Source organism: Pleurodeles waltl, chromosome 11 (assembly GCF_031143425.1).
Source record: "Pleurodeles waltl isolate 20211129_DDA chromosome 11, aPleWal1.hap1.20221129, whole genome shotgun sequence".
NCBI classification, from domain to species: domain Eukaryota; kingdom Metazoa; phylum Chordata; class Amphibia; order Caudata; family Salamandridae; genus Pleurodeles; species Pleurodeles waltl.
Genome location: NC_090450.1, coordinates 831,558,487 through 831,630,575, shown reverse-complemented (window position 1 = coordinate 831,630,575; position 72,089 = coordinate 831,558,487).

Genomic DNA, 72,089 nt, shown 5'->3' with positions numbered 1-72,089 from the left:
ATACACTGCCCAGAGGACATCCACCCACCCCCCCCTTACACAAGGCCTTCACACACACCACTCCATGCATTCATGCCACTTGCATCATGCCCACAGTGTACTCACCGGTTGGTCTGGAGGCCCATACAGCAGTCCGTAATGGGGTAGGACCCCATCCTCCAGTTTCTCCAACTCCACCGAAGTGAAGGCTGGGGCCGTTTTCCCAGTCACATGGGCCATGGTAGGTTCAAGACACAGGTCACAGCAGCACATGCAGTGTAGGTCCTCTTCTGTTGAAGATCAGGTAGCAAGTGAGGGATGAGATAGAAAATGGTGGTCACTTCCGCGGCGGTGCATAATGTCACTGCCGGCGTAGATCACCATTGGCCACTGTAACCCATAGGGCCCAATGTTAACCAATGAGGAGTTGCACTGCGGTTCCCAACCACCTCCCGCAAAGGCGCACAACGTCAGCGGAATTGCCTCACTTCCACCTGTCCCTCCACACAGGACAGGCGGATGCCATTTCAGGGAGGGGCAGGCCCTGGACAATTGCTGCATCCCTGCTGAAATTAGGACATACTGTACAAATCACACTTACCCATTACAAGTTCACAGCATGCTAAGTTCTGTTGTAGCCCCATTGTTCAGTTTAAAACCGGCTCCTCACTCTTTTGCCCCATTGATTGCTACTGCTGTGGATGAATAGGAGGTGGAGACATACCCCCGTGTACAGACCCCTGGTGGACTTGGCAACAATGGAGGACAGGCACATTATCCTCACCTACAGATTTGACAGGGCCACAATCACAGAGCTGTGTACCCAGTTGGAGCCTGACGTGAAATCTAATATCCGTCACCCCAATGGGATCCCCTCTCTTGTGCAATTTCTATCAGTGCTCCATTTCCTGACAACTGGTTCTTTCCAAGTGACAATGGGCTTGGCAGAAAGAATGTCACAGCCAATGTTCTCAATAGTGCGCCCTGATCAAACACATGTGTAGCTACATTGTATTTCCCCAGGTAAAAGATTTGGCCACAGTGAAGGCCGAGTTCTTTGCAATGGGACATGTCCCCAACATAATTGGGGTGATTGATGGAACACATATTGCATTTGTCCCCCCTTCAGAATGAACAGGTGTTCAGAAATTTTTATAGTTTCCACTCTATGAATATACAGATGGTGTGCTTGGCGGACCAGTACATCTCCCACGTCAATGCTAAGTATCCTGGGTCGGTGCATGATACCTTTGCCCTGAGGAATAGCAGCATCCCAAATGTGATTGGCCAACTACAGAGGCACAGGGTGTGCCTAATAGGTGAGCCCTGGTTCCCACCCAGTATATGTTGGTGTATGGGTATGGTGTGGGCCATATGGGATAGTGTGTGGCTAACTGTTGTCCCTTAAAATTTGCAGGTGGCTCTGGTTACCCCAACCTATCATGGCTGCTGAGCCCTGTGAGAATGCCAGGACAAGAGCAGAAGAAGGTTATAATGAGCCACATGGGCGAACCAGGAGGATAATAGAAAGGACCTTCAGCCTCCTGAAGGCCAGTTTTCGGTTCCTCCATCTAACAGGTGGATCACTGTGCTACTCACCCAAGAAGGTCTGCCAGATAATAGTGGCATGCTGCATGTTGCACAACCTTGCCCTGAGACGCCATGTGCCTTTTCTGCAGGAGTAGGAGGCTGGAGATGCCCGTGTGGCAGCAGTGGACCCTGTGGACAGTGAAGATGAGGAAGCAGAGGATGAGAATGAGGACAACAGAACATCAGTGATCAGACAATATTTCCAATGACACACAGGTAAGACAGTGTTACTTCACATTTCAATGACATTTGTTTGAATTTTAGTGGAACTGGCATGCTGTTTTTTCACAGTTCTATGCCCACTTACTGTACCGTTTGGCAATTCATTTTGCAGATGTTGGTGACCTCACATATGCTCCTGGTGTGATCACTGCACCCAGCTACAGGTCTTTAATCTATGCTCATTTTTTGTACAGTTGAATTGCAATGTTTGTACCTCTTTAAATGAATACATAAATTTGACATACTGCAAACTTCTTTTTTTTCCAAGGTTGTTTATTGAAGTGTTAAAATGTGGAGGGGCAAGTGCAATGGGATAAGGTGATGATGGAGGAAAGTCCAGGGTATTGTTACAGTCTGTTTGTAGCAAAGGTGCATTGTCCAAGGGGACATAGGAAGGGGAGCAATGGCCGTTCAAGGTGGACAGGGTGACTGAGTGGGACACAAGGGTGACAATCAGGAGAGTCTTATTACCTGGTGGGGCTCTTGGCATGTGTCTCTGGCATCGGTCTGGATCGCAGGGAATATTTGTGGGGTGGTTCTCCTTCTGCAGGGGGAGGGGTGCTGGTGGGCTGTGAGTCGTGTGGCGGGGCCTCCTGGCTACTAACGGCAGTGGAGGTGGAAGGCTGTTCAGATGTCTTACTGGTGGCAGGGGCCCGCTGGTGTGTGACTGCCTCCCTCATAATATTGGCCATGTCAGCCAGCAGCCCTGCTATGGAGATCAGGATGTTGTTGATGGCCTCCAAGTCCACCCTGATCCCCGGGTACTGCTCCTCCTGCAGCCGCCTGTTCTCCTGCACACTGTCCGGGATCTGGCCCATTGTTCCTGGGAATGTTGAGATGCTCACAGTATCTATTGAAGTGCCTCCTGGAGAGTCGGTTCCCTGGGCCTGTCCTCCCCATGGCGCACAGCACTCCTCCCAGTTTCCCTGTTGGCCTGTGCCTGTGTCCCCTGAACCATGTGCCCACTGCCACTGACCCCAGGTCCCTGATTGTCATGGGTACAAGGTGCGGTCTGGGGTCCCTGTAGAGGTGGACACACTGCTGATTGACGTGTCCTGGGGACAGAGGTATGGGTATGCTGGGTGGGTGCTGTTGTGGTGTTTCTTGATGGGGGAGTCTCTGTAATGGTGTGTGACTGGGTCTGGGTAACCGGCTGCCCACAGGTCCCTGATGGGCCAGGTTGGTCATCCAGATCCTGAAGACCAGAGTTGCTGTCATCAATGTGACCCTCTTCTGTTGGAGGACTGGTTACTGCTGGCACCTCCTCTCTGGTGACATTGGCTGGGGTACCTGTGGGGATGTAAATTATGTGTTATGGTTTCTGTGTCTGACATATTGTGCATCTGTGGCTTGCCCTCTTTAGTTGGATTTGCCTGTAACTTGTATACGTTGGTGTATGGTGGGATGATTAGTTCTCTATAGTGTGCATGATTTAGTGATGAGTACCCATGCAGGACTGTGAGGGGTGTCCATGCATTGGTAGAGCATGCAGGGCTTGGCATTGGGATGAGTGAGATGTGATAGTGGGGTGTATGGGAAGTGGTGGAGTGATGGGAGTGAGGGTGAGGGTAGGGGTATGTGATGGCATGCAGGGAGGGGAGTAATAGTAGTAGAGAGCTGACTTTCCAGAGTCCAGTCCTCCTCCTATTCCAACCAGGCCCTCAGGATGCAAGATTGCCGAGACTTGCTCCTCTCATGCTGTTAGTTGTGGGGGAGGAAGTGGGGATCCACCACCAGTCCTCTGTACAGCGAGTTAGTGTCTTGCTGCAATGGAACATACCTTCCCCCACAGGTCGTTCCACCTCTTCCTGATGTCATCCCTAGTTCTTAGGTGCTGTCCCACGGCATTGACCCTGTCCACGATTCTCCACCATAGCTCTATCTTCCTAGCTATCGATATCTGCTGCACCTGTTCTCCAAATAGCTGTGGCTCTACCCTGATGATTTCCTCCACCATGACCCTTAGCTCCTCCTCTGTGAAGCAGGGTGTCTTTGTGGCACCATGGGTGTTGTGTGAAGTGTGTAGGAGAGGGTGTGTTGGGTAATGTGTTGGGGTGTCATAATGTGGTGGGCATTGTTCTGTTGGCATAACGGTGTGTGTTTTGATACCGCCAGTTTATCACTGACCTTTGGGCTGGCGGATTTGTGTATGTGGCTGAATAGTGACAGAGTGGTGTTTGTGTGTCATAATATGGGGAACGGATATCAGCGGCAGGGGTAAGTTGGCGGCAGTCAGTGTGGCAGTAAATGGGATTTACCACAATGAGGGCCTATGTGTGACCATAAAAGCACAAGATAAAAAATCCAAAACACATTATACAGTTCAAAGAGTAAAAAAACTGTTAAAAAAGGTAATGTTAAAAACTGCACCAATAAATACAAAGAAGCAGCAATGCAGAATCCAATAAAGATCACCCAATAAGCAACTGAAGTGCATACATTTTTCTTAGAATAATAGCAGCAATAATATAGCTTAGGACAGCAGTACAAATTTCAACAGAAGATAAACCCTACAGATAGATCAGCCCCTCTTTATAAGATGCAAAATCCTTAATTCAGAGGATTGGACGTAAGAAGTGCAATCTAAGGGAATCATAAAGTGTGCAAAAAAGCATAAAGTGCAGAGTAGATTGAGCAGTAACAGCATCACAAGGACAACACAGGAGGGATGCGTGCCAAGTACTACCTGTGGGGAAGGACAGAAGGAAATGAACTGTGTTCGATCTCAGCCTGGTGAGATAGAACCTGTGTTCTGGATTATTTATCCAGGTTGAAGAAGGCTCCATACCTACAGATGTAAACAGGTGCATCAATCTAATCACTGATGCCATGACCAGTGATCTCTCAAGTCTGGCTTCCACTCTATATGATTCATATGCCCCCTATCTATGTCTTTAGATTTTTAGATAATGTTTCCCAGTCTATCAAAAAGCTGACTATGGCCCAGGCTATAAAAGATATTTGTTATATTGGCCAGCCGTGTAACCTGGGCTTAGAAAATCCGCCAGTACCTGTCTTGAAAATTGTGTCTTAGGGTTGCACCATACCTTTAGCCATAAGAGAAGTGGTGCCATACTAATTTGGCCTTCCATAGATCCATCTTTTCAGTTCTATGTGTGCGTTATGACTTAAGGTGGTTTTAAAAACTGCTAGGAGTCTGCAAAAAAACTCAACCTCCTGCGCCATAAGTGGCTACTGATAGGTATTTCCTTATAGAGAGCTGGATCATTTCCAGAATCGGGTTTTGGCCTAACTTTTGACTAATCTAAATATGCAATCACCAACAGCTCCCCTCTTTTGCGCTCTTTGGATCATAAGCCTGTCCCATCTCCCATTTTCATACAATAAAATATCTAAATAGTTAAAAGTAGATAATTTCTCAATAGGGCTCCCCCCAATAAGAAACATTTTTAATTTGGTATTTTTGGGCACGCATGACATAACTAACAACTTTTGCTGGTTCCCCTTGAGTGTAAGACTAAGCATATAATCATTAAAACTTTTGAAGTCCATTGGCAGTCTGCACTAAAAGGACTGCATCATCTGCATAGACCAACACAGGAGCTGCCTGGGTACCAACTCTAGGGGAATTCTCAGTGCATGATCTTAATGCTGTTGGCAGATAATTTATATAAAAAAGAGAAAGGAAAGGAGCTAAAATGCACCAGTTCTTGGCCCCTCTAACAACCTTTATGGGGGCTATACAGTCCCCATCCTGCGAGTAGCGCACTCTAGTTGTAGTGTTGTGATATAAACATCTTATCAGATCTAATAAAGGGGCGTCAATTCCTGCCTGTTCCATCAAATCGCACAACATATTCCTATCTACAGCATTAAAGGAGCAGACCAGATCCATAAAGGCCAGTTACAAGTCCCCTACCTTGTCCTTGACGCATTTTACCAAAAAATGAAGTGTTGGGTTGAGGACTTGCTCCACAGTCCATAGACCTGGTTGGAAACCACATTGAAACAGACAGAAGAAGGAATTAGCCTCTGCCCAGATCTCTAGTTTACCCAAAATGACACTCCCTAAAATCTTTGCTGTTGAATCTATCAGTGATATTAGGTGATAACATGTGGATGATTTTCAATTGCCTTTTTTATAATTAGGTACGATTATGGCTTCCTTCCATTAATCATTCTGGCTGCCTCTCACTGCAGCCATCAGCCCATTTGTGACCAATGGTACCCAAAACTCTACATTTTGTTTAAATAAATCAATTGGTACCCTATCAGGGCCAGGGGCCCTCCCGTTGGCAGCATACATAATAGCATTTGTTACAGAGGCTAGATCTGCAAGGTCAACTATTCAGCTTTCATTCATAGGGTGTGAATGAGGCCCATTTTCCTTGACATCGATGTCCCTTTCTTTTCCTGGTTGAAAACAAGAGAATAATGGTCTGTCCAATCTTGTTCGGGAATGTGACAATCAATCTCTGTGGATTGACTATCTGAGAAAAAAGAGTGGTTAACTATATCCCAAAAAAGCCTGGAATCATTCGACTGCACTGCTTTATTTATACCCTCCAAGGCAATCATCCTGATGTCTTGTTCTCATTGCTGAGTGCTTGCTTATATTTGGTTTGTGCTGCTCTAATATCCATAATGTTATGTGGGGAAGTGTTGGTAGCTGCCTAAAGGTTCAACAGCAGCAGTACACTCAAGACTAAACCACGAGTGACCAGCTCTCTCTTTGGGTGGTTTACTTGAAAGAAGCCCACTAGAAATGGCTCTACGGATCCCTGTGAATCTATCCAAAATGTTTGCAGGATCATCCTATATAGAGAGGCAGCCCAAGATCTCATCAGGGTTCTCACTAACAAGGTCATTGAAAAACCTTTTTTGGTTAATAGAACCCCACTTTAAGTGAACCCCTCTATTTGCTGTATATCAAACAGAGAGTATAATCTTGCCAGGTGTACTTTGGTGATGAGAATATTGTAATTTTAAAATGACAGGGTTATGGTCGCTGTGTAGGTTAAATGCACCTTGTAACCCACAAATTGCTGTACCAAGTCCCTTGATAGCAACACAAAGTCTATAATACTGCCCTACCTCTTCCAAAAAAGGGAATTATTTCACCATTTCCCTGGACATCAGATGCAGAAGGATTAATAGATTCAGGGCTTTGCCATAGACTGAATATTCAAAATGAGCAATATCGTCACCCTGAATTATAGAAAAGCCACATGTATGCTCACACAGACATTTGGAGATGTTAAAATCACCTGCCATATGATTGATGTATGAGTTTTCACCTTCTCTATATACTCAGGAACTAACTTCCCCAGACCATCAATAATGCCTATAGGGTGGTCAGAGAAAACATAGAAATAAAAAATAATTAAAAGAACATGAATCTGTTTTGGCAAAAATAGAATTACAATTTGATAGCATGACATTGATACTAGTATTTTGATTTCCAGGTTACTAATGGTACAGGACACAAAGGTTGCTAGGCCCCCTTTATGTCTTGCATTTGTACCATTAGACTTCAAACCATCAACAGCTAGAGTGTCAAAGGCCCAAGGCTTCTGGCAACAAATAAATCAAAATTCTCAACAAAAGACGACCAGTCCTAATTTTACAGTTTTTGGTGGATTCCCACCATGTTCTAAGATAAAAGTTGTAGACCAGGTCCACCGCCTTTAATCTTTGGTAAATCAAAATTTTGCCCAGACCGAGTTATTGGGACAGCGCTTACAGAACAAGTGTTTTCCCCCAAGTCCAATGATGACAATGCCCTGTTGTTCTCTCCTAATGTATTGCCATTAATTGGTGGGTGTGGCGCTAGAGATTCTCCATGAAGTCATTCTTAATTTTCCAAATCACTGAGTGGGGAAAACACATTTATACAGAGAATATAAGGGGCTTGGTCATGAGATGCTTGACCCAGACCACAACGGGCATGTAAGAAGGAAACAGATGGTTTATAGAAATATCCCAGGGGTAGGGTGACAACCTTGGTTTCGGTCAAATGTTTACGTTCCTTTGTTACCAGGATGTTCCCTATAAAGGCTGGCCTCCAGAAATTATAACAATTCAATCACCAACAATGTTTTTCCAAGATTGTCTAGGCCAGCCCTCCCTCCTCAACATTATTATCTCATTTTTGCCCCATCCACTTAAGTATTTATATTTACTCAACCAATGAGTGGCCCTATTCTGAAGCTGGTCCCATGACTCCTGTTGATTGGATCTAAAGTGAGAAGCCCCAGCCAAAATTAAAACATACAGCAGTCTGTAGGGGGGGAGATTGTCCTGAAAAGGTACAAAGAATGGACCCTCGACTTCCTTATCAGGTGGTGGATTAGCAATTGTTAAGTTAGAGAGAGCTGAAATAGGGTGACCAGTAGATTTTGAAACTATTTGCCTCTCAGGATAAACATGTCCAAAATTCACATTTGATATTGGTACATGGTTGCCCATGGAGTTTGCAGAGGAGCACTTGCCCCCTTTCTGAAGATTACCTCACAAATTATTACATGTTATATGTTCATGTGCACATGGTATACTGTCTTTGTCCCCCACATGGCCTACAAGTGGGTGTTGAAATGTCTTCAATAAGAAACTCTCAATCTGGTCCAGACAGTCTGAGAGCGGCTTTAGTTTCCCTTCAAGATTACTACTGAACTTCTCACAGAGGGCATCAAATGGCAGACAGGACAGGGAGTCCTGTTGCGGGAACTCACATGTCTGACTTGCAGAGGACCGAGTTTGTAGTAAACGCTGAAACCAGGAATGGAGCTGGCTTTTGTTACTCTACTGGGAGGGAAGTTCTTTACGCTGTGCTGCCACATTCCTTCCTAATTGTTTTTTCCTCTTCACCACTAAGTTTTGGGCAGGTTGCATGGTTTGAGAATCACCTGCCACGGACTCAACTTCTACGTTATCAGCAATGTCAACATGATCACTGGGGCAAACTGGGACTTGCAGACGGCCACCCCACCCTAAAAAGGCAAAGGTATGTTACTATTCATGTCAGGAGGAGCATGAACAGCTTGAACAAATGGCAAATGGCATCAGCCCGTAGTCAAAGAAGAGTCTGTGCTCTGTTAACTCAATTTCGTCAGCAATAATTCCAGCGGCTCTTTCTAGCATCCTATCAATAGAAACTAATGGGCATGTGGTAGAAGTATCCCTCTATGCTTTATGCTTCTCCATAGCTATGAAAACAAACACGGCAGGCCAACAGAGTTCTCTGGGTCCCCTAGTGGCGGGCCTTAGAAAGTGGACTCAGTCACATTCAGACATGGACAGGCCCTGACAGGCTCACCCTTGGCCTGGGCTTCACCCATGCATGGCCAGGCACGTCCCATGCCGTGGCACTGCAATGCGCTTTTATGAACAAAAGCAGCTTCAGCTGACAGCAAGGGGCGATGGGGAATGTAGTTCCCAGAGATGTATGGCTTTTTTACGGCTTTCCCCTTTGTCAGTATCACATCGGCAACATTAACGATGTAGCAATGAGGATCCCAGATGCTGCGAGACTGCAACACGCTTTTAAGTACAAAAGTGGCTTCAAGTGGCAGCAAGGGTTGATGGGGAATGTAGTCCCCCGGCGTGGTTTGGTGTTTCCACTTCTTCCCCCTTTGTCAGTATCACAGCAGCAATAGTAACAATGTAGCACAAGGGGTCCCAGATGCTGCTGGACTACGACATGCTTTTACGTGGAAAAGCGGCTTCAGTTGGCAGCAAAGGGGGGATGGGGAATGGAGTTCTCCAGCAATGTTTGGCATTTCTACGGCATCCTCCTTTGTCGGTATCACAGCAGAAGCAGTAACAATGTAGCAATGAGGGTCCCAGATTCTGCAGACTGTGACTCGCTTTTAGGCATGAAAGCAGCTTCTGCTGACAGCAAGTGGTGATGGGGAGTGTATTCCCCCAGCAATGTTTGGCATTTCCACAGCTTCCCCCTTTGTCAGTATCACAGCGGCAACAGTAACAATGTACCAATGAGCGTCCCAGATGTCGCAGGGCTGTGCCATGCTTTTAAGCGCGAAAGTGGCTTCACGTGCAGATAAGGGGTGGGGAATTTAGTCCCCCAGTGATGTTTGGTATTTCCACGGCTTCCTGCTTTGTCAGTATCGCATTGGCAACATTAACAATGTAGCAATGAGGATCCCAGATGCTGCGAGACTGCAAAGTGCTTTTAAGTGCAAAAGTGGCTTCAGGTGGCAGCAGGGGTTCAGGGGGAATGTAGTACCCCGGCGTGGTTTGGTGTTTCCACTTCTTCCCCCTTCGTCAGTATCACAGCGACAATAGTAACAATGTAGCACACAGGATCTCAGATGCTGCTGGACTACCAGACGCTTTTATGTGGAAAAGCAGCTTCAGCTGACAGCAAACAGGGATGGGGAATGTAGTTCTCCAGCAATGTTTGGCATTTCTACAGCCTCCTCCTTTGTCGGTATCACAGCAGAAGCAGTAACAATGTAGCAATGAGGGTCCCCGGAGCTGCAGAATGTCACTCACTTTTAAGCATGAAAGCATCTTCAGCTGACAGCAAGTGGTGATGGGGAGTGTATCCCCCCAGCGATATTTGGCATTTCCACAGCTTGCCCCTTTGTCAGTATCACAGCGGCAACAGCAACAATGTACCAATGAGCGTCCCAGATTTTGCAGGGCTGCGACATGCTTTTAAGCACGAAAGTGGCTTCACGTGCAGATAAGGGGGGTGGGGAATTTAGTCCTCCAGCGATGTTTGACGTTTCCACGGCTTACCCCTTTGTCAGTATCACAGCAGCAACAGTAACAATGTAGCAAAAAGGGTCCCAGATGCCACAGGACTGTGACACACTTTTATTGTGCAAAAGCAGATTCAGCTGGAATGTAGGGGTGAAGAGGAATGTAGTCACCAGCGATGTTTGGTATTTCTATGGCTTCCCCCTTTGTCAGTATCACACCAACAAGAGGAAGAATGTAGCAATGAGGGTCCTAGATGCTGCAGGACTGCTATATGTCTTTTTAAATACAAAAGCGGCTTCAGCTGGCAGCAAGGAGTGATAGGGAATGTGGTCCCCAAGTGATGTTTGGTGTTTCCACGGCTTACCCCTTTGTCAGTATCAAAGCGGAATAGTAACACAATAGTAACAATGTAGAAGTTAGGGTCCTAGGGTGCTTCTGGTATTAAATGTAAACATTCTGAAATGTTTCTGCAGACAAGTGAATTCTTTTGTAGCTACTAGTAATATCACAACTGTTTCAGTAGTAGGTGTTTGCTGATCTCTCACATAAAACCTATTTACAGAGGTGTAGAAGTCAGATGGTGCAAGAGACTTGATTTTGTTATATTTTTCAATTTAATGTAGTGTATTTGATGCAAGCATTTTGGGGTGGATTCATCTTTGCATGTTTGCACACCTGTCTGAGCAGAAAGGGCCACTGTAAAAAGTTAAACCTGTGTGTATAATTCAGATTGCTTGTGCAGATAGAGAAATGTACCCATGGAAGATATGAGAATCCTAAACAGGTCCACAACAAGCAGACATTGATTCAAATGGAGACAGGACACCAACTACTCGTTTTACATGGATGAGTACTACCCTGGCAGAGTGAAAGGTCTTGAGATCCATTTAAAATAAGGATTTGCTTCCTGAGAAGCGTAGAATGCATACATCAGTATTGTACTTCTAAGAGCCCTGCAACCCACTTGTACATCTTGAGTCCTGGGCCTTTCATGAAACCCTCAAATAAGCACAGACCTAATACCAGAGGCCAGTCTAAGTGATCATACCCATGTCTATAAACAAGTAACCATGTACTCTCTTCTTCCCTTCAGCAGGAATTAGAGATATAACAATAATACAAGATGTCTATTTTTCTTTCTATTTGACCTCACTGTGAAATGCTTGGCCAATTTTGTTACAAGACTGAAGGCTATCATTATGCATATATCCTTTATTGCTACCCCAACATGCAGCCGTTTAAAGAACAAATATACCTCATAAAGAAAAATATTCCATTGTGGAACCCTGGTACAGAATGTATATGACAATGACAAAAAACCTTGTTCTCTTTTATTAGCTGCTTCCATACAGATAACAACTAGATTTCTGCTCTAACTGAATCTCTTTGCTTCTGGTTACATTTATAGGATTTATTGATTATTTGTATTGCTTCAATGCATACATATTGACAAGCTATTCCAATTTATGGAACAGCTCTTAGTTTTTTTGTTTCATATATTCATATTCTCTTATTACTAATAGTGTATACTTTATTCTTATTATGGTGTTTTCCCCTTAATTTCTTACCCATTTTTCAGACGAGTCTGGATTTTCAAGAACAAAAGAAAAAGGTGATGTTTGGCACTAGAACTGCGCCATTGTGATAATCCTTTTGCTTGTGTCCCCGTGCAGCATCTAACTCCCAATGGAGGCCTCATGGCACACAAGGACCCAACCAGGAGGAGAAGGTAAGGCTCTGCCGCACTGGGGCTTCCCGAGCAGCCTCCAACTCCCGACAGGCCCCCTGATACATGAGGACCCGACGAGAGGGTCCGCCAAGTTGAGAAAGCATCGCAACCTACCCTCTGACCCCGAACGCGCTGCTTACACCTACCTCAGCGCACTGTGGGTGTTCACAACACGGTTCAGCATAGGTTCCTTTGTGTACCCGGCTGCGACGGTGATCCTTTTTTGTGCTATTTGGGAAGCGTCACAGCAATAGGAACTGAGGGTGGACTAATATAGCGTACATTTGTTTCTACGCTGGTTGTCATAGTTGCACCGCTTTAAAAAAAATCCACAATGTTGGTTGAATCAACGCTCTGCCTCACATAACTATTGAGTGTTTTTCTCTCAGGCAAGAGGGATGATTATACTAATTAATGTTATTTTCACATTTCTAATCAATTGGAGGTTTAAAGAGAATATTGTAATATTTAATTCTACTGTAAGGTTTCTAGTTCATTGAATAGCATGGCTGAGGAGAATAGTTTACCTCAGATGGAGATTGGAGAAGACATGTTTAAAAATATTTTGAAGAAGGACTGAAAAGCTCCATTAAAGAAGTGGTGGATGCCACAATAACCAAGAGGAAGAGGAGTGCCCCTTCAGAAGAGGAGTACTTCTCTATCTCTGATGATGAAGGACCCTCTAACCCCAGAAACAGAAAAGGCGGTAAAGCCCTAGGTAAGACAAGGCATCTTAACAGACCCAAAGACACTGGATCGAGGACAAGATGGGATGGCACTCTGTCCTCAATGCATGGTAGCCTGAGTGTTACAAGAGACCAAGGTAGCCACATCGCTACAAGCGGCACAAGAGATTATGCTGTCTTTCACAGCACAGTAGACAGCCAGGACTCCTTTAGGCTCTGTATGTTTGATGCCAATAACAATGAGAAGGGCTTTGATAATTTTGTCTTTGACACTGAGGAGGACCCAGGCCTGTGAGCAGTCTGGTTAATGATTTGCAGGGCACCTCCTCTACTAGACCTATTAAAGTCCCTTTGGGCAATGAAATGTTTATCCCAGATTCCATTAAAATGCCTCGCAGTTCCGACTGATGGCCACTTACACATGTGGCGAGATTTATTAGGCAGTGGGTTAGGACACCCCTCGAGAGGCAGCAAAGAAACTTGATGAGGGCTGAATGCCCAATACCGGTCATTGATGACAAAGCATTCTGACACCAAACCTGTAGCCAGAACGGATGAAGCTCCTATTTAAATCTGGCAAGAATCCAAGGAAGGGCCTAGAACAATGCCTGAAATTATGTGAGGACTGTCTAATAGATGTTATGGGGCCTTTGGCTCAATATTTAGATATGGCTGAGGAGGCACATATGAATGACTCAGAGATAGATCTAGAGCTCCTCGGAGGTTGTATGTTGAGGAATGCCAACGGAGCCCTTATAACTGAAAGAAAGAAGGCCACCCTGTTGCGAATCAGCCCGAAACTCACAGAGTTGGCAAATAAGGAAACAAAATGTGACCTTGGAGGCCTCCTGTTTGGCAAGATTTTATTAAATTTAAGCAAAGCTCAGCATAATTTAAGATGTGTGTCTGGGGCACGTGTTTTTGGAAAGGCTGACAAGAGGGGACTGGGTGCAAGCCGAGGTCTAAACAGGTCCCAATTCTATGCAGGGAGCCAGTACACTCAAGGTCCCATGAGCTATGGCACAGGTATCCAGACCTCACCAGGTTTTTAACCACAAAGGGGAAGATTGAGGTTTAGAGGAGGAAAGACAAGATTGTATGGTTCATTTTCTGAAGGTAGGTGGATCAATTTGCATTAGTTCTTCCATAGTAAGGGTAGCTGGAAGGATGAAAATGTTTATTTACAGATGGGGAGATATAACAAACGATCCCTGGGTTCTAGAAACTGTAGCAGGCTTCAGCATGGATTTTTGGAAGGTTCCTTTTCAGACATCTCAACCCTGAAAAATTGTCTTCGACAAAGAGAGAATGAACCTAGTAGATGTGAAGGTTTCCCAAATGTTGCAAAAGGGTGCAATAAAGAATGTTGCAGACTCACACAATGTTTTTCTGCGCGCTATATTTTAGTAAAAAAGAAAGACAAGGGATGGCACCTGTTAGACTTGGCATCCTTGGCGTGGTCTCCCCTAACGTTTTGCCTCTGTTTCCCAGGCTCTTGATGTATGCTGGACTCTGTTTTGCTCTTTTTTATGTTACTCTGGGCACTTTACCACTGCTATCCAGTACTAAAGTGCAAGTGGTCCAATGTAAAATGTATGTGTAATTGGCTTATCCATGATTGGCATATTGGATTTACTAGTCAGTCCTTAGTACAGTGCACTAGAGGTACCCAGGGCCTGTAAATCAAATGCTACTAGTGGGACTGCAGCACTGGCTGTGCCACCCACATTAGTAGCCCTGTAAACATGGTTCAGACCTGCCACTGCAGTGTCCTTGTGTGCAGTTTCAAACTGCCAATTCCACTTGACAAGTGTACCCACTTGCCAGGCCTAAACCTTCCCTTTTTATACATGTAAGGCACCCCTATGGTAGGCGTTAGGTAGCCCCATGGGCAGAGTGCAGTGTGTGTCAAAAGTGGGACATGTACTTTTGTGTTTTGCATGTCCTGACAGTGACATTCTGCTAAATTCGGTTTCCACTGTTGCAAGGCTTAGCTCTCTCTTAGGATAACATGGGGGCTGCCTTTAAATATGATTAACGCGTAGATTCTCTTTGGGAGCAGATAGACATGTGGAGTTTGGGGTCTCTGAACTCACAATTTAAAAATACACCTTTTAGAAATGCCACTTTTAGAAAGTAGGCATTTTCTTGCTTAAACCATTCGGTGACTCTGCTTGGTTATGGATTCCCTGTCTGGGTCATTTTGACAGTTGGAATGTTTGCATCTCTCCCAAACAGTGACACAAAGGGACCTGGGGTGTAGCCTGCGTATCCTGATGAGCCTTCTGTGCTAGGAGGGAGGGGAGGAGTGGTCACTTACACCTGAAAGGGCTCTGCCTGCCCTCATACAATGCAGTCTCCAACCCCCTGGTGTGTGTCTGGGGCCTGGCCTGGGCAAGGCAGGATCTGGAAAATAACAGAGATCTAGGACTACTTCAAAGGCAGAAAGGGGTATAAGAAGAGCCCCCAAAACCCCAGAAAATTAGATCACTTCTGAACTCAAGAGGAACCTCTGCCAAGGAGAAAAGCTGAAGAGCTGAGGAGAAGTGCTGCCCTGCCTGTGACTGTGCTTTCTGAAGCTATCCTGCAGTTGCTGCTTCTACCTCGGAAAGGGGACAAAGACTGGACCTTGTTGTGCATTCCTACTTGTGAAGAATCTACAAGGGCTTGAACTGAGCTTGCCTCCTGTTGTTGAAGACTCAGGGACATAAAAGACTTCCCCTGCCAGCACCTGGACTCTCTGCTGAGACTCCTGCCCCGTCAAGTGGTACCCTATCCAGTTCCTGGGCCCCTGAAAGGTGAAGTTGGCAGACAAAGACCGAAAATCCATGCACAGACCATCGTGTGGAGAATTTTTTGACGCACCTTCCGTGACGTGGCTGATAAACAACATTCTGCCGGCTTTGTGGCTGAAATCAACGCTCCACCTGCATCACGTCTTGAAGATCGATGCAACGCGGCTGGAGAAACAATGTGCAACACCCACTAATGGAGGCTGATAACGACACAAACCCCATACAGCGCGGTTTGGTGATACCGTGCGAACAGATTTTCAATGCAACACTGCTGGGCGTGGAAAGACAACACAAAGCTCGTCTGGACCTGAGGTGCCTGTCCGGATCCACGAATTGTTCTCTTGCGGGAGGGAAGAAACGGTGTACGCCGACCCGACTGGAGGAGGAACGATGCTTGGTCTCATTTGTGAGTGTGAAATCAACGCATCTCTGGCCTTTTTTGATGCACACTCACCTGTGCGGCTTTATTTTGATGCTAACCAGATACTTTTGAGCGCAAACCGCGTTTTCACTGTTTTCTAAGAATTAAGACTCTTATTCTTTGAAAATTCATACCTTGACTTGAGTATGTTGGATGTTTGTCGTTTTGGTCTTGTTTTATTTAGATAAGTATTTCCTATTTTTCTAAACCTGTGTTGTGTCATTTTGTAGTGCTTTCGATGAGTTACTGTGTGTATTGGTACAAATACTTTACACATTGCTTCTGAAGTTAGACCTTCCTGCTCGTGCCAAGATACCAAGGGGTTGAGCGGGGGTTAACTGAGGGTGATTCTCCTTTACCCTGACTAGAGTGAGGGTCCTTGCTTGGACAGGGGGTAACCTGACTGCCAACCAAAGACCCCATTTCTAGCAGCACCCAGTTATACATTTCAGAGAATTAAACAAATATCTGGTCTACCATCACTTTGAGCTGGAAGGGATCCATCTGCTATGGGATGTTTTGCAGGGAAAGGATTGGCTAGTGAAACTAAACTTGAAGGACACATATTTTACGATCCCTATGGTAGAGAGTTTGCAGAGATACCGCGCTTCAGATGGAGGGGACTGTTGTACCAGCTCTGTTGTCTTCCCTTTCGTCTTTCCTCTGCTCTGTGGTGTGTTACCAAGGTCTAAAGACCTGTGATGGCCTTTTTAAGGGGAAGAGGGCTTTGATTTATAATTTATTTGGATGACATTCTGTGGATGAGTCAGGTAAAGGCAGATCTTCTGGATCATTTACAATTGACAAGAGAACTCTTGGAGAGCCTGGGATTCATTATCAATGTAGAAAAATAGGTTCTGATTCCAAGTCAGTCACTGGATTTTCTGGGTTTTCAGGTAGATGCAGTACAAGCTCAACTTCTTTTACCTCAGAAAAAGATAAACATGATAAGAAAGGAGATGAGACATATTTTAGGTAAGGCGATTGTGTCTGTCAGGGATCTAGCAAGGATAATTGGTCTTCTGTCCTTCTTGATTCAGGCTATTTCACCAGGTTGCCTACATTAAAGGTCTCTCCAGAGGCTGAAGACATTTGGTTTACACAAGGGCCTTTGGTATGCGGATACAATAGAGTTACCTCCAGAGGCTTGTTCAGACTTGGAATGGTGTCTGAAAAGTTTAGATTGTTGGAATGACAAAGCAATTTTTAGGAATGTGCCAGAGTTTACCTTGGAGATGGATGACAGCGTGTCTGAACAATTTAGAAACAGGGGTTGTTGGTCAAGTTTAGAAAGTCCCTTACACATACATTTTTGGGAGTTGATGGCAGGTCTGTATGGTCTAAGGAACTTCAAGGCTTACTCGGTATACAGTGTTGTCCTGATTCACATGCACAACATCCCAGCAGTCTCCTATATCAATCCCCTGGGGGGTCGAGATCAAAGTAGTGAACAGAATTAGCAAGAGAAATTTGTTTTTCTGTTGAGAACACAATATTATTTTGAGAGCAACCCATATTACAGGCAAAATGAATCTGGGGACCGAAAAGAGTTCCCGTCACCTCAGGGACTTCAGCAATTGGTAGTTAGATCCAAAAATGTTGGGGGGATTCAGAAACTTTGGGGTCCAATAGATTGGTATCTTTTTGCCAGCAGGCTCACACTTCTGGTAACCAGATGTTTTAGTTGCAGACCAGAACCGGAAGCTATGGCAGTAGGTGCATTTGTCCAGGATTGGAATTAAGAGAGGAGTTATGCCTTTCCAGCATTCATCATGATTCAGAAGGTACTCTGGAAAGTTCAGAAAAATAAGTGCAAATTAGTGCTAGTCCCTCCCTTTTGGACGTCACAAGTTTGGTTTCCAGGGGTGTCGGAGTTAGTTATACAGGAGCCACATCTTATTACAGTACATCAGGGTTTGCTGATAGGAACAAATGGAGAAGGGTATCCTTTAGTGGTAGAAGGAAAGTTGGACCTTCTTTGGAGAATATCAGGGGTTCTGCAGGATTCTCGTGCCTTTCAGAAAAGGCTCAGGATTTACTGGACGAGTCATAGGCACCAGAAACTAGGAGAAGACATAGGGGAGCTTGGTGCAAATGGTATAGGTGGTGCATGGAAAGGAGTGTGGATCCAGTGGAAGCTCCTGTGAATGCTTTAGCAGGCTATTTAGCTGAACTGTTTCAGTCATGGTTTCAGTCCGGACAATTAATTGTCATAGATCGGGTGTTTCACCCAGTCACACATTAATAGGTGACACTACAATTACGAATTACCTACTAATTTGTAGGATGATGAAGGGTACTCAATTTAAAAGGCCTCCTAGACCTCATTATACTTCCCTTTGGGATGTTAATTTGTTTTCCAAACTTTTTGACATATGGCCAAATATTTGTTATCTTTCTTTAAGACAAATGTCCCAGTAATTGTCAACTTTTCTCTGTTCAATATCATTCAGAAGGGTTTTTGATGTTAAAGTCTCGGAAGTTTGTAACAGAGTTTATTCATCAGATGGTGTTCATTTTGACATTTGGAAAAGGACATAGAATATGTGTAGTTATGCCTTTTATCCTTTATTCCAGGACTGTCCCATGCTATGTGTGATGAGCTGTATGAAAATGTACGAGCAGAAAATGATATTGTTTGGACATCATGGTGAAGACCAACTTTTGATATCTTACGTGAAAGTGTACAAGGCAGTTTCTACCGCCACTACAGCCAGGTGGATTTGAGCACTAATGAGTGAAGCAGGCATCGACTTATCACATTTTGGTGTTCATTCAGCATGAGGTGCTCTGGCCAGCAAGATTTTTTGGGCTGGTGGTGCTCTCTCTGAGATCCTTAAAGCAGGATATTGGTCGAATGCTAACACCTTTGCAAATTTCTATCTGTGACCAGTGAAGCACATAAGTAGATTAATAGTAGACAACCTTAAACATGCATAATGATAGCCTCTTGCCTTCTAATGAAATGGTAATTCTCCAATTAACATGCAGAGAGAATCTTGATTCCATTAGAGACAACGGAGGCTATCATTAGTCCACCCACCTTGCCCTGTGTTTCTTATTTTAGGTGGGGTGAGGTATTCATAATTATTTATTTTGTTGACAAAGTAGCAAATAAGAAAAAAAAGAAACAGAAGAATGAATGCATTTTGGTGACATAATGTGCTTTGGTATGCACTCTGTTATATCTTATTTTGAAATTGGTGAAATAATGTAGTTTGGTTAACACTCTCTTATATCATATTTTGAAACAGTCTTTTAAAACTTACTGTATTCCATAGGGAATAATTAATAATTAGGAAAGAGCAAAAAGGATTCTTTGGGTGTATCCTGTTGGCCTTTGTTTCAAAAGGTTGACGTTGTTTCAAGTTCAAATTTTGTATTCATAGTTATGAGATACAGATGGTAGAAAGGCAGTCTTGTTATATACCGAGTAAGACCCTTGTTGACAAAGGTGGTAAATATTTTGGGGCAGCTTTCGGAAAATATAGAGGAAAGCAGCACAGCAAATCAGCTAAAGTTTAATTGAACACACTCTTATGTAGAGACAGAAGGGTTGTGAGAAAAGTGTACATTAAGAAATGTCCATGCACAGCACAGAAATGCACAATTCTGTAGGTATGATCTAGGCTCCTACCTATCCTAGAGCCTCTGCTCTGTTTAATTCAATATTCCCTTAAGAGAGAGCGAGTAAGAATAAAAAAAAATCACTGGAAAGTAAATACCCTTTGAAGACTAATCGCCACTTTATGTGACTTTGTGGTGGCTGAAATTCTTGATAATTCTGCCCATTTCACTCCAACGAGAAAGTATAATCACTTACAGATGTGTTGCAATGCTTTCCTATACTATAAAAATGTCAGTGTCCAAATGTGCCACAGTGTTTGCTGCTGCATTTTTTATTAATCAACGTTAAATTTGTTTCTATGCCTGTCTGAATATTAAAGCCTTAGTTATTTTGCACACTTACACACATTTGGAATCAGTCTCTACCTTCTTTTTCTGTGTTAGACACTGCAAATTTCCCCTAAACCATTCTAGTCAGCCTAGCCAATTTCTGAAGTTCGCACACTGAATAGAGGATTTTAGAAAATAGAAGTTAGTGCTAGTTGGCAATACCTATATCTTTTATTGCCAAAGACTTCTTGCATTCTTCCCAATAGAAGAGCCTTGCACCTGCTTACTAGTACCATCTGTAAGCTTCAATGTCATCACCTGTTCTTCTTGACATTCACCTGCATTGAGAAAATGTTTATACATGTAGCAACAAAATGCGTGGATTTTAGCCTTACAAGCTCTAACTTATTAAAGACAAATCTCTAGTCCAATGAAAAGGCAATTGCCTTGCATATTTTGAAAGCTTGCTGGCTATTTTTGCATTAAACACATATTAGGCTCTAATGAGCTATCGTGAGTCTTTGTATTTTCTGTTACACTAATAGCCTTTGGCCAGTCCACAGAACACAATGAACATTATATAGGGGTCCGCAGTGGTAGCTGCTCCCACTGCCCTTGTATTCTTTGCCACTTCTCTTGTGACCCTAGATGCAGATGTGACAAAAACAGTGATTTGCTCAGTGTGCTAATGAACAGTTTACTTTATGCAACCGCACTAGGAAATTACACTTTTATGTGATGTAAAATATATAAATTCAGAAGTTCAATCCATGGTCTTTAGAATACATGTTAAAAGAAATATGTTAAATAATGCACATTTTAAACAACAATTTAACATGTCATGTTATTGTGATTTAATGAAAAACAATGCTTTAAACAAAGCCTTGATCTATGTGCTTTGCAAAAGTGACAGTGCCGCTTAAGTAGGCCTGGGAGGAATTATTAATTCCATCAGAGAATTTGAAGGGATTTGGAAACTCTGTATAAAGATTTGTGACTACCGTTCTCATAATAGGGTTTAAAGTTCTCTATCCACATTGAGCTCCAACTGGACAATGTTCACCTTATTGATCTACAAAGTTTCTCTGGCCTTTACTTCTCTAAATTTCCACCTCTTTTTCCCAAATTGACATACTATTGGTCAGCAAATTGGATACCTTCCAATTGTGCTAATGTATATGTCTCTCTGAAATGGACTGATATGGGATACTTCACATCAAGATTTTCTATAGTTCTAATGTGCTACTCCCAAAGCACTTTGAGCTTTCTCGAAGCTGATCCAACATACTATTTTTCAAAAAAGCAACTCTTCATCATCTAAACACAGTTCAAAGTGTTACAATTAATGAATGACAAGATAGTAAATTGGCAAGTTCTTGAGACATCCATATCCATATCCATTATTTACAACATTTTTACAACACTATAATGACCACATTTGTGCGATCCCCACAGAAGATCAGGTAACCATTTTGAACCATCCTTAAGACCTCTTGTGTTTTCCCTATATGTAACAGTATTACCAAGACTAAGGAATAGCCTTAATGCTGGTGATCTACTGTATATAATTTTAGGTTTCTTTGGAACAGCATCTTGAATTTCAGAATTTAACTTTAGAATCTCCCAATGTTTTAAAAGGATCCTAAATACCAGATGAATTCCTTCACTACATGTGGTAATGAATCTGATATTATCGTTATTCAATTTTAATTCTTACTTTTATCTGGCAATAATACATCTCTACTTATTCTACTTGCTCTTTCTATAGCCACATCCAGAGTTTTGGGATCATACCCTCAACTTGAAAATCTACTCCTGATTTCAGAGGCATGTTTAACATATTCTTCTACGAAGCTACATTTTCTTTTGACAAGAACATCTTTTCCAAACACTATATTGGTAATTTGTTTTTTTAGATGACCCATTCCGGCATGTAAAATCACATTCTCTGAATTTGTTTTTTTATACATCCTTGAGGCTAGTTTACTTTTACCATATAGAGTTCCAGATCTAAAAAACAAATCTTAGTATTGCTATATTCCAAACTTAAAGTGAAGTTAAATTGATTATTGTTTAAATGATGGTGATATGACTTAAAATCCTTGATTCTTCCCATCCATGTGACACAATATCGTCTATGAAACAATCCGAAAGCACTAGCTCTTCACTTTCATTCCTCACCCAGTATTGGTATGCTCCCTCTCATACAGACCCAGAAAAAGGTTTGCATAAGAAGAAGCAAACCTGGAACCCATTGCTGTCTCCCCCCCCTGGTGATATGTCATTTTGATAAAGAAAAAGTTATTAGTAAGAACATAATCTGATAAATCCACAATCCTAAGTGAGTACTGTATAATATTGGCTTTTTTGGTAAATAAAATGGTCTTCCTAGACGATAAGCCGATAGCATGTTCTATACTAGTGTATGAGCTATTGAAATCCATTTTTACCATATAATAATCAGGATCCAAAGTTATCTCCTTGATCTGTCTTCAAAAATAATTTGTGTCTTTGATGTATGATAGCAATGTATTGACAAAAGGATCTAAATAAGTGTCAATATACTCAAGAGTCATGCTCAGTTTGACTCCCAATACCCGATACAGTAGGTCTTCCTGGTGGAGTCTTTCCACCTTTATGGACATTTTGGTAGGAAGTAGATTACAAGGCTCAGCAAATCTTCTACCAAAATGTAGTTTTATTCCTCTGTGTCTAATAACTGCTTGTCCAAATATGCTTTCATCCTAACTTTCCCTCCCTTATCAGCTTGTCTAATAGAGATAGATTTATCAGACTTTATAGCTTTCAATTCAGTTTTATCCGAATGTGATACACTACCATTCACATTTAGACAATCCAAATCCCATTTGACCAATTGTTGAAGGACATCAATTAAATTTTCTGCTTTCATAAGAGAAGTGAATTTTGACTTTGGTCTCAGACCACTTCCATATTTGCCAGTATCAATTTCTAACTGATGTGCCATGTCCTCAATGCCACAATCCTGCTTGTCTTCTACACTCACTTATAATGCTAAATATTGGGTCTCTAATTGGGAGAGGTATGCACCCTGTCTAACCAGGGACGACAATCCTAGTCAGAGTAAGTCAGATACACAAGCTAAATTAACCTGTGCTCACCCTCTGGTAGCTTGGCAGTGAGCAGTAAAGCTTAACTTAAGAGGCAATGAGTAAAGTATTAAACACACATAGTAACACAATGATAACACCACAAGAATACTCCAAACATGTTTTGAAAAATAGACAATATTGAGTAAAACAAAAACAAAATGACAAAAATCCAATCAGTGGAAGTTGAGATATTATTTTTTAAAGAATAAATGCTAAATAGTGCTTAGAAGTCAGTAGCGATCAAAAGGTTACTTGAGGTCTTGAGGGACAAGGGCACATCCAAAGTTCAGGCCTACCGTGAAAGAGAGTAGGCCTGCTACAAGATCCGACAGGTCCCACTGAAAAAGTACCTTGGAGCTTTGGTCAACATCAAGTGCCCTTTGAGATGCAATTGAGCTGTGCAAAGCGGGTCCCACATCATCATTGAGCTCAGTTGAAGTCAATTAAATATGTTGTCATTGAAAGGCGGTGCTGCAACATTTTACACACACTTGAGGCAATGTGTCATTTTATTGTAGAAATCAGCTGCAGAACTCACTTCTGAGAGCCAGGACTGGAGAGGGGCACCTTGGGGTCCCTCTGAGTCAGCACAATGGGTTCAGTCCTTATCCTCAGCAGGGCAGAGATCAGCAGGCATAAGGACAGCACAACAAAGCAGAGAAGCAGAGAAGCAGTTCTTTGGAACAGTCAATCCAGGCAGAATGGAAATTCCTACAGCACAGCAGTCTTTACTCAGGCAGAGTTATTTCCTGGTCCAGCATTGATCTGATTTCAGGGGTCAGAACTCTAGTACTTAAACAAAGTGCCTTTAAAGTGGGGGTGACTTCAAAGCAGTTCCTTGAAGTTCCCATGTCCCCCTTTCTTCACAGCCCTGGCTCCAGACTATCAGTTGAGGATAATCAGCCCTTTGTGTGGGGCTCAGTTCACTACCCTTTGAAGTATAAGTGTGAGCCCTTCCCATTCTCCCTGCCCAGGAAGACCCATCAGTATGCAGATGCAGTTGAGTGTCCTATGTTGTGGATGTCTGGAGGGAATGCACAAACATAGCTCTCACCCAGCCCAGTCCAGATGTGTATTGGAGATAGGCTGTCAGGCACATGGAGAAGCGAGAGCAGAAAAATTCCTTCTTTCTAAAAGTGACATTTTTAAAACAGTAATAATAAACCTGACTTCACCAGTAAAGAGGATTTATTATCACCATTCCAATGATATGTAACATGAAGTAGCTACTCCTTTGGCTACAACTTAAAAGTATATTAAGGAATTCCTAATGCTGGCCTATGAGAGGAGTAAGCCTCACAGTAATGAAAAATGATTTTGGGAGGTTTCCATTAGCAGGGCATGTAAACCTTAAAAGTACACTTCCTGCATTTTACTTACGTGGCACCCTGCCCTATGGGCTACCCATGGCCTACCTTAGGGATGATATCTGTAATAAAAGTGGAGTCTAAGGCTTGGGAAGTGATCTGAAATGCCGAGTCGAAGTGGCAGTGAAACTACACACATAGGCTCTGCAATGGCAGGTATGAGACATTTTGCAGGACTACAGAAGTGGGTGGCACAATCGGTGCTGTAGGCCCACTAGAAGCATTTAATTTACAGGTCCTGGGTATATAGTATAACAATTTACAAAGGACTTACAAGTAAAATAAATTTGGCAATTGTGGGTACAACAATGTTACAATTTTTTAGGGGAGAAGCACATGCAGATTAGCACTGGTTAGCAGTGGTAAAGTGCTCAGAGTCCTAAGGCCAACAAACAGAAACAGCAAAAAACAGGAGGTTAAAGGCAAAATATCTGGGGTAAGACCACCCTACAATACCAGGTCTAACACTATGTCATATAGTTTCTTTGACAATTGAATACCTTTAACTGAACACTTGGGACACATGTTTGTGGTGTTGTTTTTTCATGATTTGGTTTATGAGTAAGATTATGTTAATTAAGACTTTCACATTTCAATGAATATAGTCTTATCTGACAGCCCTGAAGAAGTGACAGTGTTGCAAAAATATGTTGGCTGGGCTGAGGGTGGAATTGTTATTTTATGAACAATAAATGATCATCTGGAGAAATTAACACTGAAGTGGATTTTCTCAGATCGTGGACTTTTTCACATATACCCTTATAAATATTGAATTGCTTATGGACATATTTGTTAAAACAGTGACACTCAAAAACAGTCCCCAATCAAAGAAATTGCAGAGATATTTGTTACTAGTGAAGTACTTGATCAGGAAGGATTTATGAACTTTCGTGTTTTGTTGTCAAGTCCAGATACTTGATCTCTCCCTGATGTTGCCTTTATTGTTTTAAAAGCATCAGTCTAAACTGAGCTACACTTGCTAGTGCACCTAATGACCATGATTACAAGACAGAAAAGATACAATAATAAGGCATGGCCCTCTGCCCTAGTACATCATTTCTGGAACCAATCAGTCTGCTACGTATAATCTCTGAGCTCACTTATTTTCTAACAGTTAATATTAGCATTAATGTTGTACTTTATATGTAATTGACAGAAGATTTAAAGTATGTATTTGTAGTTCTATGTAGACTAAAAGGTTCAGGCTTCTGACACAAAACTACGGCCCTCATTACGACTTTGGGGGTCTTCCATGAAGACCGCCAAAGCTGGGAGCGCCAGGAGAACGCCAGTGCTAGTGATCTCCTGCCGACCATATCACGGGTACTGCCAGATTTCTGCCACACTTTGGGTGGAAATCCAGCAGTAGTTGTGCTGGCGGGTAGAGGTGCTCTGGTGGTTCCACCACCAGCCCGCCTTGCCAACATGACACTGCCCTCCATATCATGGGCCATGATACAGCCTGGCGGTATCCTGCTGGTGGGGTGCTGCTGCTGGTGAAGGCACCCCTTCCCTGCAGGATGACCTTCTCCAAGGAACAGGTAGGGTGATCGTCCAACAGGGGAGGTGGTGGGAGGGTAGAGGGTGTTGTGTATGCGTGTATGAGTGTGTGGTGTCTGGTTGTGTACATAAATGTGTGAATGCACGGTTGTATTCATGTCTGAATGAATGTTGAAGTGAGTGCATGTCTGCATGGAAGTGTGTATGCATGTGAGAATGCATGTTTGAATGGGTGTGAGTATGCGTGCATGAATGCATGTATGGATGTTGTGAATGCATGTATGGATGTTGTTCTGAATGCGTGTATGGATGCGTGTGAGTCAATTTGTGTACACAAGTGTCGGTGAATGGGTGTATGCGTGGTGCATGTGCATGTATGCTGGGAGGGGGGTGAGGGGGTGATGTGGCTGAAGAGGGGGTGGGTGATGTTGCTGAAGGGGGGGTGGGGGAAGGAGGGCGATGTGGCTGAAAGGGGGTGGGGAGCTGTCTACTGGTGACAGGGAAGGAATTCTCTGTCAACGGTAGCCTTTCCATCATGGCTTTCATGACGGTGCTACCGCAGCGGAAACCATGCTGGAAGGCCAGCTCCTAATGCCGGCGGCGGTCTACCTTGGACCGCAGGGCTAGAGATAAGCATCTCTGGCCCGGCAGTTTCGACCACCATGGCGGTATGTGTGGAGATGTGGCGGGTTTGCAGAGGCCAACCCGCCACACTCTTCATGTGGCGATCTGCACCGTCAGCCTGCAGGTGGTGGGACCGTCACATTTAACCTGGCGGTCAAACGACCGCCAGGCTCAAAATTACCACCTATGTCTTTAGGTAATATTATATGTTAGAAAATGAATGAGTAAGCAGCAACAACAGAAATCAGCAAAACCACCTTTTTTGTAGGTCTGGGCATAGAAGTCCGCTCTGCTGGCAGAGATTGTGGAATTCGAGCACTTCACACCATGCAGAGTAGCATGGTGATCCCAAATTCCCCACTTCAGTGCAGAGCTGAGTTATTTTGCACTCATGAGATTGGGTTTTGGAGCTCTCTTACAAGCACCACAATACTCCCGGGCCGCTAGTGAGCATTCATACTGCTGCGGCTGTACCGGTGGCCAGGACTGCCGTTCATGAGCGCAAATTCATTTCTTGAGTAGATTTTCTACTCGGGATTCCACTATATCTAGTCATACAAAGATTTTTTACTAGATTTTCATCTCCAGTGGACCCTGCAATTTGTTTTTCAGATTGAGAAGCCTTTCTTTTTTCAAAGAGTTTGTCAGAGACTCCAACTTCCTGTTCCAGTTCAACATGCTCCTCCCAGTGCTTTGTCCATCTCCTGGTCATGTTTCACTTGAATTTTGTGGTGGAAGGATCAGTCTCTTTGTCTCCTGGATGCACATTTGGATTTAAGGACTTTGGTTTTGTTGAATCACACAAGTAAGTTCAAAAACAATTGTATAAGGGTGTTGCTTGTTTACTTGGGCATGCAACAGTATTTCTTTGTACTTTAATTACATTGTTAAATGTCATAGTGGTGGGTGGCTGGAGGTTTAGTATAGGCCTAGTTATTTTTTTCTTTTGTATTTCATAGATTTTTCAACGTTTATCAAGGAAAATTGTTGCACAGCTCACTACCTTTTCTACATGTTTGTGACATTTGCAATATTATTTTAGTATGAGGCTTAGATTTCCAAAGGGTCATCTAACCAGCAATGTATGAAATAAATGTTTTAGTGGTATATGTTTTTAAAACTTTATTTAGGGCAAGGATGGCATTGAATTAACTGAAAATGTTGGCTATTATTGGCATTTCATTTTTTCTTGCAAAAAGTGCATATGTTCTGGGGTAATATTTGATGGTATAGGAGGATGTGTGTTGTTTTATTGCTCAGTTAATTTTCATGTTTTACACTGCTGAATTAATGTTGGCCACGTTTCTTCAGTGTTACTATCACCATGTCTCCTTATGGCCAATTTGTGTGTGTGTGTGTGTGATTGTGTGTGTCATCGTCCACCATTTCACTTTGTTCTCCATGCAGGGTGGTCAAGTGCCATTTTCTGTCAATAGGCTTGCATGTATTCTTTGTTCTCAATGACTCAATGCCCCCTTATTCCCAGTTGGTGTTTGACCTTGTGGCTGGTGGCCATTTTGTCCATCCAGCCAGTGTCCCTTTGCCATAGGTTTGCATGTATTCTTTGCTCTTCAAGCCTCCTTGTTGTTGTTGCTTGACCATGTGGTTGGTGGGCATTTTCTCCATCCAGCCAGTGTCCCTTTGCCCTAGGCTTGCATGTGTTCTTTGTTTTCATATGTTCTTTGTTTGCAATGCCTCCTTCTCCTTGTTGTTTGGCCATGTGCCTGGCTGCCAGCCATTTTGTGCATGCATCCAGTGTGTCCTTGCCATAGCCTTGTGTACGTCCTTTGTTTGCCATGCCTCCTTGCTCCTTGTTGTTGTTTGACCATGTGACTGTCTGGCAGCCATTTTGTGCATGCAGCCAGTTTGTCTTTGCCATAGGCTTACATAAAAGCATCAATAATTATTGATCTTTTGTTTTTTAAGTTTGTATTTTTATTTCTTATTATTTTCCATTTTGTTTTAATTTTTGTTTTCTATTTAAAGTTATCTTTATCAGGTCTTGATAAAAATGCAGAAGCACATGCCTTGGTTGAGAGCCTAAGCTATTGCTTGACTTGAATTACACGCCTGTAAAAAGACATTGGGGTTATTACAACTTTGGAGGAGGTGTTAATCCGTCCCAAAAGTGACGGTAAAGTGACGGATATACCACCAGCCGTATTACGAGTCCATTATATCCTATGGAACTCGTAATACGGCTGGTGGTATATCCGCCATTTTACCAGCACTTTTGGGACGGATTAACACCTCCTCCAAAGTTGTAATGACCCCCATTATCTCCTCCAGATAGTACATCTGTGCCACCCTACTTAACCTATGCTACAAAATAATTGTTTCCACTTTCATTCCTTTTTTCTGAAGGGGATATTTCACACTACAAGAGGTGGATTACTGAGTAAGCAGGAGAACTTGAGGAATAACTGCTGGAATTTAGAGTCCGACTCCGCAGTCCTAGGGTGCTGCCTTCAACTTCCAGAGAGGGCAGTTTTGTCTCATGTCCGCCAACCCCACCAACAAGTAAACCAACGACAACAGCAACAGAAGAATCCAGCTTTCAGGAACAGGCAGACTTGAATCAATAAACCACATTTTTCAACACAATTTTTGCATTTTACTGGGACATACCGCATTTTTACTATATTTTGTGCTTTTAGCCTCTTTTGAGTTAGTGACAGAAATGGGTGTGAAACCAAGGCTGGATCCAGGGAAGCAAACCAATTTCTGAAAAGTACACAAAATTCTGAATTCAGCAAGGGGTCATTTGTGTAGATCTTGCAAGGTTTTCCTACAGAAAATAACAGCTGAAATAAAAATATATTGGAATTGAGGTAAAAAAACAGACATTTTTCTTCATGTTGTACCCTGTAGCTTTTCCTGTGGTGTCACATTTTTTAAAGCAATATACCCTTACATCTGCTGGACTCTTCTGGTTGCGGGATATATAGGGCTTGTAGGTTCATCAAGAACCCTAGGTACCCAGAGCCAATGAATGAGCTGCACCTTGCAAAGGGTTTCCATTGTATACCGGGTATACAGGAATTCATTTGCTGAAATATAAATCCTGAAAAATAGGTACCGAGGAAACCTTTGTATTTCCAAAATGGGCACAAGATAAGGTGTTGACAAGCAGTGGTTATTTGCACATCTCTGAATTCCGGGGTGCCCATACTAGCATGTGAATTACAGGGCATTTCTCAAATAGACTTCTTTTTTACACATTGTCTTAAATTTGGAAGGAAAAATGTAGAGAAAGACATGAGGCAATAACACTTGTTTTGTTATTCTGTGCTCCCCCCAGTCTCCCAATAAAAATGGTACCACACTTGCATGGGTAGGCCTAATGTCCGCGACAAGAAACGCAACAAGGACACATCACATTTTACATTTAAAACTGAAGTGTTTTTTGGAAAGTGCCTAGCTGTGGATTTTGATCTCTAGCTCAGCCGGCACCTATGAAAACCTACCAAACCTGTGCATTTTTTAAACTAGACATGTAGGGGAATCCAGGATGGGGTGACTTGCGGGGCTCTCACCGGGTTCTGCTACCCAGAATCCTTTGCAAACCTCAAAATTTGGCCAAAAAACACCTTTTCCTCACATTTCAGTGACAGAACATTCTGGAATCTGAGAGGAACCACATATTTCCTTCCACCCAGCGACCCCCAAGTCTTCCGATAAAAATGGTACCTCACTTGTGTGGGTAGGCCTAGTGCCCATGACAGGAAATGGCCAAAAACAAAACATGGACACATCAAAATTATCAAATACAAAACTACCTGTTTATGCAGGGACACCTGTTTTTGGCCCTGGGCTCAGCAGCCATCTAGGGAAACCAACCGAGCGCAAGGGAGTCCAGCGAGGTGGGACATACGTGTATCCCCCAGTGTTTTCTTACCCAGAATCCTCAGCAAGGCTCAAATTTAGCAAAACAAAAACAATTTTTTCCCACATTTCTGCGTGGGATCACCTCACCGGGACAAATTTCCTACCATCCAACGTTCCCCTCAGTCTCTCAGTAAAAATGATACCTCTCTTGTATGTGGGCCAAGTGCCTGTGACAGGGAAGAACCAAAAACATGTCAAAATTGAGGACAGACCAAAGCAGATCCATAAGGACAGTTTGAAAAAAATATTTTTAGGCTGACAAGTGGGGCAGTATTTTTATCAGTATAAATGCAACACTGCTGGGTGGTAGGAATTTTGTGGATTCCTGCAGATTCCGGTAGGTTCCATCACAAAAATGTGGGAAAAATGTGTGATTTCTAGAAAAATTTGAGGTTTGCAGGGCATTGTGGGTAAGCAAATGGTGCAGGGTGCATGTGAAGCACACCACCCTGGACTCACCAGATGTTTAGTTTTCAGATGTATCTAGGTCTTGTGGATTTTTCTACATGGCAGCGTCCCAAAGTCCAAAAAGTACTGCCCTCACTTCCCAAGTGGGACGATTTAGAGAGTTAGCCAAGCTCTCATGGCCCAAATGTAAAACCAAAACCCAATATAATCAAATGTCCTCTTGCTTGCTGAGGGATAACATGTTTTAGTGTACAAGGGGAAAGATGAAAGACTGTTACACCCTTCAGTTGGGGTGGGGGAATAACCATGCCTCTACTGGTTGGCAGCCCCCAGCCCACTATTTTGTTTTATTACCTGGCATCTAGTAGGCTTTCTGCCCCCCTGGGGAGTAAGGCCTGGTGTCTATCCCCCTTGGGGGCAGATTGGCATTTAGTAGACTTTCTGCCCCCCTGGTGAGTGGATCTGGGGTTATTGCCCATCTGCCCACCTGTGGGCAGAACAACTTTGTCCCCTTTTATTTAGGGTGGGGGTATGGCCAATTCTTCCCTGGTGTTTGGTGGGGTTTCTACCCCCCGGGGGCAGATGCGCCTTACAAAAATAGCCTCACAAAAATAGGCCAATCTGCCCTCAAGGTGGGCAGAAATGGCCTAAGATAAATTTGCCTCCCAGGGGAATGACCCTTGCCTAAGGGGTCGCTTCCCATCTGTAAAATAAAAATAAAATAAAAATCCCTGGTGCCTTGTGATTTCTTCCTCCCTTGAAGGTCAGATCTGCCTAATTAAAATATGCCAATCTGTTTTGCTCAAGGGGTGGCTCCCCTTGCGTGAAACTGACCTAAAAATAAAAATCCCTTGTGTCTAGTGGTTTCTGCCCCTCTTGGAGGCAGATTGGCCTAATAAAAATAAGCTGATCTGCCCCCAAGAGGGGCAGAAATGACCTAAAAACAATATGGCCCCCAGGGGAGCGACCCTTGCCTAAGGGGTCGCTCCCCTTATGCCAATGTCATAAAAAGAAAATCCTTGGTGTCCAGGGGCTTCTACCCCACCCCCGGGGCAGATCAGCCTAATCAATATAGGCTGATCAGAATAGGTCTAATAAAAGTATTGCACCCTGGTGAGCTACCCTTGCCTAAGGGGTCACTTCCCTTATGAAACAAAACAAATAAAAAAAAAAATCCCTGGCCTCTAGTGGCTTCTGCCCCACCCCCCTGGGGGCAGATTGGCCCAATCAATATAGGCCGATCTGCCCCCAGTGGGGCAGAAATGGCCTTAAAATAAATTGCCCCCCTGGGGAGCGGCACTTGCCCAGGGGGCCGCTCCCCTTATGAGTAAATAACCAAAAAAACAAACTCCCTGGTGTCTAGTGGGCATTTTTGCAGCCCGATTGCACCCCGATCAGGCTGCAGAAATGCTTACAGGCACATGAAAGGAAAGGCCTTTCCTTTCATGCCTCTGCCTGCCCCCTCCTGCTGAGCGGAAGAGAAATGATTACCATTTCATGCTTCCAGTGCAATGGGAGGTGACCTTTGATGAGGTCAGCACGCGACAGCGTGATGATGTCATCAGACGTCACTGAGGGGATCGGGGTTGAAGGAAAAGCGATTCCCCTTCCATCCCTGATGGGGGGTGTGGGTGGGAGGAATACAGGGGAAGCGCTAGCGCTCCCCCCATGGGCCGGGTGCAGGATGAGCTGGTCTCATCCTCGGCACACGAGCGCCACCGCTGAGGATGAGACCAGCTCGTTGAAGGCACCCAAAGGGTTAAACTGAGAAGAACCAGTCTTTCACCTCAAAATGTCGGAGATTGACCATGATCAAAATGAACCAGCATTTTATACCACCTGATTATACCATTCCAAAACACCACAGTAGGAGGAAGAGGATGATTAGTCAGAATCAAGTATGCTAGCTGACCAATTTCTGAGTCAACCACTAGAGTTTGAGGGAAAACTCTACTTCCCAGACTAAGTATTCCAGTGCCACCATATAACTTTTTAAGCATTTTTCTTTGCAAAACAATTGCTAGTGGAACATTATATTTATGATGAATTTATACTGCCCCACCATTTTATAGTCACATATAAGTCCGGATTGGAATTGAACCTGTGTTCAGTGAAGAAGCATCCACAATCCCTTCAGAACATTGGAAGTGTTGCCTGCCTCCCTCACATGCCATTGCCTATCCTATTTGTTCACATCACCTAGTAGGGCTGCCCTAGAAGATCATTGATTAAAAGATTGTCAGTGTCAATGTCAAATTCCAATGTGTTGATACCATCAAAGAGGAGATATTTTGTTCAACCACCGCACTTGGATTGGAAGAGGTAACTACTAAATAACTATTACACCAATGAGTGGTGATATATTGAGAGATTGTGAATTTGTGAGTGATGACTGTATGTGGTGGCTGACAGTGAGGGAGGGAGTTCAATAAACTTGTAAACTTGTTTCCGATGATTTACAATGTTTGGGGCTAATGGGTGATCATTTTTTCATGAAAGTGATTGGCCTTTCAAAGTTACAGAAATGTTCTTGCAGAATCTGCTCCTTTTTTCTGGCTCCTCAAAACAGACCAGTTCTGTTTCTCTATTTGTTCTTCAACAGGAGTGCACTTCACAGGTCTACCTTGCTCGATTTGGAAATGGGACAGAGTTACTCAGAATCTGAAGGAGGAAGATAAATGGACTCAGGGGGGGACTACCTCAACAGCCGGAAGGAGAGAGTTATTGACTTCAAAGAGAAACAATAATGATGGCAAAAACTTTGAGACCTAGTACTCACTCAGTTCTGTGAAATGGAGAGAGGTGCATTAATTTGGAAATGCTGCTGAGTATGTGTTGTCTGCATTGCTGGCTCAAAAATGAAGCTCCTTCAATGTTCTTGCTCTGCCTCTGAGTCTTCTTGATATACTCCTGACTCCTCATGAAGCTTACCTTGATTCCTTTTATCCTCCTCCTTTACTCTATAATACAGCTAGTGTTTTTTTTTCAATACGCAGCAGGCCTTTTCCTCTCCTGCATGAACAAAACTTGGGGTAAGCCCAAGGCTCCAGCTTACCTTCCGGACAGGTGCAGACAGGCACTCAAGAATCACGGACATTCCAAGAAGAATGGAGATACATTGCCCAATTTGGCAATACAGTATTGTTTCATTTTTTTAACATTTACAATTGTTTGAACTAGGTTGGTAAAATTCAATCTTCCACAAATTGTATATTTCAAAACTAGAAAACATAAAATTTAAGATATATTATCTGGGGTCGCTCTGGGTGCAGAAGGACTGTTTGCAATGCATTTAACCGAACTGTTTCATACTTATCCCTTTGTTTCCTTGTGCAACAAATTGATGATGGTGTGCTGCTCAGTGCCCCAATGAATATTGTTGTGATTACTTTTGTGTGGTGTTTGTCTTTGTCACACTTTTCCCCAAATTCCCTTTCCCATTCATTCATCAAGCCCCTAACCTTCTTCTCCTGGGCTGTGTGATTTATTGAGGCATGACTTAATTTTACTCAATAAATGAATCCCACACATGCTGGGGTGGATGCGGTGAAAGTGACACCAACTCACTGCATGACCTTCTAACCTTCTTTTACCTAGGCAATATTCCACACCAGCCCCATCAACATCATCATTCATGACTTGTGTGTGCCTTCAGTAAAGGCTTAACGTGGTCCAACCACTTTTGAGTCTGAGACCCTTCTCCTGACTCCATGATTTAATTTCCTAAGTTTAGTTTTATAGCTCCCCACAAATGATGAGAAGAAATTGATTCTGCTAGTTTTTGTTATCATACAAGGTCTCTATGCTGTGTGTTTAATGCTGTTATTGTGGCAGTCTGGTCTCAGTCTTCCTATAGTTATGATATATGACCCACTAACCCTCTGTTTTCTTTCAATCAATTTGACAGTGATGGATAACACTTTAATTGATCCATCAGTTGAAATTCATGAAGTGGCACCTTCTGTCTTACCTGGTAGTGTGCTAGCCTGCTACTGCTACAACCTACCACCACCTTAAAATGCCACCTTAGGAAAAACCCTGCAGTAAGAAAACTCCCTTCCTTTCAGGAAAGCGAGGAACTATGGATTGAAGTGAACTTGTTTAGTTAGTGATTAACCCCTACTGAAGAAAATGTCTGTGTGTACTAGGTTTTGGAGGCAAAATAGGCAATGGCAATCATCCCTTAGTGTTCAATATATAGTTTTAGCGGGCAATGGAGCAAGGCTATAAGTAAATGACATACACTTTTTTTAGCAGATTAATAGAAGAGGTGACACTAAAAGACAGCAGTGCAAACTAAAGCACCAAAATAAAGAATGGATGAGATAACAGCTTCAAACAAACTATCGAGGGTCCCTGGTATGATAAGTAGCCCATCCAGGGAGAAATATTTAAATACAAGAAGAGGAAAAATGAGCTACAACCAATATTAAGTACTATCCAAAACAATAAACTCAACAAAAATAGATGACATAAATTCAGAAAATGATCTTTATTACAAATGTATGTACATCCAAAAACAAACACAAATAACTAAATTTATACAATAATACAAATCCCAACATGGGAAAAAAGAACAAGTACTAGTACAAAAAAACTCAATAATTACAAACACATATACAAAAAAACTTGATACACAAAAAACAAAGTGCCACAGAAGACAAGACAGTGAAAATGATCAAACCATAACAATTAACAGAAAAAAATATATAACTCTAAATTTCATGAATATATCTGAATGCAAACTAATATGTACAGTTTTCTTCTTTTGAAAGCTTATTGATGGTCACAATGATGTCATTCTAATATACAAATCCTAATTGTGTCTCCATTTTACTTAATCCCATACAGAGGAAGATTTTGGCACCATGTGTTCATAGTCCATCTAAACAAACAGTAGGAAACAAGCCTACGCGCGTTTCGGCGGTGACCTTCTAATTTATGAAGCCGCCTTCATCGGGGCAGTTCCTTTTCAGAATTTGATATATATAATGCCATAAATTTTATAAATTCTATTGTCCTTCCCGTTGTCATACATCCTAATACAAGCAAGATACAAAATGAAATAATCAATTAATAGGTTCAATCAAAATTCTTGAGATGCAGTGAACCACCACCAACGGTGCCCAGTGCAGATCCAAAACCAACAATAAAAAGGAAAATAAATATAAAGATAAGAATGAAAAATAACAAAGATGAAGAGAGGCAGAGTAAAAGTAAAACAGACACAGTAATAAGAATAATGAAAGAAAAACGAAAAATACCAATCCGAAGGATTTTTTGTAACAATAAAAGATAAGACAAAAAGGACCCCAAGAGAAGTGACCTAAAAGAAAATGTACATGCATACATGCAAACCACCAATGAGTAAAAAAACACTACCAACATTCACTCTGCTAAAAATAGATAAATACCATACACAGGTGTACATGGATTTCCGAGATCCCAGTGAAAAAGGGACTCAGAGCTCTGAATTCAGCATCCATTTACAAACGACTCCTTAAGTAAATACACAACCAAAAGTTGAAAATTATCTACCCAAGTTTCCAACCAACAGACTCTAAGATGGCAAGAGACTGTAAGAACACGTTCTTCTATCAATAGGAACAGAAATTTTCTGCTTGACTTATTGGTTGTAACTCATTTTTCCTCTTCTTGTATTCAAGTATTTCTCCCTGGATGGGCTACTTATCATACCAGGGACCCTCAATAGTTTATTTCTCATGTGAAACGACTCTTTGTCGAGAGGGTTATGTCTGTATGTTTCTAGATGTATGTCAGAAATGGAGGTCCTTTTCTTGAGATTCACTGACCACCGGTTTTTATGATCTTTTGATTTATTTATTCTTTTTCCTTTCATGTTTGATTATTTTATTTTTCTATTTCTTGTGTTGGAGAGTGTGGTGAGTTTCTGATCTAATCTGTTTTTTGTGTTTTGTCAACTATGGATGGAATTAAAACATTTGGCTTTTCTGAAGAGGATTTAACGAAACTGTTAGGGCAACCCAGACTAGGAACAGGGTCGAGCCCAGGTTTCAACCAACCCAAAGAGGGCTGGTTCAAACTAGTGGAATTGAAAAAGAAAGCTAGACGAACGGAATTACATGCGGACTTCATGTTAGAATATCTGAGGGCAGGAGTAATACCAGCGGGCCTAAGGGTGAGAAATATACCAGGGCTTTCATTGAAATATGGAAATTCTTAGAGAAATGGTCCCTAATATCAAACAGATGTTCTCGCAATTGGATGATTCTTATCGTAGAGACTGCGAGGGAACTGATTGAAACATTAGCTATAGAAATACAGACACTTGAAGAAGAACTAAAAACCCAAGACTCCGTACATGAAGCTAAAAAGCAATTGGAGATGGTTAATCAGGAACTACATTCCTTTGATGCTTATCTGATAAAAAGGAAGACAGACAAATTACGAAAGGACATTAGATGGTTTACCAAAGAAAAAGCTTACCCCTATTTGTCAGATAAATACTATCAGAACTACAATCAAACAGGCCAATACTCGGATCGGCAATTTTGGACTAACAAAAAAATGGTCACCTTTTGTGACACATCGGAGTCTGACGGGGAAGGTACTAGTGACCGTCCAGACCAATTGGGAAATAGGAGTCCCTATAATGAGAGTTTTAACCAGTCTAATCGTTTTTTATCCCGGAGAGGATCACAACGTACCAGGTTCAGAAGTCAACAGAGAGGCAGATATTACAACGTAGACAATCCTGCACACTTTTTACAGACAAGGAGACAACAATGCAGGAGGGACTAGATTTCATACCAGTATTTAACCTTACTTCTCTACCGTTAGACGCAGCTATGGAAGCAGTTTTGAAAAAAGGACTATCCTTTGTGCCAAGTGTTTCCATTAGCTATTTTGGTCTTGTTACTGATTTATGTGCCTTTTTTAGACGCATTAGGCTTAGAAGATTTTTTGAGAACAGGAACAATATCGTGGAGAACAACCTGTCAGGGTTGAAACCTATTTCTACTTTTATTCCCAGGCTTGATATGGTGGGACCAGAAATAAGAATTTTAGAGAATTTGGCCCTAGAGAAAGTTAAAAAGGTTTGTAAATTTACTCCCAAGCCTGCCACAAATCTTACGAAAAATGAACAGGCCCTTCTCAAACTTCAGCAAAATAAGAACATTGTCATTAAAACCTGTGATAAAGGGGGAGGAATTGTACTTCTAGAGACAGAGCAATATAGACAGAAAGTCAATCTTATGCTAGGAGTGACAGAGCATTATAGCAAAGCCAATAATAATTGGCAGAGAGATGTAAAAAAGGCAATTCAGGAAGTAACTTTAAAAGCATACAATGAAGGGTTGATTTGTGACAAAGAATATCTATTTTTGAATCCCACCACCACCAGAGTTCCCATTTTGTATGGTCTGCCTAAAGTACATAAAAATGAAGCTGACCCTCCTTTTCGTCCTATATTGTCTACGGTAGGTTCTATCACCGAACCCATATCTAAATATGTGGAAAACTTTTTGAAGGAAAGAGTGGTTCAACTCCCTGCATACATTGAAGACACAGGACATATTATTTCGAAATTGGAAGGGGTTAGTTTCAATCCAGATACTGAGTTGTTGTTGACCATGGACATCGAGGCTCTGTATACGAATATTCCTCAATTTGAAACCTGGCAAGCCGTCCATCAACTTTTCGAAAAAGAAGGTATGACTGATCATCTGGTGTTGGTCCTTGACTGTTTAAAAATTGTTTTGGAAGGCAATTTCTTTGAGTTTGATGGCAAAATGTACCAGCAGAAGAAGGGAGTTAGTATGGGGGCAGCGTGTGCCCCCAGTGTAGCAAATATCTATGTTGGTCTATTCAAACAAACCCATATTTACAACAAAATTGCCCCCTTTTATGAGAATATTAGGCTATGGTTCAGATACATTGACAATGTTTTCTTTGTATGGTCAGGATTAGAAGAACAATTGGACGAATTTTGTGAATGGATTAATCTATGTGAAAGAAATCTTAGATTTTCTATCCATAGAAGCAGGGACAGAATCAAATTTTTAGATATTTGGATAAAAAACCATAATTTCCATGAGGAAGTGTCTTTATATACTAAATCTACGGCAAAGAATACTATCTTGCATTATGACAGCTACCATCCAAACAGTCAAAAACAAGGGGTTCCCTTTAGTCAATTCCTTCGGATCCGTAGAAACTGTACGAACTTAGAGAATACAATATACACGCGGATGTACTCCAGAAAAAACTTTTGTTAAGGGGTTATCCTAAGAGATTGATCAGAGAATCGCACAAATGAGCTAAGTACTACAATAGAGAAAGCATGTTCCAACAACGTACTAAACAATCCAAATCACAATTAGTTTGTGTTATTCAACATTCTAACATGAATGACAAAATCAGAAAAATAATTAACAATAACTGGCAAATCCTGAATTGTGATCAAACTATGGTAGCCTTAGAGAGACCCCTATTGGCGTTCAAGAAGAATCAGAATATTCGTAATAAATTGGTGAAGGTAGCCCTACCACAAGACAAAGATTTTTGCCAAAAGTCCATCACTGGATTAGTCCCAGTCAAAGGAAATCACTGGTGTGAGACCTGAAAAGCATGTCCGAAAGCAATTGTAAGTGATTCACTGGTTTGGAATCGTAGAAAATACAAATTGTTTGACATGACTAATTGTAAAACATCAAACTGTATATATCTGATCACTTGCCCCTGCCCTGCCGGGGATGGGGGTGAGACTGGTCGTGAGATCAGAGTTTGAATTTCAGAACATCTATCGAATATTCACAACAAAAGGGAGGGAGCTCCTTTAGTACAACATTGGTTGAAAGAAAAACATGGCTTAGATGATTTGGCTTGGACGATTTTGGAGAAAATCAAGGACGTCCCAGGCAAGGAATAAGAAAATCTAAGAAAGAAACAGGAGTTTTTTTGGATTTTTACCTTGGAGACACCATGTAATGGCCTAAATGAGCATATACCGTGGGAGAATGCCTTAATTTGAGTGTACAGGGAGTTGGGAGTCCCCTTTCCGGTAGGATGCAGTTTTAATTAATTGATGGGCATCCACTGTGAGCCTTAGGTTCCATTTTGAGGGTTAGTTTAGCCCGGGCTCAACCTCTATTGTTGACACCATCTGGTTGGGGAAATCGGATCTTTTTGATATTCTCTCCCCTCTTTTGAACTCATTGGTGGAGTTGAGTCTTTTTGACCACTTTATTATGGTTAATAGTTAGTTTTGTAGCCTCCCTGTCTGGACGTTTGTGGCCATCACAAGTTGTGGGGTGGCCTTTTGTTCCAACATTAGAGCGAGATGTTCAGCCTTTCAGATGAAGATCATTGTATCCATTGGCTGCTCTATTGGATCAGCTAAGTACTTCTTAGGCTCCCCTCTTTTCTTTTCTTTTCTTTTCTTCTTTTTTTTGCTTCCTTTTTTCTCTCCTTTTCTTTTTCTCTCCTTTTCTTTTTTCTTTCCCTTTTTCTTTCTTTTTTCTTCTTTTTCTATTTTTCTGACCATTCCAAGATGGCCGCCATCGTTTTATGTTTATTCTTTGGGAATGAGATCCCGTGCATATAGGAGACATCTTGCAGTCGTCCGACCGTCATTTTGACAGTTTTGAGATGGCCGCCACCAGGTTGTTGTCTTTTGCTGGAACCGTGATCCTGTGTGTATTTAAGACACCTCGCAGTTATTTTATCGCAAGTTTGACCATTCCAAGATGGCTGCCATTGGTTGGTGTGGATCTCTGAGATTGAGATCCCGTTTAAATATGAGACGTCTCGCGGTCTTTCGACCTAGATCTTAAGCGAGATGCCTGATTTAAAAATTGAGGGCTATCCATTGACCAATCTTTGGCGTGTCACTCGAGTTTTGTACTTTGAAGAGCCCAGTTAAATATAAGGTATGTTTTTGAAAGAGGAATCCTTTTTGCTATTCAACTAAACAAGGGCCGCTATTTTTCGCCATCAGGATTCTAGCTTCCCACATTTGATTTAAATGTTTGGTATATGCAAAGACAGAATTTTAAGAATATACCTTGATAGGTTATAATGTTGTATTAACATAAATTGTCAGTTGGAAACAGCAATGTTAGTGTAACTGATAGGAGTTGAGTTAATTACCTTTTTTTGTGTTAAGTTGGTTAGTCTTATAATACTAGGGCCAACTTTCTTGTGGGTGAACGATGGGGCCCCCTGATTCTCGAGGACAAGTCCTTTGCACTAACCATGTTGATTCACTTACTGTAAAGAATGGGGAATGAGTGACAGTCTGATAAAAGAATATTTGGAATTAGACATTGAAGATGATTCTTGGGTTTGCATCCTTTTCTCTTTCCGCTGTAGATGGAAGGGCTATGAGATCTGAAAGTTACGTGAAGGATGCCCTGAGATATTTGCACCATAGAAATTATCATGGTAAGTCAAGCAGAAAATTTCTGTTCCTATTGATAGAAGAACGTGTTCTTACAGTCTCTTGCCATCTTAGAGTCTGTTGGTTGGAAACTTGGGTAGATCATTTTCAACTTTTGGTTGTGTATTTACTTAAGGAGTCGTTTGTAAATGGATGTTGAATTCAGAGAACTGAGTCCCTTTTTCACCGAGATCTCAGAATTCCATCTACACCTGTGTATGGTATTTATCTATTTTTAGCAGAGTGAATGTTGGTAGTGTATTTTTACTCATTGGTGGTTTGCATGTATGCATGTACATTTTCTTTTAGGTCACTTCTCTTGGGGTCCTTTTTGTCTTATCTTTTATTGTTAAAAAAAATCCTTCGGATTGGTATTTTTCATTTTTCTTTCATTATTCTTATTACTGTGTCTGTTTTACTTTTACTCTGCCTCTCTTCATCTTTGTTATTTTTCATTCTTATCTTTATATTTATTTTCCTTTTTATTGTTGGTTTTGGATCTGCACTGGGCACCGTTGGTGGTGGTTCACTGCATCTCAAGAATTTGGATTGAATCTATTAATTGATTATTTCCTTTTGTATCTTGCTTGTATTAGGATGTCTGACAACGGGAAGGACAATAGAATTTATTAAATTTATGGCATTATATATATCAAATTCTGAAAAGGAACTGCCCTGATGAAGGCGGCTTCATAAATTAGAAGGTCACCGCTGAAACGCGCGTAGGCTTGGTTCCTACTGTTTGTTTAGATGAACTATGAACACATGGCGCCAAAATCTTCCTCTGTATGTGATTAAGTAAGATGGAGACACAATAAGGGTTTGTATATTAGAATGACATCATTGTGACCATCAATAAGCTTTCAAAAGAAGAAAGCTGTACATATTAGTTTGCATTCAGATATATTCATGAAATTTAGAGTTATATATTTTTTTCTGTTAATTGTTATGGTTTGATCATTTTCACTGTCTTGTCTTGTGTGGCACCTTGTTTTTTGTGTATCAATTTTTTTCCATATGTGTTTGTAATTATTGAGCTTTTTTGTACTAGTACTTGTTCTTTTTTCCCGTGTCGAGATTTGTATTATTGTATAAATGTAGATGTTTGTGTTTGTTTTTGGATGTACATACATTTGTAATAAATATCATTTTCTGAATTTATGTCATCGTTTTTTGTTGAGTTTATTGTTTTGGATAGTACTTAATATTGGTTGTAGCTCATTTTTCCTCTTCTTGTATTGAGGTAACAGCTTCACCATTACCTTTGCAATCACTTGGTATTGGACTTCGTGCTCTCTGCAGGATCACCTCCAAACTTTTTGCCTTCACCCCACCCTTTCAGTTTTGCTCAATTTCTTTTTGTTGGCTAACTAGTGATTAAAATGCTTGCAATCTCTTCTTTAAAAATGGTAAAATTGGCTTGCGCCCAAATGGCACATTTAATGTATCTATAAGTCCCTAGTACAGTGGAACTACATGTATTTCTGGACAGTAAATTAAATGCTACTAGTGGGCCCACAACACTTATTGTGCCACTCTCTTTTTACCTTATTAAACATGTCTCAGGCCTGTCCTTGCAGCATGTGTGCAGTTTTGTACTACCAGTTCGACTTGGCAAGACAATCTGCTTGCCAGGCCTAACACTCTCTTTAATTACATATATGTTTCCCCAAAGTCGTCTCTAAACAGCCCATAGTGCAGGGTGCATTTTATATAAAAAGTTGAACATTTAATAAGTGGTGACTTTTGTTTGGGAGCAGGTGCGAATATCATTTTTGGTGTCTACGGAATTGTAATTCAAAATCCTCATAAAGGTAAAGTATGGTTTTAAGTTGCAATTCTAAAAAAAGCCACTTTTCAAAAGTTGGCATTTCCTTGGTTTAACCATTTGGGGTCTCCAGCCTGTTTCTTGGGCCACATGACTGAGGGCCTAGTTACGATCCCGGTGGCAGCCAATGTGGCAGTCCGTCGGCCACATTGCAACCCTAGAGGTTGGACTACCAGGGAACCGCCAGCTCTGAAGAATCTTGGATCCCAGAAGTCTGGTGGTGGTCAGGTGGTAATCCGCTAGGGCAACGCTGCAAGCGGCGCTGTCATGCGAATTACAACCTCATTCTCTGCCAGCGATTTCATGAAAAGGATGGTGGTTGAACAGATGCAGGGGGCCATAGGCGGGCCCCTGCACTGCCCATGCCCTTGATAGAGAACAGGTACAGGGGCCTCCCTGCCCAGCACCTTTTCAGACAGTGAACATTGCGAGGGAGCTGGTTCACCCTGCTAGGTACAACATTGCCGATGGTTCAATTGCGAGCCAGAGACAATGCTTTAGCCTGTTGCCCCCAAAGCCAGCAGGAAACCCATAAAAGCTCGGGTGGGGAGGTCACCGCATATGCGGCAGCCACCATCTTGGGAGTTTTCCATCTGCCAAACTCATAATGGGGCCCTAAGTGTAGTTGGCAGTTGGCCTTTGTGAATTCCTCCCATTCAACCACACAAACAAGACAATGGATTTTGGCAGGATGGGCTGTCCAAGCAGTTTGGGGGCGGCAGAGCTGTGCACAGCCTCACTTGCACTTCAAAGACTCTAGTTAGCTGGCCTCCTGATCAAAGCCTTTGGGACAGAAAAGGCTTCAACCATCTTGAACCCACACTGAGACTCAGCCTGAGTCAGTCCTCACCCTCCAAGTGGTGCCCCTTCACTCCTGAATCCTTGAAATTGTTACTAAAGAAACCAAGTGGACCAAATCCAAAACTTGTGACTTTGAACATTTTCTGTTAAAAAGTGCTCTGAGAACCGAGAGGAGACCAGGACCTACCTGCTTGCTGACCCACCCAAGGTGCATCACCAGTCTGACTGATTTTGTGGCAGCTCCTGTTATGTTCTTCTTTGCAGCAGCAAATCCAGTTTAGCAGCTCTTCGCAAAAGGGGTATCAGACCTTGTGGAGACCTTGTTGACCACAGCCTGCAGATTTGTCCCACTGGAGATTTGTGACTTCCATAAAAGAAACTCAGGGCCTAATTAAGAGTTTTGTGGGTGAAGTTACTCCATCACAAACACGATGGACATCCACGACTGCTGTATTACAATTCCATTATATCCTATGGAGCTCATAATGTGGCGGACAGGATATCTGTCACATTTGTGATAGAGTAACTAATTTGCCAAACTGAAATCAGGCCCTAAGTCTGACTGCAGAAATCTTCATTTCAACTTAGCCAAAGGACTCCTTGATGATGACGTTTTCTCCTCCGACACTACCAGCTGCCTTGCCCCACTGAACTTTACCCTCTCAGGTATTTTTCTTCAAAAATTCTTCTCTAAGTCCAAAGGTAAGCAAAGACCAGGCCCAATCCACTACATGTTTTGAATCAGGCTCCATTTCATTATGTCACAACTTTTGACTTTGCCCCAGTCTCGCATGACTAGATGTCGGCGTTTGACACTATTTTTCACTTTAAATATTAAAAATCCATAACTCTGGTCATAATGATTTAATTTTTCGTGTTTTGGTGTCAAATAATTTAATAAGATTTACTTAATTTTTCTAAACTGGTGTGGAATTTCTTGTGATGTGTTTTCACTTTATTACTGTTTATGAGCTGAATAAATACTTGTCTGTAAGTTAAGCCTGACTGTTTTTCTGCAAAGCTATGAGAGGGATACACACAGGTTAGTTTAGTAACATTTTGTGGTTCTCCTTGACAAGGATTGTGCCTAATGCTTGAGTGGGGATCTTCCCCTTTTCCCTCCTTAACCAATAACCCAGTTTCTCACACCTGGTCAACCAGTTTTACAATGGAGAAATGGAAGGAAGGTTTTCAAGCATATATTGAGACAATTGAGGGTGACAATTTCACGGGGAAAGGAAGTTATTCCTCCTCAAACATTGTTTATGTGCAGATATCAGATCGATACTGAAACTCCTTTCAGTACCTTTTAAAGAAGAGGAGTATGTAGGAAAATATGATTGGACCATAAAGAGACTAGATTGAAAATATGAAAAGAAGAAAAACAAAGTTTAATAAAAACATAGGTTCTTGAAGCAAGGGCTGTTGCCTGGAGAGTCCGTAGATGATTTTGTTGTGGCTTTAAGATGTTTGGTGGGATCTTGCAATTAGAAGGCATTCCATGATGAGATATTGCAAAACCAAAATATCTAATAAAAGAATGCAAGCAAAGTATTGATGACTGATGAACTCACATTAGACAAGACACTAAATCCTGCTAGGACATTTCAGAATATGTCAGAGGACATGAAGCTATTGGAATCAAATAGGAGAGGTGTCCAAAAAAGGCACACAGCCAATGATGAGACATATCCGGCATTGGGACAAACAGGAAATGCAGACAAAGGGGTCAATTTACACAAATTGTTTGGGGGGGAGGGATATAAGTATAACACCAATGTGGGAAACTATGTGAATACTATTGGGTCAATGGCAGACACAGCAAGGGCAGACTATGACTCTGTTAAGGGTGAGGTGTACTTATGTCATGTGTGATATGAATGTCGATCATAAAAATAATTTTGTGATTTGACTGTGAATCACAAACCATTGAGAATGAAGGTGAATTCAGGGACAATTTGCACTTTGGTGGGTGAGGACCTGACATAGTTCTATAAGGACGAGGTGTTAGTACCATCAGATGTGAGTTTGATGATGTATAATAGGAAAAGAATAGAGATCAAAGAGTATTTTGAGGCCAACAATAATTTCAAACATGGTGGATGTTTGCTCAGCTGGCCAAAACAAACAGAATTAGGAATCACATTGGATCATAATCATCCTGATCAAGTACTAAACATGGAAACTAGTTTAGTTGAAGACAAACTAGAGCTGTGGAAGAATAAGTATCCTGGGGTGTTTACCAACAAACATGGTTTGTTGAAAGGTTTTAAACACAAGACAAGATTGTGCAAGGGTGCCAAAACAACCATCCACAAGGTGTGACCAGTGCTGCTAGCACTGAGAGATGAATTAAGGAAAGGATTAGCTACGTTATGTGGTGAGGGTATCATAGAACCAATTGATGCATCTGAATAGTTAGTATCAATAGTTTTAGCTCACAAAGCTGGTGGGTGATTAAGGATGTGTGTGGATTTGAGAGACTTGATTTGGAGCATGCATACTAATCACCATCCTCTCTGCGTTATGTTCGAAATGCTGAGCACATTAGAAGGAGCTGAAGTATTTTGGGCTCTGGAATTGTCCTCATCATATCATCAAATAGCTCTGGAGGAAGAAGCCAAACCCTTAACCTCATTTGTAACACCAGAAGGAGAGTATAGATTTTGTTGTATGTCAAGTGGACTTGGCACAGCTTCAGCTGTGTTCTAAAAGGCTATGCAACAAATGTTGATAGAAGTGACAAATATCACATATTTTCAGGGTATCATACCAGTTTGTGGGAGGAGCTGGGATGAGCACGATAAACCATGAAGATGGTTTTAAACATTCCTGTGACAAATGGTCTAATTATTGAGGAAGCAGACAGATGCCACATTGAAATGTCTGGAGTTGATTATTTAGGTCATTACAATGATTGCAAAGGTGGTAGACCAAAGAAGAGTCCGGTAAATACAATTCAAGAGGTGCCTATCCCAGTAGATAAGAAACAACTTTACGCATTTTTGAGAAAGGCTGAGTACCATGCCAAATTTACTGCACATTTTTCTGAAAAAACATGCATAAGCTACTGTAGAACAATGTAACATTTCAGTGGTGCAAAATATGTGAAGGTTAATTTGTGAGAGTGAAGATGGAGATTTCAATGGCTCCATATCTGAAACCATTTGTCACCATGTTACCTACAGACAACTGATTAATGCGATTAAATATGGTTTGAGTGAAGTACTGATGCTAACAAATAAAGGCAAAGATGTAATGGTAGCGTATCCATTTAGAGCATTAGGACAAGCTGAATTAATTACTTTGTTCTTGAAAAATAAGCACTGGCATGTTACTGGGGACTTACCTAATTTAGACAAAATGTGTGATGAAGCATGTTTTCTGGGAGATCCAACTGCAAGCCCCTAGTAAATGTTTTCACAACAAAGGCTGATTAAGTAACTCCTGCGTTGCACATTGGTTGTTCCAGCTGCAAGAATTCCTTTTTGATGCTGAGTATGTACCGAGTACCAAAGTATTTTGGAACTGGCTAACAAAGGACAGATAAGAATAGAATGGCTGCAGTGAAGAGAAGAATTAGAAAGTATTTTTGGTTACAGTAGCTTGATGATGAATGGCTGGTATGGCCAGACAATGTGTGAGTTGTGCCTTGAGTGATGAGTCTCAAAAGGTGATGACATGTTCTCGTCAGGTAATTGGCAAGGAAGACAGTCCCTGGAGATAAATAGCCTTGGATATCATGGATCCCTTTGTCACATTTGGTTCAGAAACAGTGTTCACACCAGTGCCTATCAATTTGTTCTTGCAGTGATTGGAAGTTATGAAGTTGAAGCATGTTGAAACAAAGAATATCATTGACTTCTTAGAAGAGGTTTTTTTTCTCAGGGAATGGGTGTCTACAAGAATTGTTATGGAAAATGGCATTCAATTGGTGTCAAGAGAACTAATGTTATTTTTGAACAAACTAGGTATATGTCACATAGGAATGGCAGTACACTGTCACCAAGGCAATGCTGTGGTGAAGAGATGGATAAGGATTTTGAAGAATGATTTGTTATTGGCCCTTTGTGAAGGTGGAGCTTGGCATGCATCTTTCAAAGAACTTGTGTGAGCTCACAGATTGACAGTTAACACTAATCCTAACACTAATCCATGAGACACCCCATGTAAATTATTGAGGACAATAAAATTTTCCTAATTGAGGTTAGGTTGGATGGTGAAGTTGAACTCTAGCACGAGTGTAGAAATTTTGAATGGGGAAAGTAGGATGCCTTTCAGACATGGTTTTTGAGAAGGTGATTCTAATAGGGTTAAGTTAGGGCTTTTTGTGAGGAAAGGCATGTCCCAGTTTTCCAATCCATTGCAAATAAAGAGTGTGCAGAAGTGTTTTAATGAATTGTTAGATGGTAATGCGTACAACATAAAAAAGTCATAAGAGTGTCTGAATATTTGTTAGCACCCGAGAATGCCTATGAACTCAGAGTAAAATGGTTCATCGCAGAGGCAAGTGGACCCAGAAAAAACACTAGGCAGAGTGATTAGAAGCCCTTGGATCTGAAATGGTAAATTAAAACGAATCCAAATGAGCAATTAGAAACTATGAACTCAAGCGAGTATAAGTAATCTTTGAATTTGCACTATAATTATAGAGAAGAGAAAGGGCTGTGACGGGAGAGACGGAGTGATGCACTGAGTGAGACGGAGCGAGCGAGACGGAGCTGACGCGCTAACAAGGGCGCCGCTGTAGACGCGGACGAGGGCATCAGCTGCCGTTGCGGCCATTGCTGTTGCCGTGAAGGCTACTGAGAGAGGCAGGGTGAGCGCAGCTGTGTCAGTCACATCAGTGGAGTGAGTGCACCAGGGCCACACGGAAGCGGCCCAGCCAGGTCTGGGTGCAGCTTGTGGGCCCTGTGTGCCCCGCTTACCCACCGCACCTCCCAACTGCACCTCGCTCCGCACCTACCTCGTCACTTACGAAACCTACGAACATTCAGCCCTCGGACACCCAGCCCACTGCTGTACGTCGCTTCGTGTACAACTTCACCTACTATTACCTAAGCAGAAGGTGTAGTGCTCAGGGCCTACCAGGGCCCACCATTCTCTACAGGTCGCAGTGAGCGCAGCAGTTTTTGTAAACTGCTGCAGAGAGAGTGCACCGGGGTTACACGGAGGCTGCCCACTAGGTTGGGTACGGCTTGTGAATCCCCCGGGTGCCCCGCTCACCTGCCGCTGTAAGCCACTGTAATCCTGCAATCCTAAACATCACGAAAAAGCAAATTGCGCTTCTCTTTCACCAATCCGGGCTAAGAGATAGCCACCATGAGATCGGGGTGACTCAGGATTCTAGCAGAGGGCAAAGTCAAACCTTTAAAACCCCAAAGGAGGGCGCAAGGGAAGGGAAAGTGTTCAGCGAAGCACTCAGCGCCAAGTCCGCAAAGTAGTAGACCGGATCAGCTGGTAGCGCCCCTCACTCCTTTTCAGCTCTACTTCAAACAAACAGGACTCACTAACAAGGCTGACTTTTTGAAAGATCCAGCGGCGGCTTTCTTCTCAAATCCCAACACTGACATGGGCCTTCCAACCCCACTGATTCCACAACCTCTGATCACGGGGCAGCTGGGGCCCGGGCTGTTAACAAACCCGACACAACAATTAGGGGTAGCCCTCCCCTGTCAGGAAACATCAAAGGACCAAGCTCCTGAAGAGCTTAGTGATCCCCTGGTCCAAGGGCAACAAATCAACTTCAGTTACTTAAGTAGCCAATAGCGCACAAAAATTCGCAAGCAGGTAGAATCGTGACTATGGCTCAGGTACATGCTCAGGAACGGGAAACTTCTCCAGGTGCTCATCTACAGGTTTTAACGGGCAACCCAAGTAACTCCGAGCTTCCAATCTCTACGGGTAATGTGACAGAGGTACATAATGACACTGGGTATGTGAAAACCCACCAACAATCGACCCCAATCCTGTGGTCAAATTTCAACACCCAGGGGAACAATGAGAGACTGGATATTGGTTCAGAAGTAATTACAGGGTTGGAAGATTCCTTGTTACAGTCGCTCTCTATAACAAATAACAAAGACCTGGGAGAAGCGCTGGACTTAAAAACTTTTGATCTAGTGAATCCTAAGGCTCAGCAGTCGAGCTATTCTCTGGTGGTAGGAAGCATTAAAAACAGTATAACTACGCACCAACAAGAAAGAACTTTTAACTCGATTATTGAAATTTCTAGCGAGATGTCCAAAATACAATCACTTGAGGAATTAATGGTAAAAAGCAACTCGACTGCTTCACCTTCCAATAATATCCCCTCAGAGTCCATTAACAGGGAAATTCTATTCAAAATTCCCGCTCACGCAGGCCACCCTACTTGTGAAATGGGAGATCTAATGCGACTACACACCTCATTGCTGAATGCTCTACATACTTCAGCAGCGGTTCTTAACATGCAATCAGATAAATTAGACTTGCAAATGGATCTAATGAAGGTAATGGCCACATGCATAGCTGACATCAATCGCAAACTGGACTCGCTGGCCATTCGTCCAACTGAACAAAATTGCAACCAGCAGCACATTCCTTGTAATTGTGGCCCAATATTAGATAAACTGTGTACGTTACCACAAGTCTTAGTAGAGATTCTGCAGGAAGTTAAAGCAAGGAAAACCAATGAGGCCATCCCCAGGAACCAAGATACATCTCAAAAGACACCAGCCTTTGGGGTAAGCGGCCCAGCAAAAAAAGATGCAAAGAATTCAGTGCATTAACCCAATGGTAACAGACGGATCAGATAGATCTTCACAGTCGGAACAAACAGCATCTACCAATTTGGAGAGTATAATTGAACAGCCAGCTCCAGCACTGAAACCCCTAACAAAGAGACAAAAAAAGCGAGCAAGAAAGGCAAGGAAACAAACACGTGCCAAAGCTATTAATGACAATCTGTATCCCATATTTTCAACGCTTCGGCAACCGCAAAATCGAGCTTTAGGAACCGCAAGCAGCATGCAAATCTCAAATAGCTTCAAAGCCATAAGGGAGGGGGTAGTCACCATTCAAGAACAACAGTTCACTGGAGAACATCTACCTGCTGACTCGCTCAAATATAACATGCCACACCCAACATCCCAAGACTAATTGAATGGGCACGCATTGGCCACAAGGTTGGCAGCTCCTTGTCAGGGAGACCTGAGGGCAGGAAATTGCATCTACAAGGATAAATCTGAGATCCATTTAGATGCCCAATTACCAGTGAAGATTCCACCAGAGCCACCCTCCTATGCAGCTGTCGCACAAGCCACTTTCTCACTATCTACAATAACCCTTCCGGACAAGACCCAGGGCATCTTGTCGAGTCTCAAAACATCTTCCAGGCAAGGATCGTCTGCCCGAGTCAATGCGGGGCAGGTTAAAGTAATCCCCGCAGGCACAAAGAACAATAAATTCATTCCTTTAGGAGACGACTCGCAGTCCAGACTCAATCCTCTCACCAGAGAAACACACCTGTCACCGACCCTAAATCTCAAATATCCTTCTAGGGTGATCGCAACTACTCATCATGATGGACGAATAAAGACAAAAGTAACGATTCAAAATACTCAAATAGCCGCAACAGACCTTGAAAACAAAGCCTTTTTAAGCAAACAATCATGCACGCTCAAAAGGGCCCCAAGTAGAAACAAGTCGGAGGATGGTCAACGGAACAGGCCTATGCCACACAGAATTATAGAGCATTCCCAATCTAGTCATGTTATTGAAAATGATAGGGAATCAAGGCAGGTTATTCTAAACCCAGATTATGACTCACGCGGCCAACAAGACAGCCTGAACAGGGGCAACATTCTGAGGCTTTTGGCAGAGCTTCCTTCAACTAAGAAAATTATGTCCCCAGATTTAATATCACTGAAATTCCCCTCCAACAGCACTCAGAATGACCGTGAACAAACTCTGACTATGTGGAGAACAAGCGAAATCGCTGCATTAATTATGGCAGCTAAGCAACAGTTTGAAAACTGGGGTATACAACTATCACAATCAACCAGCCCAAGTTATCCTTTTCCCCTATTGTTAAATCTGAAAAGTGAACCAATTCAAAAAACGGAGTCACTGGCCCGCAAGCGCGGATGGGGCCCGGACGTCGGGAAAGCCGAACAGCGTCAATCCAAATGGGGGAAAAAGATTCAAATACCTCTATTGACCCCCTAATTGTAGGGAATGGAGCACAAGACGAATGGAGATGGATCACACGTACCCTACATTCAAGGAGAAGTAATTGACCCACCATACGCAATGCACTAGATACAGATCAAAGGCCTACTGTTGCTATTATGTCCTGGAACATTGCGGGAGCAAAAGCAATTATTACAGAAGGATTTACAGTAATGTCCAGTTGCAACTACTCGATAATAGTGCTGCAAGAAACATGGCTGGTAGACCCGATAGAACTAGGAGGCTATTCTCCACACCACATTGGAGCTGAAAAATCAAACAAATCAGGCAGGGCAAGCGGTGGTCTAGCCACATACATCTCTACGGCACTTCAGGTCACAACAGAACAGCTGGCCTTCTCATCGACGGACTTACAGACAATAAAAATCTATTTTAGTTTCAGTCTCTTTCAATCGTCACGCTCCACTAATTATCTTTAATGTCTACGCCCATCCGCGGAAACATCGCAAAGTACTTCTTTTTGAGAAGTTACTACAAAAGGTAGAAGAGATACAGTGCGCTAATCCAGCATGGGACATCTTAGTAACAGGCGACTTTAATAGCAACCTGATATATACTCCAGAACCGGACGAGCAACTGGCAGCAGAAAACGCAATTTGGTCAGTGCTACCACAGTTACCGTCAATACAGATGAAACTGGATATAAGGGGCAAGCACTTGGTAGAGGCCTTAGAACATCTGAGTAGGAGGGTGCTAAACGGCAGGGTGAAAGGTGATGTCCTGTCAAGCTTTACTCATCATAGTGCAAAATCTGCAACTACAATTGACTATACTGCCGTCTCTCTTCCCCTGCTGGCAGATGTTAAAAAATTCAAAATCATACCTACTCTTCACAGTGACCATTCGCTTCAGCACATAGAACTGGCTTGGAACGCTACGTGTTTTCTTCCAGCCATAAATGAATTAGGAACAGTAACCTCTGTCAATCTAAACCGCTTGTTTTGGACGGAGTCCTCTTTACCACAGCTGTGCAAAAATATAAAAACCCTGCTTCAATCAACAGCACGCCAAGATCTCTCAGCTGAGGAAATGTGGGCCAGCTTTCTACAGTTAGTACCATCACTTGGCTCGGCCAGGCGTCAAGCTCCAAATCATAACCGGAGGTCACTAACCATGCCACCAAATATCTTAGAATTAAGAAAGGATCTGAGACGTAAACTCAGATCCACAAAAGATAGACCTCCTACAGAATCTTTATGTGCCCAAATAAAAACCCTTCGGAAAAATTATAAGAAACAGCTATGGCAAATACGAACCCAAAAGGAGGATGATTTCTGGATCAAATTACTTTTCAACTTAAGAAAGGCTAATACTAGAGAATTCTGGATGTCAGTGAATGAAATAGACCGAAAAGCAAGAGTAATAAACTGTACTTCAATTTCAGAAGATAAATGGGTGGATTACCTGTTAGACATCTTTTTTAAGCCAACCCCTCCAGTAGAAAATCAGCAACTGAAGGCTTCACTAAAACCTACAGACGTTCCTCAGAGTGCTATGAGATTCAGTCCCAATAAAGTAGCCCAGGTGATCAGAAGGAGCCGTAGGGACGGGGCTCCCGGCCCTAATGGTCTCCCCCAAGCCATATTTAAGGCGGATCTCGATTATTGGTCAGCCACTCTGTCAATATTATATGCTGAAGTCGAACGTAACAGTACCATTCCTGATAGTTGGAAAGGATCCATCATTAATCCTATATACAAAGGAGGCAGCAGGGCAAACCCAGCTAGCTATAGGCTGATAGCTCTAATTGACAGTGAGGCCAAATACTTTCCCTCTTTAATCCTGGCAGACCTGCTCACCTGGTCTAATTTAAATAACCTGGTCCCTATGAATCAAACTGGTTTCCGGAAGGGCTACGGCACAGTGACTAACATTCTTCCGCTAGGAGATATAGCCAACCAAGCAAAGTGCTTAAAGAAAAATGTACACATATGTTTTGTGGATTTCAAAAGTGCCTTTGATTGTGTGGACAGAGCAATTCTCTGGAACAAACTACGGAGTTGGGGTTTGCAAGAACGTATTTTGAGGGGCATAGAATTGCTGTATGACAAAACCTGGGTACGAATCAAGGTAGCAGACAGCTCAAAAGTTTCCAGGAGAACACCAACAAATATAAGATAAAAGCAAGGCTGAGTGTTGGCCCCGCACCTCTTTAACCTCTTCATGGCAGATCTCTCTGCAAAACTAGAAGCAACCAACTCACATTCTCCAAGGATGGGAAGTCTGTCTATAACACATCTATCGTATGCTGCTGACATTGTTCTGTTAAGCCACACAAAAATAGGGTTGCAACGACTGGTCAGTGCCTTGGGCGAATTTGCAAAGACAAACAAACTAGAGGTTAACAATTCAAAGACAAAAACAATGTCAATAGGCTGCTCTTTGAATCCTGCAAACAAAATAAAATTGAACGGTTTCACTCTCGATACGATCTGCAGTTACAAATATCTTGGACTTACAGTAGACAATAAGATAAATTTTGTGCCGCAAAACCAGTATATTCTACAGAAGTCCAAAGCCTTGGCGTTCGCTTTCTGCACTCTTGCTAAAAGATTAAAGGGCCCATCATATAAACCACTAATGTCGGTTATGTCGGCTAAATTCCTTCCAGCAATTACATACGGAAGCGCAGCCCAATACGGGAAAGATGCTAGCCTTCTGGAAAGGCAGCAAATAAAAATCTATAAGCAAGTCTTCAATCTTCCTCACTCTGCTTCCCCTGCACAGATAAGGCTGGAATTTGGTTAAACACAACAGCAGCTCGACAGGAAGGCCCACACAATAAAGATCTGGTACAAAATAAGTAAAAACACTGTCAGCCCGCTAGTAGCGGCACTATGGAGTTCAGTAAACGGCCATCCTAATTCAGTATTCAACAGATACCTGAACAACTCCTTGCAAGAGACGAAAACAAAGTACCTATGGGATTCCAACATGTCGTATTCCCTTTTGTGTTGAGCGATAAAAAAGGAAATAAGTATCCAATCTTTTCTAGATGATAAAGCTAAACTTGCGCAACACTCACACGCCTGGCTGATAATGCACACTTATACCACCATGGCCCCATCACAATACGTGGCCGAAACCTTCGCACTTCACATCAAGCATCGCTTCTTGACTATGCATTTGTGAGCATCTCCTGCTAGAGCGGATCAACCATCGTGGAGACTTCCTGCAGGCTATGCAAAGGCCCGAAAGAAGATATGGTTCACCTGATTTGTATTTGTCCAGCCTTAAAAGAAGCCCGCAGACAACTATTAAAACCGCTTTTTATGAGAAATGGGACTCGTTCCTGTCGGTCAGCGGTCATGTCAATGTTTGATCCTAATGATGCACAATCAATATGCAAATTTATCAAATTCTTGACTGCACACACCAAAGACGTAAACCTGCCATCCGGGATGCATACTTAATCACGCACTTTTTTGCATCTTAGAATTAAGAAACTGATTTTAGACCCTCGCATGGTTTCATGGCCAAGGAATTTACAGAATTTTATAGAATTTTAGAGATGTTTTATCTTTAAATATGTTGTATTATGAGATGATTGTTATGGTTTTTATTAACTAAACAATAAAGACTATTACACCTATACTGTTTACAATTGATGTTATTGTTTTTTTTTAAGCAATATTTCTTTCTTATTGCATTCTGTATTGTTTGTATTAAAGTTGGAAGATACATTGGGAGTATTGGCGTCACTTGCAGATGCCAGTCCCTTTCACTCACGAAATACAAAAAGTTAATTTGAGGGCTTCAAGACGTTTTACAGTCCCAGATTTAGATAATGAATCTGCAAGACCTGACCACTTAGAGTGTTATTCTCTGTCATTCAAGTTCACAACTCTCTCTTCCTCATAATTCAGTTCTAGATAAGAAACTGGAAATCGTGCTCTCCAGGATTTGGAGCTAACTTGGTGACTCTTTGGTGTTTTGCGAACTTGGCTGTTGAATGTATTCACATCCTGAGTTAGTACAAAGGCTTGCATATCAGCCTAGTTAGCTTCACTTTTATGAACAAGATACCATTGTGTTGGTGTCACTTCCATACTGAATGTTTTGAACAATCAAGCATATCATGGAAAGTTTTGTCTTTTTGTTAATTAGTATTGTTCAGCCAATTTGGCAGAACATGTTTGCTTAGCAGGTAGACCTATCAATAAACATTGACTCGTTTGTAAACTCCCTTGAAGAGTTGTCTTTTCAAAACTACTACTCCAAAGGTTTAAAATTAAAATTAAAATTATATATCACGCGAAACACATTTAAACGTTTTTGTTCATGACATCTGAACACTCGAGATGCTACATGGTGGTAGAAAATCACTAATCAGAATGCAAATGAAAAATAAATCTATGAAGAGAATTGAGTTATCATCAATTGCTGGCATAAGTGTAGCGACTTTACTGTAAGGTTATGTGATTACCTTGTCAAGATGAAAGCTGGTCTGCACTACTTCCCTAAAACTCTCATTCTGAATAAGGGAATTCAAGCTGAGATGGAAGAGAAACTCCAGCAATGACTCAAGGCAATTCAGATAATGGTCCGGTCATTGTGCCATACATTTCTCATATTTATTTTTGTCTCAATTTTCACTGGGTACTGTGAAGGGTCTGGTCTTTAGGTCATTAGTCTGGTCCTTATGCCATTAGTCTGGTTGTCCCTTTTCAGAAAGAAAATAACAGTGCAGAGGCTTTTAATATCTTGAGTTTCATTTTTGAAAGGTGGTACATGTCTGTGAGTGCCCTAAGGTGCGAGGGGAAATATATCAACATATTATCTTCAGTTACTGTGAAGAAATATTTAATCTTACTGATCTAATAATTTATAAATGAACCCCAAATGAGAAACACGGCTGGAAAGCACCCAGTTTTCGTTTTTCTTCAAACGCATTCTGCTCAGTGTGACCATTTCAACACGGGACAAACTCCAATCTTTCGTTGTATGTAATGTCTCCCTTAATAGCGTGTCTTTCTCGTCTGCACTGCATTTTTATTTATCAGGCTTTCTCACCTCCCAATCGAAATCTATTGACTGCCTCTCCTGTGCTACAGATACGGTTGCCATTTGTTCTCATGTGCTTTAGCCTGGGATGTTTATTTAATTGAAAAATAAGTAACATATGCCGAGTGCTCTCAATTGATTTGGCAGGCAGATAATCATTGCTCTCTGGAAGTCCTGTCTTGGGTCCCATCAGCCAGTGTACTTGAAGCTTGGTCTTGGCTTTGACTCACCCTTGCATCCCTCATCAAGTACTGAAATTAAGTGTGCTTCCAACCATTTCATTATTTTGATTTGCTCATAGACATTCTGAAGGTGTAGATAGTTAAACATTTCTGGTTGATTACAAACTTTTTTGTCCTAAAAGGGCCTAGAAGTGATCGGGATCACAGTTTGAACTTTCCTAGAAATTATTCTAACCATAGATGATTCACGACATCTCTAATTTGCATTAATTTAGCCAGTGGCTATAAGAAAATAAACTTCAAACTGTTTTGCAAAACTCACATGGTGTGGGAAGTTGCCCTAGACGAAAAGGGGATTTGTTCAGTGCTAGTCATGGCATCTATAGTCACAAGACACTGACGCACACACTGCAGCACAGCAACCAAAACTGTGGTGCAGCATTGCATGAAAGGGAGAAAGCAAGACAGTGACATATCTATTAGGATATGGCACTGTTGTTTTCTCCCCCCATGCACGCACACTTTAGGCTGCCTTGTGCAACATACACACCCTTGTTCCGTAATGCAAGTATTTGTTTGAGATGTTCAGCAGAGGTTTTGTTAGAACTGCCATCATTTGGTGTGGCTTTTCTTGACATTTTGAATTTACGCTCAACTTCGTTTTTACTGGCTTTAGGACTCTGTGCACGTTTTCCCTGCTGGCCAGTGCTAAAGTGCATGTGCTCTGTGTCTAAAACATGGTAACATTGGCTTCTCCATGACTGGCATATTTGACTTGCAGATAATTCCCCAGTTAAGTGCACTAGATGTGCCCCGGGCCTGTAAATCAAATGCTACTAGTGGGCCTGCAGCACTGATTGTGCCACCCACTACAGTAGCCTTTCAAACATGTCTCAGGCCTGCCACTGCAGAGCCTGTGTGTGCAGTTTAAATATGCTATTCTGACCTGGAGAGTGTATCCACTCGCCAAACCCAAACCTTCCTTTTTATTACATGTAAGTCACCCCTAAAGTAGGCCCTAGTTAGCCCCAAGGTAGGGTGCAGTTTATTTAAAAAGTTGGACATGTACTTTTAAGTTTAAAATGTCCAGATAGTGAAAAACTCTGCCATAGGCATACATTGGGATTGCCATAAAACATATTTTAAGTGTAATTTCCAATTGGGTAAAGATAGAAATGTGAAGTTTGGTGTCTCTGGACTCACAATTTAAAAATACATCTTTTGGTAAATGTGGTTTGTAAATTTCAGGTCTGAAAATGTCACTTTTAGAAAGTTGGCACTTTTTTACTTTACCCATTCTGTGCCTTAGCCTGTCTCTGAATACATGTCTGGGTTTAGGTGACAGCTACATTTGTGCATTCTCTCCAGACAGCCACAAACAGGAAGGGTTGGGCGTGACATGAGATACATCTGAATACTGAAAATTGTCCCTTGCAGGGAGAGGGAGAGGTTGTTCACACTTAAATCTGAATAGGTTGTGTCCTGCCCTCACACAAAGAGCTGAATACCCCCTACTGGTAGTCTGGAACCAGGGCTGGGTTAAAAGGGCATGTCAAAAAATTATTTTGAAGTTAGCAATACGTCATAGACCTTTTGGGGTAGAAGGGCATTCTACCAGAAAGAATGACCGCTGTGCTGTCAGGAGGGACTGCCAGTTTGCTGTTTGTTGTGCTGTGCTTTGCTCTGCTATGTTGGTCTGCTGCCTGCTGCTTCATGCCAAAGACTGGATCTAACTCTCTACAGCCTGCAAAAAACATCTGAAGTTTCTCAAAGGGCCAGACTGAGCTTGCCTTCTGTTTCTGAAGTCGAGGATATCAAGGACTTCATCTGCATCTTGCTACCAGCACCTGGGCTCCTCTGCTGTGAGTCCTGTTCTGCCAAGTGGTGCCAAATCCAATGCTGGGCCCTCAGAGATGAGTGTTGTGCTGCAACACAAGAAGTGCCGCATCAACACTGGTGCATCACTTGGAACTGATGTATCCCATTGCAGAAACGCCACTTCATCGTTGCCTGCACCAAAACTGTGAACACTGCTCACTGACTGCGTGACACAATGACCCCGACTTTCAACGCAGCCTGACTTGGCCAATGTAGCATCGATGCACTCATCGCTTCCGGACATCGATTCATCAATATCGTTGTCCGATCAGGAAACAACACATCGCCTGCAAGCATGACGCAGCCCCTCCTTTGGATCAACACATCGTCACTGAACATCGACACAACAAATGTACTCTCAGTGGGTCTGCATGACCCATGTGCCCAACCTACACTCCATCACGGTTGGACTGAACAGCTAGCCCTAGTTGGAGCTAGTCTTCTAAGCACTGCATTTTGATTTAGTCAAGTTAATAACTTTGCTTGTGTATGTTGGACTTATCTCATTTTAGTCTTGTTTGACTTTGATAAATATTGGCTATTTGTCTAAACTGGCATGGAGCCCTTTTGTGGTGTTTTCACTGTGTTACTGTGTTTGTGTATGTGTACAAACATTTTGCACATTGCCTCTTTAGATTAGCTTGACTGCTCTGTGCCAAGTTACCAGAGGGTGTTCAAAGATAACATTTTAGAGTGTACCTTACTTGTCCTGACTAGGATTGTGGTCCCTGCTTGGACAGAGTGCAAACCCCTGCCAACTAGAGACTCAGGGGCAGATGTAGGTAGAACACAAATTGCGACTTGCAATTTGCGAGTCAAAGCGACTCGCAAATTGCAACTCGCAATTCGCGATGAAGAAAGGTGTCTCAGACGCCATAGCGAGTCTAGGCACTCACGGGGATGGTGGCCTGCTGGAGACAGCAGACCACCATGCTAGTGACTGCTTTTAAATAAAGCAGTTTTTTTTTTCTCTTTGCAGCCCGATTTCCTTGAAGGAAAACGAGCTGCAAATAGAAAAAAATACCGAAACCTTTTGTTTCAGTTTTTTTCAGAGTAGGCAGTGGTCCATAGGACCACTGCTGGCTCTGAAGAAATAATTTTGTGAGCATTCACAAAGGGGAAGGGGTCCCCTGGGGACCCCTTCCCGTTTGCGAATGAGTTACCATCCACTTCAAGTGGATGGTAACTGCGAGTTGATTTGCGACCGCTTTCGCGGTCACAAATCAACTTACATCGTGGTGCGAGTCGCAAATAGGAAGGGAACACCCCTTCCTATTTGCGAGTCGGAAACACATTTTGTGAGTCGGTTCCGACTCGCAAAATGTGTTTCTGCATCGCGTGAGTGCTTTTGCGCCTCGCAAACTGCGTTTTTCGCCGTTTGCGAGGCGCAAAAGCCTACCTACATCTGGCCCTCAATTTCTAACAGGTTTTCTACAGAAAGGGTTCACTTCCACTAAAAGAATATACTATGCTAGACATAGTTTAAAATTCTTACATACAAAAGATAGATTAACCGGTCCCAATTTAAATAATCAATACATCAAAGTACACTGTTCCATTATAAAGGGATTAGGGCAATCCCTTCTTTTGGGCACAGATCAATGGGGCACTTTTACATTCAGAAGCAAGAGCCCTCACACACCCAGATGGATGGCATGCTTCATCAAAGGGCCTGCTCCACATTGGGCTGGTGCTGCAATGCCCAATGGGCCCCTCCAGGAGGCTCTTCTTCGGAGATCTTTTAATCAGTGTAGCTGAAAAATGTAGGAAAAACTTTATCCCGCAGAAAAAGAAAGAGACGGACCGTAAAAAGTGTATTAGAATTGACTATAGGCCCTAAACTTATGTATTTAATAATTTAAAAAGGCTCTATGTCAGGGTTAAAACAAAGGCAAGGAGTGACGCAGGAAGTAATGGTCCAAAACTCACTAAAGATAAAGAAAGTGCCCTTTAGATCTGTGATCAAAAGAAGAGACTGACCGAGTCCCTCTAAAATGGAACAGTGTACTTTGATGCATTGAATAGTTCAAAATTCTTCCAACATTCCATCTGTGCTGTACATTACAACACACAAGCAAAGTTAGAAAAAAATAAATGTTCTCATAGTTATACCTGCACAAAGGAAGTATTATTTTTTTCATGCAAAGTCAGGCCTAACTTTTTTAGTGGATAGGGTTTTCCATTAAAATCCATTTGTTTTGTAGCAGAATGCCTATGTACCACCAAAGGGATGTTCCCTTAAAGCATGGTAGTCCAATGGGTTACTTTGCTTTCACTAAGGGTTGCTTTCCAATCACATTTTAATACTTAGACCTGGTTTGCATCATTTCTTCTGACACTGCACTGATGCAAAACCTTAATAAATCTGACCCTGAATGTAGGAACTTGCACAAACCAATATTTTAGGCCAATCAATTTTACAATCCTTTATGTATGGGGTCTCCATGTTACCTGTTCTAACCCAAGGCCAAATGTCTACATGTAGTTCTTCAGATTGGTGACAAGCTTAGCATATGGTAACAACAGAGAGAACCTTAGAGAGAGTGCTTTATGTTAGACCCAGTGAAAGACAATGCAAAAGTCCAAGAAAAAACAGTGTTCTTGTCCCCAAGCCCAACTAATTGACATCAAAGCTGGAAATAAATATTGTGATGTCCAATCCAAAAAAGAAGCCCACTAGATGATAGCATGGAATTCCTCATATGCTTGCAGATACTGTCAACTTGAGCATAGATCATCCTCAGGCCATCCAATAGGACATAAACACTCATCTGGATTTTCAGGGCTTTTCAGGTCTTGCCTCCAAACAGAGTTAACTTGCTTCTTGAGACCTCGTAATACCTAAACCTAATTCAAAAACAATATGCAGTGGGGAGAGTGGGTTTAGGGCCAGCCCCTTTCAGTGTTTGTCATGGTTTGACATTTATTGGATGGCAGTCCATCGAGTTCATGCTATTTTGTGTAACGTTACATTGTACCATTAAGTATTCCTCCCTCACTTCCATGTCCCTCACTCCTCAATAGCTTGTTTAGACTTCTTTCCCATTTTCCTCTCACTCCCGCCACCTCCACCTCTGTCTTTTTTATCCCGCTTATCTTTGCAGCACATGCCTGCTATCACCCATCATCTATGTTTACATTTTCCAATTGCTCAGTCCTACCTACTCAAGCCACATTGTACCATCTGTTATTGCATTCACTTTCTCAGAAATGGGCTATGTTCAGGGTGCCTGTCTCATAAAATGTGGACCACATGTGTCACTGTGGCTCAGTATTATTGCTGGGGCATATTTACCCTCCTACATAATGTAGTCTCACTGACCTGCCTGTTTTAGTGGATGGAGCCTAACCAGACAGGAATTAAGCACTTACTTAGTTCCACCCCATCTACTCCAAGCTCCAGGCTCAGGAGCTGGGAACTCACCTGCCGTAAGTTCCATAAAGAGGATTAAAGCACTCTCTTTATCCCTCAAACTCATCCAAGCAGCAAACATGAGTATAGACACTTGAGTTAGCTATTCTGCACTCATCTATTCACTCTGCCCCAAACACAGAACACACTGTGAAAGAGCAGACAAACAAATCAACATCCAATGAAACTCAAGCAACGTATTTCGAACCACTCCATTACCCAGCAGCAAGTTCAACAAATTGCAGCACACAGGGGGCACCTGACCATAAGAACCTAATGCCTATAATCTTATGATTAAGCATGGCGAACACCTAACACATGGGTCATTTGGGTCACTTACTGCTCTACAAATATGGAGCTCAACAGGTCCCAACCCACATTGCTCATTTTCTTTGTATACTGAAATTTTTACCTTGCTCAGTATGCATCCAGGACCACAAAAGCCAAGGTTCAAAGAAAAATGGGGGAGGGTTCTTTCTTCCTTGCACGAGGAAACCCTATGAGCACAGTTATGTGCTTTACAGAAACATATATAGCTTAACCTACATAGGACACCTATTTTAAGATGTCCGTGAAGTTGATTGCCACCGGTGCCAGTTCATTAGAAAGTTTAATATCCCTCACCTATGGTGGAGAATAGGCCACAGCATATTCTGCCTGTGAGAATAATTTGACTAGATTTCTAGGTAACTAGAACAGTGTTTTTTTGTTAAAAAAAACAATTGTAGTCTGCAGGAGAAACTGGGGATATTGACTGAGTATGACACTCACTGGGTTTTGCTCAATGCCGTTTGAAATTAGAGGCCTCCGGCACAGATCACAACTCAGTGTCACTGGAAATTAAAACACTAAAGCACAGATCGTGTTCCCTTTGGGACACATGTACAAAATTTGCTGCATTTCCTAAACAGCAAATCCTAAGAAATCCATATTTAGGAAATGAAAAATGGAATGCACAAAAATAGGAATTGCTATTAGGAAACTGCTATTTAGGAAATGGTACACTATTTGTTCCTATGGGCCTAAGGCTCATAGGTATGAATGGCTTTGCATTTCCTAATTTGTGATTTCCTTAGGAAATTCAAAAGCAAGGGTTCCTATGGGCCTATGGACCTCCCCTTGATGCACCCCAAAAAAGGAAGTATACATGTAAAGCACACATAAGCTCTGGGGGCATATGCACATTAAATGTCACTTTAAAAAATGCAGTTTGGGTGCACTTTTTAAAATTCACATGACTACCATTGACTCATGATTGTCACTGACTTGGAGTCTGTGGTAATAACATTTCCTAAATGCCCATTTCGCATTTAGCAAATGCTTTGTACATGTGCTCAGTAAATCGCAAAGAGGAAATGCCTATTCGTGATTTCCTAATAAGGGAATCGCAAAATGTGATTTCTACTGTGTAGAACTCGCATTTTGTGATTCCCTATCTGCCTCTGTACATATGGAAAGGCAATTTAGCATTCTTAATGGGCCGAAATTGTGATTTAGGGAATGCTAAATCCTTTCGTACATCTGGCCCTTAATGCAGAACAGGAACATGCTGCTCTTTTCCTGCCATCAACATGAGCAAACACAACCATTGCATAGAACTAGGGATTGGAAGAAAAAAATATCCGACCACACAGGGACTATGAAAATCAGTGCATACAGGAAACAGGGAGCGGCTCTCCAAAGAGAATCCCACTGGCCTCCTACAGCTTATGCTTATTTTGACTTTATGTTATTGTGTAAATCTTGTAACTAGAGTCATGGTTCTGAGTAAAGAGCTCTATTGATAATTTTAATACAAATATAGCATGACATTTAAAAATATTGACAACAATAATATTAAGATTAAAAATATAGTGAATAGAAAATATGACACAGATAAAACAATGCATTTTTAAAACTGAAGTAGACGTAACCAAAATATGGATTTCAACATATTGGTTTGCCAGCCATGTACAGTTAGGCACCACATCTGACCTCAGGCACAACAGAAATTCAAACCATAACTTGCACATCATATTCAGTGCTTATGACCGCTCAATAATTATACAAATAAATAACAACACCTAAAAAGGAAATGCAAGTATGCAACAACACACTATCAAACCAATTAATAATACTACATTTATAGCCTTCCCCTTCAAAGTGGTAAGAGTGTGATCTGTAATATGATCTGTAAGATGATTTACAACAGTTCTAATTGCCTCTGTTTCATTAAGGGTAAGGTCATCAGCACTACATTAATAGAAGTGACTAGTTATAGTTAGGACAGCGTTTCCATAGTTTTCTATTAGAATTTTCATTTTTGTGTCACTTATACTTTTGGTGTCATTTGACAAATCTGCATGAAACTTTCTAAAAATACAAGTTCATCCAATGTGGGTCTTTCACTGTAAGGTTCGCACTGATCCAGCAAACGGGACCAAAACAATGAGGGGTGCCAAAAGTGTGATTTCCGATGTTAATTCAAATAAGAAACTTTGCTTTCACCTAAATGTAATTACACCAGATTTAGCACAAAGGTAGGCCTTTCCACAGAAAGAATGTTTTTTGATAATCTGGTGTAACTCCTTGCATCCTTTTTTGAGAAATTACCCTTTGAGACTAAGCTTGGCATAAAGGAGTTAGGACTAAGAAACACATAGGTATATCTGGATGATTAGACCCTCAAAATTGATTGGCTAGTTGTAACTCTGAAAAAATGTTGCACATGCCATCACAGCTCTTGGGAACTCAGTCCATGAGAGTCCTGACACAAATTGAAAAAACAAAGCCCATAAGGGGACTGGGTGGGCACGGTCTGACACCCTGGATGAGGTGAGGAGGGACATCCAAAGAAAGCCCCTTAAGTCAAAGAAAAATAGTAATAATTTGGGGGGAGCATTGGTAATGCGGTGCCAACACCTAGTTCTGTAGTACCCAGAGCAGCACAGTACAGTGCTGCCGATCCCTTCGGACATGAGCAGCAGAGGGTAGGCCACCCGTGGAGAACTTTGGTGCAGGGCCTGGCTGGAGACTGAAGACAGGGAGTATTGGGCATTTGGGTGGCTTTTGGGATGGGCACTTGGGCAATCCACCAATGTGTAAGGCCAAAGGCAATAGCCAGCAGAGTCACTGAGTGCAGGTTATTCGAGGGGGTTGGTCATTCGCTGAAGTTTGAATGAAATAAAAAAAAGTCCTGTAAAAATTACATAATAGGTATGCTAATACGATCTTAGTTTATGTTAAAAAAAGCTGATATTTACTGGGAAAACAAAGATTATAGTAACATTTTAGTTAGGTGTTAAAATAAATTAAAAACTGATGTTTAATAACAAAAAACACTGAAATTCACAAGTTAAAATTTACTGAGATAATTGTAACTTGCGCCCACCCCATGAACAGCTTATGACCTCACATATCACATCACTCATGGAAAAGTAAATGCCAGCTTTGAAGAGATCACCAATAACATCTCAACGGGCATTCTTAAATAACACCATTGATTACATCAACCAGTCATTTTGACAGTGGCCTTTAGTGTTGCTGTGTGAAGTAATTCAACACTCTAATTTTTGGTCAGTTTTCCTTCAAGAATCATGTAATGATGGACAGTATCATCTCAAGAATTGTGGGGGTGTCGGGAGAAGTATATTTAGGGTGCCCTCTATGGAACAAATTTTAATTTTATTATCTATTACATAATCATACGATGTTAAACAATATTAAATTATGTTACATTTGAACAAGGTCATACCAAATCAGTTGAAATATTTTGTTCTGGGATCCTTCATATGATAGTGGTTTTTGAGAGAAAGAGATGAAAATAGATAGACATCAAATAATGAGAAAGTTCACTTTCTCAGTGGGCAGACCCTGAACAATAACACACTTTGCTCATGCCTTAAAATGTTTCTGATAATGGACACAATCTTTGACCACGTACTGAACACATAGTATGTATGTCAAGTTACCCACATTTGGTGGATGTCACCCTCTTTTTACTGATATTCACCGATCTAACAAGCAAAATGCCTCCATGTGCTTTAAAGGGTGAGGGGTCACACTTTGAACACACCTAAAAAATGAGCTTGTACACTATTCACATTAACAGGATCATCCTCTTTAAGACTTCATATGATTCACAATGTTAAATCAAAAGGTTGAAACGTATGAATTTACCACTTATAACACATCTTCTGCCAGGCCCTATAGATAACCCTCCATAGTTTGCTAAATATTCTACAAATATTCTTGAGATGAGCACAATGACATGTAACCCTAGAGTCATGCTCACAACTCCTATGTGAGTTTAACCACCAGCAAGTGACTCGCCCCTCCGCTCCACATTATTTGACAATCTGCAGTTCCTCAAAATCTTCACTTAAGTTCTGTAAATAAACATCAACACCTTCTAAGCATCCTCGCTATAGCCTCGCTGTATCAATAGCACTGTATTACAGCTCTTCAACATGGGCATGTGCCCAGATATCCACTGGTGAATAATCTATTGGCAACATAAGCTTTGGCTTTTCTCACAGAAAATTTGCAACAAGCTTTGGCTTTAAGCCACAACCTTCTTTGAAATATACCTCTGGTTTGTAAATGGTACCTCAAATGATTTTCAACATGCTAAACCACATTTGCTTCCAGGGCTAACGCTATTTCCATTCTATGAAACCACACATGTAGATACTCTAATGCTATGTTGTATATGATAATGATGTTATCAGTGATGCCATCAGTGATGTCATCAATTTTCACAAACCCCGCTGTCATGAACCCCTCTTGTGCCCTCTGTGCTGTGGGTTTTACACGCTGGAGTTATGTAACCCTTCCTTTGTGGCACCTCTCTGTCTCGTACAACCCTTGGTCCTCCTCCCAGAGCTCCTGAACCATCAAACCTCCTATGCTGTTGCTAGTTTAGTCTGTCTTGCGCTTCCATTAGAATCATGTGTTTCCTGCGCAATTATTTGTATCTGCCCTGACCTGTTGACTCTACCATAATTCTCTTGGAGTCTGTTAATCTTTATTAATTGATTCCAACTGCTACGTGCACTGGCCACCTGTAAAGGGTCATATCCGTTTTATGGAACACAAGCTCTTCCCCAGGTTCCTTGTAAATATCCACTTTTCCACATGAGACAGGTGTCTTTCTGGAACAGTCTCTCCTTCCAGCATAAATACTCCATCTGAACCTGAATCGGTGCTTGGCCTCGTTCCAGATCTGCACAAGCATCTTCCCTGCACTCACCTCCTGAGTCACCCAGAACCTCCAGCACTCTATTCTTCTAAGCCTTCATGCTGACCCCATGATCCTGACTCCAGCAAAGCTTCCTGTGTCTTCAGTTATGGCTGCAATTTTGCCTCCTCTTGGTGTTCTTGTACCACCTGTCTTCCTTTGGATTCCTGTTAAAGAACAAGACAAAGCTAAGTACTTGACCCTCAGGTTAGTGCGCACTAATCCATAGTTTAGTTCATTAATCCAAGACTGTGTTTCCTGAAGCCATGAGTACCTCCTTGGATATTGGACTTTGTACGAGACCCTCAGATCCAAAGAGGCTCAGCACTCCAGACTCTTTTCTTGAAGTACTCTGAACTTTATTGTACCTGAGCTTAAAGTTTTCCTTGACTAGTTGTATTGAGTTTATGGAGAAAACTCTAGCGCACAAACTTGCATTTGAGCTTTGATCTGAATGTTGTATGGTATGACTTTCCTGTGCCAGAAAACTCCAGTTCATTTTTTAAATTGTTCCTGCTCTCTCATACAATGTTTATGATGAGGCGGCCTGTAACTGTACATTACTTGTAAAGATTTTCTAAAACATCATGAGCTGAGAACTGGTAGTAAACTATGCTTCTTGTTTTTTCTAGTGCTCTGCACCTGCATCAAGGTCCAGCAAGTTCAGACCCTCCTAGACAGTGCCGCAAGGCAGCAGAGCAGACCCAGTGAGGCAAGTCCATCTCCCCTTCCCCTTGGGGGGAGTTTGTGAGATTGGATTGTTGTTGCTTGTTTTATATTGCTGCCCCAGCTGGGATTGGAGGTCCATCATCGTCTCTGCAATTGGAACCAGGGTAGTGCACAATATCAATGCTGTAATTTAATTTCATGAGGGATGCAGTATGTAGGTTATAAGCAGTGCACCTGGGGCTGCAGGTGATAGTCAACTCAATGATAACTTGTGAATTTCAATGTTTTCTTTGATTTAAAAAATAATAATTGTCCTCTCATTTCAACACCTAAGTAGAATGTCACTTTAACAGTATAGTTAAATAAATGAAAATGTCAGCTAATGCTAAATAACCAATGGTTGCAGGGATGTTATAGTTAGGAAACAACATAAAAACTTTAGAAATTCACTTAAAAAACAAGGTTACAGGGATGTAACAGGTAGGAAATAGAATTTTTTAAAAACTTAGAAATTCACTTGGACAAAACAAAGGTTACAGGGACGTTATGGTTAGGCTCACATTTCACTCGTACAAAGCCAGTGAAATTTAGCAGTTATAGTTACTTAAGCTACATATAACGTATGCCTCTGCAATGTACTGCTTATGGACTCACATATTATATCACTCATGACATGTCAGTGACATCACTCATGACATCACTCATGACATCTCAAATGACATCACTGATGAATTTTCAAATGACATCCCTGATGACATCACTGATTACATCATCCATAGAGGCACTTACACACCCAGTCACACCCCTATACAACTTCTCATACACCCACTTAAGCACCCACACATGGATGAGTGAATGTCTGTATATCACTACTTTTATGCATCTCTGAATATGTATGTGAGTAGATGTGTGTGTGTGGGTATACAGGAGTTTGTATCAGCAAATGAGTGAGTGTATGACTGTGTGGATGATGTCATTAGTGATGTCATATGAGATGTCATGAGTGATGTCACTGACCATGTCATGAGTGTTGTACTATGTGAGGTCCTAAGCAGTGCATTACGGGAGCGCAAGTTATAGTAAGCTCAGGTAACTATAACTGCTGAATTTCTATGGTTTTGTATTAGTAAATTCAGAACCTAACAATACCATCCATGTAACCTTTGGTGTTTTAGGTGAATTTCTAAGGGTTTTTAATTGTATTTCCTAAAAATAACGTCCCTGTAACCTTTGGGTTTTTAAAGTTAATTTCTAAGGGTTTTTTAATTGTATTTCCTAACTAGAATGTCCCTGTAACCTTTGGTTTAATCAACCAACCCAACGCTGTGCTTGGCCCTTTGCACATGCACAGCAGAAGTTAGCCATGGCCTCTGTGGGTGTGAAAAAGGTGTGAGATGCTGTATCTTGGGGTAAGAGTGCCTGTCACCAGTGTCTGTCTCGGTGTGAAAGTTCATACATCAGTGTTTTAGTGGGTGTGTCAGTATGTGTGTGGGTCTGTGAGTTGGTGCATCAGGGTGTAAATGGGTGTGTGAGTGTGTGTGTGATGGTCTGAGTGGGTATGTGAGTGAGTGTGTAACTGTCTGAGTGGGTGCATAAGGGTCTGACTGGGGCAGTGAATGAGTGCATGAGTGTCTGAGTGGGACTGTGAGTGGGTGCGTAAGTGCCTGAGTGGGTGTGTGAATGGGAGACTTAATTGAAAGAGAAAGATAGAGAGAAAGAGAAAGGGAGAGATAAAGAGTTCTTAAGGCTTTGATGTCTGATATACATAGAATGAGTTATTTGTCTCCAATTTAAAATGAAAAAAAAATGTTTTTTTTTAAATATAATTTTGTTTTCAGTTTAAAAAGGAGGAAATGAGGTTGGCTGGACTCAAACACCCATAGCTCAGTGTGGAGGTCTGCAACATTCACACTGAGCTACGGGGGTTTATTTTTTTTATTTTTTTTCCAGCCCTATACGGGCTTTCATATAATTTATGTAAAATAATAAAGAAGGAAAAAAAAGTTTACGCGCTATCTAGCACCACAGGGGAAGCCCTAAGGGCTCCCTCGCAATCCCTATATATATTTTTTATTAAATGTTTTTTCTTATTTTATTTTTAAATAAAATGTCCTTTAAGGGTTATATGGGATAGCGATAGAGCCCGCAGTCCATACTTTTTTTTTTTTTTTAAAGCCCTTACGGGCTAACTGGCACTGTCTTAAGGCTTCCCTCACAGTGCCAATGCTTCAGCAAGCACGGAGCTGCTTTGACAGCAGCTCTCAGCTTTCTGAAGCATTTCATCTCTGTCTAATGCACGTGTGCAGGGCACAGAGATGAAACTTTGGATTTTGACAGCGGGACCTGCTTTAAAGGTCTCATTGCCGAAACCTGAAATGTTTACACTTTGCACCGCGGGGTGGTGGTCCCCAGGGCGTGAGGAGCCACACCCCCACATATTTTTAAATGATGCCCTGGAGAGGTGGTGGTCCCCAGGATGTGGTGGGTCACGAACCCCACCCTACTTATTAACTTGAAAGTCTTGGGAAGGTGTCAGTCCCCAGGGCAAAGGGGGGGAACAGGACCCCTGCATAGATAAAAATGGTAGCCCTGGGGAGGTGGCGATGCCCAGGGCAGCAGAGGGGCTGCGGCCCCTATATATAAAAATATAAAAGCTCCAGAGAGGTGATGGTCCCCAGAGCTCTGGGGGGCTATGATCCCCCCACACACACTAAGGCCCTTATTACAAGTCTAGTGGTCCTGGGACCGCTAGACTCGCAGTGGTGGTCAGACCACCACCAAAGCAGCAATCCAGCCTCCACATCATCACCGTGGTGAAGCCGCCACAGTCCAACCACTGGCACTGCCAGGTTACGTCCGGTTGATAGCCTGGCGGTGCTGGCGGTCTTAATCTGAATTACAAGCAGTGAAAAGCATGATGGGTGCTATCACACCTGAAGCACGCACCATTGCTGCTGGCTCAATTGCAAGCCGTCATCAATGTTTTGGCCTATTACGAGTTTCCGGCTGGGCCAGAGGAGGAAAACCAGAGTGGCAGTTTTCCATCCTAAAGAGTTTGGTGGTCAGCCTCCCCCGCCCGCCAAACTCAAAATGAGGGCGTACATTTTTTTAATGCCAAAGGGGCCTCTAAAAAAGCAAGTGCAGGAGCCCACCCTTGTTTTTTTCCCACTAATTTGTGAATTCACAGCAAAGCAATAATAAAAAGAAATACTTTTTTACGCTGAGAGGGTCCATCTGGACTACCCCACCAATGATAAGGGGTAGGGACTGTCTCTACCCTGGCCCCTTTTATTTTATTTTTACTGTTTTTCTGGGAGTCAGCTCATCCGAGTCCCAAAATATATGTCAACACTTACTGGTTTGAAGTGTTGGCAGCCAATCAGAGCTGTGGATTTCCCTGTACAAGCTCGTCTTCATTCATGAATACTTCCTGGCCAGAGATATACAAATTGGAATTTCCCTAAATATCACAAAAAAGTACTGAACGGATTGGCTCAAAATAACCAAAAGCGAGATC